Genomic DNA, 60,948 nt, shown 5'->3' with positions numbered 1-60,948 from the left:
TACACTGCTTAGCCGGTATTGCACCACCTGACATCCGCTGGGAAGTAGCAGCCAATAGTGAAAGGACCAAGGCAGAGACATCTCCAGCTCATCCCCTGTTTGGGTATCAGCCAGCACGTCAATGACTTAAATCAAGACATAGTTTTCTAAGATCTACAGAGACACTCGCTGGAACACCTCAGCAAGCGAGAGTCCAAAAGTGGCAGGCTCAAGCAATGGCTGATACCAAATGAGAGACTCCTCCCTGGGCATACAGAGGACTGGGCAACTTGGAAGGCGCTGAACAGACTGCGCTCTGGCACCACGAGATGCAGAGCCAATCTTACGAAATGGGGCCACAAAGTGGAGTCCACAACATGCGAGTGTGGAGAAGAGCAAACCACTGACCACCTGCTGCAATGCACCCTGAGCCCTGCCACATGCACAAGGGAGAACTTTCTTGCGGTAACACCAGAGGTGCTCCAACTGACCAGCGACTGGTCAAAGGGCATTTAATCAACTACCAAGCTTGCAAACTTTGTGTTTTGTTTGTCTGTTAAAAATGCAATATAACTATTTGGTTTGCTCCTGACACAATAAATAAATAACATACCACACAAGAGCAGTACGTGTGAAAAGGATATTGGAGTCCTCGTGGACAACAAGTTAAACATGAGCCAACAATGTGATGTGGCGGCAAAAAAAGCCAATGGGATTTTGGCCTGCATCAATAGGAGCATAGTGTCTAGATCCAGGGAAGTCATGCTCCCCATGCTCTATTCCGCCTTGGTTAGACCACACCTGGAATATTGTGTCCAATTCTGGGCACCACAATTCAAGAGAGATATTGACAAGCTGGAATGTGTCCAGAGGAGGGCGACTAAAATGATCATGGGCCTGGAGAACAAGCCCTATGAGGAGCGGCTTAAGGAGCTGGGCATGTTTAGCCTGAAGAAGAGAAGGCTGAGAGGAGATATGATAGCCATGTATAAATATGTGAGAGGAAGCCACAGGGAGGAGGGAGCAAGCTTGTTTACTGCTTCCCTGGAGACTGGGACGCAATGGAACAATGGCTTCAAACTACAAGAAAGGAGATTCCACCTGAACATGAGGAAGAACTTCCTGACTGTGAGAGCCATTCAGCAGTGGAACTCTCTGCCTCGGAGTGTGGTGGAGGCTCCTTCTTTGGAAGCTTTTAAACAGTGGCTGGATGGCCATCTGTCAGGGGTGCTTTGAATGCAATATTCCTGCTTCTTGGCAGAATGGGGTTGGACTGGATGGCCCATGAGGTCTCTTCCAACTCTTTGATTCTAGGATTCTATAAGTAGGTTCCATAGTGTTTAAAGGAGAATCTAAGTACATAAAGAAACCTGGCTAATCCGGATTTGGGGAGGGGAAGAAAGAGTAAACACTGCTGCGTACGTAGCATTTTCGCAGATGGAAACTGGCAAGATGAAAGGAAAACAGTCCCTCCCTCCTGTTCTGTGCACTTTGCTTCCCTAAACAGCTGCTAAACCAAATTGCAGGAAATGGTGGCGAATCTGTTCCACTTTCAAAGGTTCAGGAATGTCTAAACGAGGCATGGGCGAACTTGGGCCCTCCCTGCAGGTGTTTTGGACTTCAACTCCCACAATTCCTAACAGCCTACCGGCTGTTAGGAATTGTGGGAGTTGAAGTCCAAAACACCTGCAGGGAGGGCCCAAGTTCGCCCATGCCTCGTTTAGACAGACGGGTAATTTGAACCCAAAGTTCAAACACCACCCAAGAAAATACCAACACAACACAAACATTTGTGATGCTTTTGTCATCATAATCCAACCTGGAGACACACAACACAGCTGAAGATTCAGGTCGTCCTGCCCTAAGTAGATCGATCTTGGCTAGACTTCCTCGATATCTGGGAGGGAAAAAATAATATTTTCCTCAATGGCAAGATTTTGGAGGTCATTATTTGGATGGCATCTTCATCCAGTTGTGGTGGATGATGCTCGTGGTATCTAAGTTTATCACGTTCCTGTGTCCGCACAAGGAGACATCCCTACGTTTCTCTAAAATCTTTTGCAAGGCGGTCCCTTGAGACCATCTAGTCCACTCACCTGGAAAACATATATTCCTCAATGGCAAGATTTTGGAGGTCATCATTTGGATGGCATCTTCATCCAGTTGTGGTGGATGATGCTCGTGGTATCTAAGTTTATCACGTTCCTGTGTCCGCACAAGGAGATATCCCTACATTTCAGGTTTTAGTACTAAAATATTCTGAACGAATCCCAGAGCCGGAAGGGGGTCCCTTGAGGCCATCTAGTCCACTCGCCTGGAAAACGTATTATCTTCAATGGCAAGATTTTGGAGGTCATCATTTGGATGGCATCTTCATCCGGTTGTGGTGGATGATGCTCGTGGTATATAGGTTTATCATGTTCCCATTTCCTCACAAGGACATAGCCCAACGTTTCACATTTTAGTACTAAAATATTCTGAACGAATCCCAGAGCCAGAAGGGGGTCCCTTGAGACCATCTAGTTCACTTGCCTGGAAAACGTATTATCTTCAATGGCAAGATTTTGGAGGTCATCATTTGGATGGCATCTTCATCCAGTTGTGGTGGATGATGCTCGTGATATCTAGGTTTATCACGTTCCTGTGTCCGCACAAGGAGATATCCCTACATTTCAGGTTTTAGTACTAAAATATTCTGAACGAATCCCAGAGCTGGAAGGGAGTCCCTTGAGGCCATCTAGTTCACTCGCCTGGAAAACATATTTTCCTCAATGGCAAGATTTTGGAGGTCATCATTTGGATGGCATCTTCATCCAGTTGTGGTGGATGATACCCATGGTATCTAGGTTTATCACATTCCTGTCTCCTCACCAGGAGATATCCCTACGTTTCTCAAAAATCTTTTGGAAGGGGTCCCTTGAGGCCATCTAGTCCATCCTCTGCTCAATGCAGGGACTCCATCTAAAGCAGGAGGGTCGGGTCAGGGTCCTGTGGACTGGGAATGATGAAACTTGGCCCAGTTCTGAGTCCTTCTCTCCATCGGTGCCACCAAAGGACACACACATCTCCCATCTTCTTAGGCAACCGTAAACACCTCGCTTGTAGAAGTCGACAGGTTGCTCCAAATGCCCCGTTGTGACATTCAAGATTTTCCTCCTTGCCAGGCAATCAAATGCTAATCAAGGTGATCAGCTGAAACATTCACTCCTAGCTCCAGCAGACAAGAGTCCTTTGTCCCACCCTGGTCATTCCACAGATATATAAACCCTTTTTTCCTAGTTCCAACAGACCTCACTACCTCTGAGGATGCTTGCTATAGATGAAGGCGAAACGTCAGGAGAAAATGTCTCTAGAACATAGCCATATAGCCCGAAAAAACCTACAACAACCCATAGTATTTTCTGTTACTCATGGGAGTTCTGTGTGGAAAATCTGGCCCAATTCTATCGTCAGTGGTGTTCAGAATGCTCTTTGATTGTAGGTGAACTATAAATCCCAGCAACTACAACTCCCAAATGTCAAAAGTTTATTTTCCCCAAACTCCACTAGTGTTCACATCTGGGCATATGGAGTATTTGTGCCAAGTTTGGTCTAGATCCATCATTGTTTGAGTCCACAGTGTTTTCTAAATGTAGGTGAACTACGACTCCAAAACTCAAGGCCAATGCCCACCAAACCCTTCCAGTATTTTCTGTTGGTCACGGGAGTTCTGAGTGCCAAGTTTGGTTCAATTCTCTCATTGCTGGAGTTCAGAATGCTCTTTGATTGTAGGTGAACTATAAATCCCAGCAACTACAACTCCCAAATGTCAAAGTCTATTTCTCCCAAACTCCACTAGTGTTCACATCTGGGCAAATGGAGTATTTGTGCCAAGTTTGCTCCAGATCCATCAGTGTTTGAGTCCACAGTGCTTTCTAGATGTAGGTGAACTACAACTCCAAAACTGAAGGTCAATGCCCTTCCAATATTTTCTGTTGGTCACGGGAGTTCTGTGTGACAAGTTTGGTTTGATTCAATTGTTGGTGGAGTTCAGAATGTCCTTTGATTGTAGGTGAACTATAAATCCCAGTAACTAAAATTCTGAAATGACAAAATAAAAACCCCTCAAACCTACGAGTATTCAGATTTGGGCATACAGTATTGGGTATTTGTGCCAAATTTGGTCCAGTGAATGAAAATACATCCTGCATATCAGATATTTACATTACAATTCATAACAGGAGCAAAATTATGACCCAGAGTAACCCTGCCAAGACTTGGCTTCTATTTGTAATGTGTTGCTGCCCCCAGGTGGCCAGTCTTGGCAACTGCGTCTTCTCGACCATTTGCTCAAGGAAGGGGCTCCCAGTGAAATCTCTCTCCCAAAATGGCTGAAAGCCACTGCTGGGTGTTTCCAAGGGCTTCTTTGAAAAGGGACTCTGCTGCTGGATTGTTATCTTTCCCATTCATTTTTCCAAAAGGGAATGTTGTTGGAGAGCGTCACAATAGACAAGGTTGTTGTTAATCACAGGGTTATGTAAATAAACAAGACATAATGCAGTTTGGCACCACTTGAATTACTGTGGCTAATTGCAGTGGAATCCTAGTTAGACAAAATCATAGAATTCAAGAGTTGGAAGAGACCTGCTGGGCCATCCAGTCCAACCCCATTCTGTCAAGAAGAAGGAAAACTGCATTCAAAGCACCCCTGACAGATGGCCATCCAGCCTCTGCTTAAAAGCTTCCAAAGAAGGAGCCTCCACCACACTCCGGGGCAGAGAGTTCCACTGCTGAACGGCTCTCAGTCAGGAAGTTCTTCCTCATGTTCAGGTGGAATCTCCTTTCATAGAATCATAGAATCAGAGTTGGAAGAGCCTCCACCACACTCCGGGGCAGAGAGTTCCACTGCTGAACGGCTCTCACAGTCAGGAAGTTCTTCCTCACAGAATCATAGAATCCAAGAGTTGGAAGAGACCTCATGGGCCATCCAGTCCAACCCCATTCTACCAAGAAGCAGGAATATTGCATTCAAAGCACCCCCGACAGATGGCCATCCAGCCTCTGTTTAAAAGCCTCCATAGAAGGAGCCTCCACCACACTCCGGGGCAGAGAGTTCCACTGCTGAACAGCTCTCACACAGTCAGGAAGTTCTTCCTCATGTTCAGGTGGAATCTCCTCTCATAGAATCAAAGAATCAAAGAGTTGGAAGAGACCTCATGGGCCATCCCGTCCAGTCCCATTCTACCAAGAAGCAGGAATATTGCATCCAAATCACCCCTGACAGATGGCCATCCAGCCTCTGTTTAAAAGCTTCCAAAGAAGGAGCCTCCACCACACTCCGGGGCAGAGAGTTCCACTGCTGAACGGCTCTCAGTCAGGAAGTTCTTCCTCATGTTCAGGTGGAATCTCCTTTCATAGAATCAGAGTTGGAAGAGCCTCCACCACACTCCGGGGCAGAGAGTTCCACTGCTGAACGGCTCTCACAGTCAGGAAGTTCTTCCTCACAGAATCATAGAATCCAAGAGTTGGAAGAGACCTCATGGGCCATCCAGTCCAACCCCATTCTACCAAGAAGCAGGAATATTGCATTCAAAGCACCCCCGACAGATGGCCATCCAGCCTCTGTTTAAAAGCCTCCAAAGAAGGAGCCTCCACCACACTCCGGGGCAGAGAGTTCCACTGCTGAACAGCTCTCACACAGTCAGGAAGTTCTTCCTCATGGAATCTCCTTTCATAGAATCAAAGAATCAATGAGTTGGAAGAGACCTCATGGGCCATCCCGTCCAGTCCCATTCTGCCAAGCAGGAAAATTGCATTCAAAGCACCCCCAACAGATGGCCATCCATCACACTCCAGGTCAGAGAGTTCCACTGCTGAACAGCTCTCACAGTAGGGAAGTCCTTCCTCATCTTTAGGTGGAATCTCCTTTCTTGTAGCTTGAAGCCATTGCTCCATTGTGTCCTAATCCCCAGGGCACCGCAATTGAAGAGGCATATTGAAAAGCTGGAATGTGTCCAGAGGAGGGCGACTATAATGATCAAGGCTCTGGAGAACAAGCCCTATGAGGAGCGGCTTAAAGAGCTGGGCATGTTTAGCCTGAAGAAGAGAAGACTGAGAGGTGATATGATAGCCATGTATAAATATACGAGAGTAAGTCCTAGGGAGGAGGGAGCAAGCTTGTTTTCTGCTTCCCTGGAGACAAGGACGCAATGGAACAATGGCTTCAAACTACAAGAGAGGAGATTCCACCTGAACATTAGGAAGAACTTCCTGACTGTGGGAGTTGTTCAGCAGTGGAACTCTCTGCCCCGGAGTGTGGTGGAGGCTTCTTCTTTGGAGGCTTTTAAACAGAGGCTGGATGGCCATCTGTCAGGGGTGATTTGAATGCAATATTCCTGCTTCTTGGCAGAATGGGGTTGGACTGGATGGCCCATGAGGTCTCTTCAAACTTTCTTTTTTCTGTATTTTCTGTTTGCCAGTTGCTTTGTTGTTCATTCGTTCAATCGTCTCCGACTCTTCGTGACCTCATGGACTAGCCTACGCCAGAGCTCCCTGTCGGCCGTTACCACCCCCAGCTCCCTCAAGGTCAGTTGCTTAAGTTCGGGTTAACTGAGAGTCTATAGTATTGTTACCTTGGTATACCTTGTGCAAAGAGGAGGGCAGCATTAACACAACACACAAGATCCCACCACAAAGCCCATAAGCAACACATTGAAGCTACAGCACCTTACCTGTTTGCTTCTGGAGGAATCTGCTTTGTTCTTCTTCAGGATCCAGGTGCAGACCACCTGCAATATTGATTTCAAGCACCAAGAAGCCCTGCTGAGCCTGGCCGGCTGACTGTAGTTTAGTTTCTATTGAGGCTTTATTTTTACAAAGTGGAGTAGGATTCTAAGTATATTTTGTCTTGCCTCTTCTACCACCTCCTCATCCGCTTTTTGCCTTCACAAAAAACTTGAAAGCTAGGCCAGGATGAAAATGTGACTCCATGAAACCTTCCCACAAGAATTTCATAAATTCGGTATAAACGCAAACCTGGACTTCCAAACATTGGCTATTTCTGTGCAGCAAGAACTGTTTTAAAGCAAAACTTGAAGTCTAGTAATCATAGTACTCTGCGGGAGAATAGGTCTCAGTTTCCAGCATTTGCCAACTATATGGTAATGATTTCTGGTAAAGCCAGGACAAACTAACTCAAGTAGTCTCAGCAGCACACAATTTCCTGAAAATGCTAGTTAGTGTTTGTAGTTCTAACTTAACCTTATTCTTCACTCAGTTGCAAACATAAGCCTTTGTTGGGTGATTGGGCTTATTAACAAAAGACTCTCCTAATAAATATACAGCTGAGTAACTTTCCTTTTGTACACCAGTGATTAAAAAAAACAAAACCCTTCACAGCCTCTGAGGATGCCTGCCAGATGCAGGCAAAACGTCAGGAGAGAATGCTTCTGGAAGATGGCCATACAGCCCAAAAAACTTACAACATCCCAACAAAAAACGTTATCGGTTCTATAGGAGGCTTTTCTTTGTAGTAAAATAATATGTGAGGCCTTTTTCTCACACTGGAGCTTCACACATGAGGCCTTCTCATACTGAGGCTTACCTCACACAGAGACGTCTCTCAAAGATTGAGACCTACCTTACACTGAGGCCTTCTCTCTCAGACTAAGGCCTACCTCTCACTGTGAGGCCTTCTCTCTGACGAAGGCCTTTTTCTCACAATGGATCTTCACACACAAGGCCTTCTCATACTGAGGCATACCTCACACACTTTTCTCAGACTTAAGGCCTACCTTACACTGTGAGGCCTTCTCTCACAGATTAAGGCCTGCCTCACACTGTGAGGCCTTTTCCCCACACTGCAGCTTCACACACAAGGCCTTTGCATACCGAGGCTTACCTCACACAGAGACTTCTCTCACAGAATGAGACCTACCTTACACTGTGAGGCCTTCTCTCACAGACTAAAACCTACCTCACACTGTGAGGCCTTCTCTCACAGAGTAAGGCCTGCCTCACACTGTGAGGCCGTTTTCTCAAACTGGAGCTTCACATGAGGCCTTCTCATACTGAAGCTTACCTCACAGGGGCTTCACTCACAGACTAAGACCTACCTTACACTGAGGCCCTCTCTCTCAGACTAAGGCCTTCTCTCTCAGACTTAAGACCTACCTCACACTGTGAGATCTTCTCTCACAGACTAAGACCTACCTATCAACTGTGAGGCCTTTTTCTCAGACTAAAGCCTGCCGCACACTGTACGACCTTTTCTCCCACACAGGAGTTTCATGCACGAGGCCTTCTCATACCGAGGCTTACCTCACAGAGACTTCTCTCACAGACAAAGACTTACCTCTCACTGTGAGGCCTTCTCTCACAGACTAAGGCCTTTTTCTCACAGTGAGGCCTTTTTCTCACAGTGAGGCCTTTTTCTCACACTGGAGCTTCACACACAAGACCTTCTCATACTGAGGCTTACCTCACAGGGACTTTCTCTCACAGACAAATACTTACCTCACACTGTGAGGCCTACTACCACTGAGGGCTATTCTCCCACTGAGGTATTCTCTCACACAGAGGCTTCTCACACTGAGAGCTCTCTCAGTCCGAAGCATTACTAAACAGGCACATCTGCTTATATTGAACTACAGCTTTTGCAGAGTCATTGCATCCATTTAATCCTTTGAATGCTTGACCCACATTTTTTGTCATTAAAAATAGTTAATTTTTAATATTTCTGACAGCATTTACTCTTTCCACTTCCAGCTATGCAGACTTTTTTTCTTAAGCAAGCCCTAACAAAGCACTTAAACTTGGAAATGCTGAGAAGCATGCAACTTGATTGGCATGTTACTTTCTGCTGAAAAGCTCCCAGCAGGAAAGGCATTTTAGCCAAGGTGAAAACTCCACGGGGAACTCCACACAGATAACAAAGTCCTTGGCGAAATGGGGGAGTGATTAGCAGGAGAAACAGCTTGAAAGCCTTTTAGCTGAAATCTTTAAAAAGGCAAAGCGTTTTATCTTCCACAGCTGGTGATCTGGTGGCCTTGCCTCCCCTCAAAATGCATCAGCTGTCAATTATCCTCACACCTTTCCTACAGAAGGACCTAATAAATCAGGCATGGGCCAACTTTGGGACCTCTAGATGTTTTGGACTCCAACTCCCACCATTCCTGACAGCCTCAGGCTCCTTCCTTTTGCCCCTCAGCCGCTTACGCGGCTGAGGGGCAAAAGGAAGGAGCCTGAGGCTGTCAGGAATGGTGGGAGTTGGAGTCCAAAACACCTGGAGGTCCCAAAGTTGGCCCATACCTAATATAGTCATAGAATCATAGATAGAATCATAGAATCAAAGAGTTGGAAGAGACCTCATGGGCCATCCAGTCCAACCCCCTGCCAAGAAGCAGGAATATCACATTCAAATCACCCCTGACAAATGGCCATCCAGCCTCTGCTTAAAAGCTTCCAAAGAAGGAGCCTCCACCACACTCCGGGGCAGAGAGTTCCACTGCTGAACGGCTCTCACAGTCAGGAAGTTCTTCCTAATGTTCAGATGGAATCTCCTCTCTTGTAGTTTGAAGCCATTGTTCCGCGTCCTAGTCTCCAAGGAAGCAGAAAACAAGCTTGCTCCCCTCCTCCCTGTGGCTTCCTCTCACATATTTATACATGGCTATCATATCTCCTCTCAGCCTTCTCTTCTTCAGGCTAAACATGCCCAATTCCCTAAGCCGCTCCTCATAGGGCTTGTTCTCCAGACCCTTGATAATTTGAGTCGCCCTCCTCTGGACACATTCCAGCTTGTCAATATCTCTCTTGAATTGTGGTGCTCAGAATTGGACACAATGTGATTCCAGGTGTGGTCTAACCAAAGCGGAATAGAGCATGGGGTGAATGACTTCCCTAGATCTAGACACTATGCTCCTCTTGATGCAGGCCAAAATCCCATTGGCTTTTTTTGCCGCCACATCACATTGTTGGTTCATGTTTAACTTGTTGTCCACGAGGACTCCAAGATCTTTTTCACACGTACTGCTCTCGAGCCAGGCATCCCCCATTCTGTATCTTTGCATTTCTTTTTTTCTGCCAAAGTGGAGTATCTTGCATTTGTCACTGTTGAACTTCATTTTGTTAGTTTTGGCCCATCTCTCTAATCTGTCAAGATCGTTTTGAATTCTGCTCCTGTCCTCTGGACTATTGGCTATCCCTCCCAATTTGGTGTCGTCTGTCACTTGTATGGGGCAAAGATTTCCCAACACAACTAGATTCAGGTCTAGTCTCTTCACAAACTGCATAATTTGATGTCACACATATCTGGACATTATATGGCAATGCTATAGGTTTGTGTACCTGGACAGAAAACACAAGAGATCTTGTTTAGGCCCTTTAATCTGTCCAAGACAGTATGCTGAGACACAAACGATAAAACATTTTGCATTTTTACAGCAAGGAAAAAAAAACAAGGAGAAAAACCTACAGAAATGTGTAAGGAAGTTAATTTGTTTTTGTTTTTTTTACATGGGGGGTAAAACATTATAAATTCAGGACAAAGCACTGACACAGGTCGATTCCCACATTTTTGTTGCTTTTTAAAAAAAGTTCGTATGCGTAGCCAGGCAGTCAAAATGGCTGTTTTTTTTGTTTCTTTTCGCTGTTTTGTATTTTTCCAAGTACCTCTGAGTGGACTGCGACGCACCTTGGAATGTCCTCCGGAGGCTCTGTCATTTTTGCGGTGTCAGGGATTAAAAAAAGAAAACGCCAGAGTCCTTCCAGATTCGAGCAAAGCAAGCCACTCAGTCGTCAAACTTGATCTTCTTCCCTTGGGGTTTGTGGTCGCCGCCACCGCCTCGGCCTCCCCTGAAGCCCCCGCCTCGGCCTACGGAAACGGATTTTTGGGAATAGTTAGAAGCCAGCACGGCATTCAAAGGGTTTTTAAGTATGTGATCTGAACACAAGGCGCTGCTGCAGGCGTCTCCGCCAGGTCTCTTACCTCCGAAGCCTCTTCCGCCTCCGCGGCCGAATCCTCCTCTGCCGCCCCCTCGGCCTCCACCTCCTCTGCCTCCGCGACCGAAGCCGCCTCCGCCTCCTCCGCGTGACCCGTCACCCTTTGGCTTGGCGAAGTCGAGGGTCACCTTGTTTCCATCGATCTCTCCGTCCTCCATGGCTTCCTTGGCTGCTTTGGCGTCTTCTGCCGAACTGAAGTCCACAAAGCCAAACCTAGAAGGGGACAGAGGTCAGCTGAGAGTTGCAAATAAATAGTAACAACAACAACAACAACAACCATCATGTTCTTGTGGGTTTTTTCGGGCTATAGAGCCATGTTCTAGAGACATTTCTCCTGACGTTTTGCCTGCATATATGGCAAGCATCCTCAGAGGTAGTGAGGTCTGTTGGAATTAGGACAATGGGTTTATATATCTGTGGAATGGCTGGGGTGGGGCAAGGAGCTCTTCCCTGCTGCAGTTAGGTGTGAATGTTTAGCTGATCACCTTCATTAGCATTTGAAGGCCTGCCTGAGCCTGGGAAAATCTGTTGCTGGGAGGTGTTAATCTGTGCCTGGTTTTTTCCTCTCTGTTGTTTAGCTGTTATAATTTTAGAGTTTTTTAATACTGGTAGCCAGATTTTGTTCATTTTCATGGTCTCTTCGTTTCTGTTGAAATTGTCCACATGCTTGTGGATTTCAATGGCTTCTCTGTGTAGTCTGACATGGTGGTTGTTGGTGTGGTCCAGCATTTCTGTGTTCTCAAATAATATGCTGTGTCCAGGCTGGTTCATCAGGTACTCTGCTATGGTTGACTTCTCTGGTTGAAGTAGTCTGCAGTGCCTTTCATGTTCCTTGATGCGTGTCTGGGCGCTGCGTTTGGTGGTCCCTATGTAGACTTGTCCACAGCTGCATGGTATACGGTAGACTCCTGCAGAGGTGAGAGGATCCCTCTTGTCCTTTGCTGAACGTAGCATTTGTTGGATTTTCTTGGTGGGTTTGTAGATTGTTTGTATGTTGCGTTTCCTCATCAGCTTCCCTATGCGGTCAGTGTTCAGGCCATTATATGCTAATCAAGGTGGTCAGTTGAAACATTCACTCCTAGCTCCAGCAGGGAAGAGCTCCTTGCCCCACCCCAGTCATTCCACAGATATATAAACCCATTGTCCTAATTCCAACAGACCTCGCTACCTCTGAGGATGCTTGCCATAGATGCAGGCAAAACGTCAGGAGAAATGCCTCTAGAACATGGCTCTATAGCCCGAAAAACCTCACTACCTCTGAGGATGCTTGCCATAGATGCAGGCGAAACATCAGGAGAGAATGCCTCTAGAACATGGCTCTATAGCCCGAAAAAACCCACAAGAACCTAGCGATTCCAGCCATGAAAGCCTTCGACAATACAACAACCACCATCTCCCCAAAGGGGACTCGGGGTGGCTAACATGCCAAGCCCAAAAATAATCAGCAAAGTTAGAAACAAAACAACAGAAAAATTACATCACATCAAAATACATAAAATAACAGAATAAAATGAACAGTGCAAAATAACAGAATAAAATAAGAATCCACATCTGTACATAGAGCAATCAGGGACAGAAGGAACCCTGTTTCCTAGATCTACGTAGCTCAGGCATGGGCAAAGATATACTGATATATTGAGTTTTCCCCTCGCTTGAAACCTAAAAGAGATGGGTGTTAAGAGTAGCTCAGACCCAGTTCTTGATTATTAAGAAGTGCAGTTACTTCTTATTGTTGTAAATAAACCTTTTGTGATTTTTTTTAGAAGATTAGACTCTGCATGTTTCCCTCCTAAGAGAATTCTTTACAGCCACATCATATGGCGCTTCACACTCTGCTCACTGATGAGCCGATGCTCAACTTTTTGTATTTTTTTGGTGTTCTGCTATATTTTAGGGTAGTTTATTTATTATTTATTTATGACATTTATATGCTGCCCTTCTCACCCCGAAGGGCACTCAGAGCAGTTTACAAGATAGATAGATAGATAGATAGATAGATAGATACACACACACACACACAAATATATTATATTATTGTTGTTGGTTCATTCGTTCAGTCATTTCCGACTCTTCGTGACCTCATGGACCAGCCCACGCCAAAGCTCCCTGTCGGCCGTCACCACCCCCAGCTCCTTCAAGGATCCAGTCACTTCAAGGATGCCATCCATCCATCTTGCCCTTGGTCGGCCCCTCTTCCTTTTTCCTTCCATTTTCCCCAGCATCATTGTTTTCTCTAAGCTTTGTTGTATTATTAGCATAGTAAAAAAGGTAAAGGTAGTCCCCTGACATTAAGTCCAGTCATGTCTGACTCTGGGGTGTGGTGCTCATCTCCATTTCTAAGCCGAAGAGCCAGCGTTGTCCGTAGACACCTCCAAGGTCATGTGGCCGGCATGACTGCATGGAGCGCCGTTACCTTCCCGCCGTAGCGGTATCTATTGATCTACTCACATTTGCATGTTTTCGAACTGCTGGGTTGGCAGAAGCTAGGGCTGACAGAGGAAGCTCACGCCGCTCCCCGGAATCGAACCTGCGACCTTTCGATCAACAAGCTCAGCAGCTCAGTGCTTTAACCCACTGCGCCACCGGGGGCTCCATATTAGCATAGTACAATAATAATATATTATAATTATATATTTATATTACATGTAATATGACTAATAACATCACAATATAATGGTATAGTACAATATAGTAATATTTAATACTGATACTGCAGTATTATATTACACTGTTCTACAAATTTTCAGTTTTTCTCAGCTTTGGAAACGAAATGTACCGTTTCTTAATACATTTAACATGCTGAATTCAAATATAATAATTAAATGTGTTAATTGGCTCTGGTTTTTATGCAACAGCTATTTCAATTTTCTCCACAATAGGTAATTCGTTAATATTATGATAATGCGCCTAACCTTACTGCATGTATATAAACCGTGAATATTTACTAAATTTTAGTCAAATTACCTTGCCAATAGTTTATACATGAGAAATATTTATTTAATTAGTCTATTGTTTATGTTTGTGCAGCAAGAAACTATATGAGTAGGCCTAATGCAGTTGAAAAGTCTGAAAGTTTAAATGTTGCTTTAATTGTGACTTTAGTTTTTATCCTGTTTGCTTCTCTTGACTTTTCTTTTGTATTCAAGGAAAGGATTCCCTCTCGCAATGCTCCAGCAGGAGTCTGACAGCATTGACGGAGTCCATTGGCCTTGATCTCTTTTTTCCATACTGCTTTATTTTCACACGTGCGAGGCGTAACTACTAGGGCTGGGCGGTTTCGTTTCGTTAATTCGTTAAAAATTCGTTATTTTTTTGTTAACGAAGCGATAACGAACCATTCTGGAGCAACTTAAAAACGAAACGAATTTTTCAATTCGTTTCGTAAATGCTTCGTATTTCGTTATGTATTCGTTTCGTTTTGGTTTGAGGTCATTTCGTTATTATTTCCGCATGTCTGGGGCAAGTTTTATAGTTGTTTTTTGTTTAATTAGTGAAAAAAAATTATAATATCACACCAACAGTCAACAACAGAGGGAGAGGGAAGCTTCAGAAGTTCCCCCTGTCCCATTTGGAGGTTTTTTAGCATATTGCGCGGTCGCGTCCGCCATTAACGAATCGATTCGTTATTGTTTCGTAATTTTTTTACCATTTACGAAATTTCGTAAATATCGAACTTTTTTTTAAAAAAATTCAGAATTCTTTTAAATATCGAAACGCAAAAAACCCCAAAAAACGAATCGATTTTAGAAACAAAATTTTCCGTTGTTACCCAGGCCTAATAACTACAGTAAAAAGAACAATGTTAAACGATGTTTAACGATACTGTCTCCGTCTTCAACTGACTGACCCTCTCTGTTCAAAAGTCTGGCCTTATAGAGGGCTTTCTGGCTTTTGCACAAGGCACTAATACTGCGTCATCAAACTTTTTAGAATATTCTAGAATCTTCCATATTGTAAGTCGTAACATGCATTTTTTTCAACCATACGTGATCACGTGATTTGCTTATATCACAAAAACTAGAGCCAATATACATTTTTAAATGTCATTTTCATTTTCAGCACCCCAAAATCATAAAAGAACAATTTTCAGGCCTGCAACTTTTTCTCCGTTGAACAGTGTTATTAGCATAGTACAATATCAGTATTAAATATTACTATATTGTACTATACCAATTATATTGTAATGTTATTAGTCATATTACATGTAATATAAATATATAATTATAATACATTACATTATAATATTATAAATATTGTAAATATCTACCAGGGGTCCTCAAACTAAGGCCCGGGGGCCAGATACAGCCCTCCAAGGTCATTTACCAGGCCCTCGCTCAGGGTCAACCTAAGTCTGAAACGACTTGAAAGCAAACAACAACAATCCTATCTCATCAGCCAAAAGCAGAACCACACTTCCCATTGAAATATTAATAAGTTTATATTTTTTACAATTGTTCTTCATTTTAATTTTAATTTTAATTTTAAAGGACCAAGGCAGAGACATCTCCAGGTCATCCCCTGTTTGGGTATCAGCCAGCACCTCACGACTTAAATCAAGACATAGTTTTCTTAGATCTACAGAGACACTCGCTGGAACACCCCAGCAAGCGAGAGTCCAAAAGTGGCAGGCCCAAACCCAGAACCCCAATCAATGGCTGATACCAGATGAGAGACTCCCCCCTGGGCACTCAGAAGACTGGGTGACTTGGAAGGCGCTGAACAGATTGCGCTCTGGCACCACGAGATGCAGAGCCAATCTTAAGAAATGGGGCTACAGGGTGGAATCCTCGGCATGCGAGTGCGGAGAAGAACAAACCGCTGACCACCTGCTGCAATGCACCCTGAGCCCTGCCACATGCACGATGGAGGACCTTCTTGCGGCAACCCCAGAGGCACTCCAAGTGGCCAGATACTGGTCAAAGGACATTTAACCAAATACCAAATTTACAAAATCTGTGTGGTTTTTTTTCTTTCTTTTTTTCTTTTTAATCTCTGTTTGTTTTGCTCTGTTAGAATTGTAATACAATGGTTGCTGATGACACGATAAATAAATAAATAAATTCATTTTAATTATTGTATTGTTTTTAAGTGGGGTTTTTATTTTTGCACTACAAATAAGATATTGCAAACTGTGCATAAGAATTTATTCATGTTTTTTCAAATTATAATCCGGCCCTCCAACAGTTTGAGGGACTGTGACCTGGCCTTCGGTTTAAAAAGTTTGAGGACCCCTGGTATATACAATATACATATTATATTACATATTATTAGCAGAGCACAGTAAACAAGATGGAACTGTCCCCTGGCCCCCTCTCTCTTCACTCTGGCCCAGAGCGGCAGTTAGTGCTGGGGAGGGGTCCCTAACTAAATTGCTAACGTTTAGTAATTGTGGGAGTTGACATCTTAAAGACTTGTGGGAGGTTTGAAGTTTGCCCATGCCCAATGTAGCTCAAGGTGTTTTGCTTCCTGCCTTTGTCCTCCGGCAATGACCGCTTGCTCAGTCGAACAAACAGAAGAAGCTGAGGTCAGTACTGGAGCTTTTGCTCTTCTTCTCGTGCGAATCCACAGCCTGCCACTGGATTTTCAGCAGGAAGGAGCTCATTGAGAAGGACACAACAGGCAGATACTTAGCTTGAGCCAGAATGGACTGCTTACCCTTTGGAGGATCCGGTCTCTCTGTCGGTGACTATTCTTGCGCCGACAGAGCCATCGAAGGACTCCCTCAAGGTCTCTTCTGTGGTGTCTTCGGACAGGCCTTTGACGAACAGAGTCTTGCTTTGTTCTGGGGGTGGAAGACAAGGCGCTTCAGTTCTGCAAGTGATGCATTAACCTCCTGCCCCCAAATTCTACCCAAATTTAGCTACTTACGGCTAAATCCTCCTCTGCCCTGGTTCCTGTTCTGCCCGCCTTGTGTGCTGTACTCTAGTCTGATTGTCCGGCCCTCTATCTCTGTGTTGTTGCACGAATTCATGGCTTCTTTTGCATCCTCGGCTGTGGCAAAATCTACAAAGGCAAACCTAGGGAAAGAGAAGCAAAGTTGCAAATGGAAAGCAAATGGTCACGCGAGATATGCAAGTTGCTTACCTGTAACTGTGTTTCCTTGAGTGATAGTCTGTGAAATTCGCACATAATGGGGTTTTAGTTCTGCGCATGCGTCGCTGTTCGGAACCTTCTAGAATCTTGTCAAGAACATTTTGGCAGAGGCCCCGCCCACTCTCCCCAATATTATAAATGCCCACAGCGGGGACTGCGCCTTAGTTCTTGTGCCATGCCCGTCAGTCAGCGGGCGAGGACTCGGGGGCATGCTACCACCCGGTTGCATCCCTTTCTTCCCTTTTTAAAGCCCATCCTTGTGCTTGGGAGCTGATTTGAATCATAGAATCAAAGAGTCGGAAGAGACCTCATGGGCCATCCAGTCCAACCCCCTGTTAAGAAGCAGGAATATTGCATTCAAATCACCCCTGACAGATGGCCATCCAGCCTCTCTTTAAAAGCTTCCAAAGAATACAACAAAGGTAGACATTGTATATCCTGCTTGAACTACATAGCAAACTGATTAGAAACTATCAAATAAAATACAAAACTAAATCAGGAACGAATTAAGACATGTTTCCTGAACAAGCAATACATCATGTCAGCGCCTAATTACTAAGACCTGCTGCATCTTGCTTAAGGAGGATTGCACTGTGATCCAAGCCTTCCCCCAAGCCCCAAATGGTTTCCACGTATCCGAAAACATTGTTTTGTACCAGTGATTCTCAACCTGTGGGTCCCCAGGTGTTTTGGGCTACAACTTCCAGAAATCCCAGCCAGTTTACCAGCTGTTAGGATTTCTGGGAGTTGAAGGCCAAAACATCTGAAGACCCACAGGTTCCCAGATGTTTTGGCCTTCAACTCCCAGAAATGCCCTGCTTAGAGGGCTTTGCCTTTTTCACGGGCTCCGTCCGGTGCTCGCCACTCGCCTCCTGGCTGAGCTGAGGTGACTGAGAGGAGGTAGGGACGCCATTAGCCTCCGGTTGCAGAGGGGGCATCTCCTCGGGGGCTGGCCGCTTGTTCGGGCGGGTGGTGGTTGGAGCTAGGGCCCGCTCGTAAAGCAGAGCCTTAAGCCTGGATTCCTGATCTTTCCGAGCCCTGGGCGTAAATCCCAGGCAGACTTGGCAGGATTGGGGCCGATGGGATTCCCCCAAGCAGAGCAGGCACATAGAGTGTCCCATCTATGTCTGGAACGTTGCCGCCGCACGACCCGCATTTTTTAAAGAAAGAGGTAGTACTCATGGTTCAGAAAAACTGGCCTGAGATATCCAAATCCATTAGGGGTGAGAGAGAAGCAAAGTCTGTAAGCGAGCTGAGGTCGAAGAATCCAATAATATTTTTTTGTCGTGTCAGGAGCAACTGCTCCTGTTGTGAGAGAATTGGCCGTCTGCAAGGACGTTGCCCAGGGGACGCCTGGATGATTTTTGATGTTTTTATCATCCTTGTGGGAGGCTTCTCTCATGTCCCCGCATGAGGAGCTGGAGCTGATAGAGGGAGCTCATCCGCCTCTCCCCGGATTCAAACCTGCGACCTGTAGGTCTTCAGTGTTGCCGGCACGGGGGTTTAACCCACTGCGCCACCGGGAGCTCCAATCCAGTAATGAACAGTAGAAATGTAGGCCGAAAGACAGTCAAAGACTAGAGAGGTCCCTAAGCTGCTAACACGGAGAAAGGAACTAAGGCGCAGTCCCCGCTGTGGGCATTTATAATATTGAGGGAGAGTGGGCAGGGCCTCCGCCAAAATGTTTCTCTTATAAGATTCTAGAAGGTTCCAAACAGCTGCGCATGCGCAAAACTAAAACCCCATTATGTGCGTCTTTCACAGACTCCAGACAAGCCCTATCAGTTGCCCTCCTCTGGACCCATTCCAGATTATCAACATCTCCCTTCAATTGTGGTGCCCAGAATTGGACACAATATTCCAGGTGCGGTCTAACCAAGGCAGAATAGAGCATGGGGAGCATGACTTCCCTGGATCTAGACACTAGACTCCTATTGATGCAGGCCAAAATCCCATTGGCTTTTTTTGCCGCCGCATCACATCGTTGGCTCATGTTTAACTTGTTGTCCATGAGGACCCCAAGATCTTTTTCACAGAAGAAGAAAGTGGCATATAAAGTAAGTAAACAAATAAACCAGTAGACAAATAGTCCCCTGTAGTTGCGATGCAGCCTTGAAATCACCATACCACATTGGAACTGATGTTGTAAATGTTGCCAGTTTGATCCCACTTGAACTTACATGGCTAAACCCTATGAAATCCTGGGAATGGCAGTTTGGTGATCGAGAAGGCCAAGCTACAACTCCCATGGCTCCATAGCATGCAATAGTTCTGCCGTATCGACCCACTCCAAATCAGGGTGACTTTGTGAAGGAGATACCTCCAGGAACAACCCTAACAAGGTCTGGTTTAAGATTTACATTTCAGAAGGAGTCCTGCAGCAGCTTCGATTGGGGTCCGGTACCTTTCCCTCCTCTCTATCCCCTCCCTTCGCCAAACGCTGGGCACTTCTTACCCTTTGGGTCTTCCTTGGTTGTTCTGTGGGATCCTGATCGCTGAAGCCTTTTCAAAGACTTCCTGAAGGGATTCTTCGGTGGCATCGTAGGAGAGGTTGTTGACAACAAGAGTCTTTGAGTCTGCAGAAGGGAAAAGGACCCGAAGGTGTCAAAGTCGCAACTCAAGTGTGTCCCTTTCAACGAATTTCCCTGTAGTCTTTTGTTTTTAATTCATGACAAAAATGAGGGAAGAGTAAAGCAAAGGGAAGAAACTGCTCTCCTATTAAACAATACAGTGATTATGTATTGCCGAAGGCTTTCATGGCTGGAATCACTGGATTGCTGTGTGTTTTCCGGGCTGTCTGGAAATGTTCCAGAAGCATTCTCTCCTGAAATTTCGCCCACATCGATGGCAGGCATTCCCAGTGGTTGTGAGGAATGTTGCAAATTAGACAAGGGAGGTTTATATATCTGTAGAATAATGTCCAAGGTGGGAGAAAGAACTCTTGTCTGTTGGAAGCAAGTGTGAATGTTGCAATTAATCACCCTGATTAGTAGCCTTGCAGCTTCAAGGCCTGGCTGCTTCCTGCCTGGGGGGAATTCTTGGTTGGGTGGTGTTAACTGGCCAAGAGAAGTCACTGAAATCCACAAGTGGACGGTTTCAACAGAAAGGAGGAAACCATGAAAATGAACAAAATCTGGCTACCAGTATTAAAAAAAACTCTAAAATCAGGACAATAAAATAAGAACACTCAAAAAGCAGGGGAATTCCAAACAAGAAACCATCAGGGCCAGCTAAGATCTCCCAACTAAGGATTCCCCTAGGTTTTGAAGCTGCAAAACTTTGCAAAGCTAATCAAGGTGATTAATTGCAACATTTACACTTGGCTCCAACAGACAAGAGTTCTTTCCCCCACCCTGGACCATCCCACACATATGTAAACCTCCCTTGCTTAGTTTCCAATATACCCCACAACCTCAAGCTTTCAACAACCCAGTTAGAGCTGATTTATTCTATCCCTAGTTTTCAACAGACCTCACAACCACTGAGGCTGCTTGCCATAGATGTGGGTGAAATGTCGGAAGAGAATGCTTCAGGAACATGGCCAGATAGCCCGGAAAACTCACAGCAATCAAGTACAGTGATGATTTTTCTTCTATCCCATCTTTCTCATGATATGGGACTCATAGAAGTTTACAATAAAACTTATAACAAAATCTAATACAGAACTCTAAAATCCCGTGAAAACATTAATTTAAAAACACCGTGAACACATTGTCATAGAATCATAGAATAAAAGAGTTGGAAGAGACCTCATGGGCCATCCAGTCCAACCCCATTCTGCCAAGAAGCAGGAATATTGCATTCAAATCACCCCTGACAAATGGCCATCCAGCCTCTGCTTAAAAGCTTCCAAAGAAGGAGCCTCCACCACACTCCGGGGCAGAGAGTTCCACTGCTGAACGGCTCTCACAGTCAGGAAGTTCTTCCTAATGTTCAGATGGAATCTCCTCTCTTGTAGTTTGAAGCCATTGTTCCGCGTTCTAGTCTCCAAGGAAGCAGAAAACAAGCTTGCTCCCTCCTCCCTGTGGCTTCCTCTCACATAGTTATGCATGGCTATCATATCCCCTCTCAGCCTTCTCTTCTTCAGGCTAAACATGCCCAGTTCCCTAAGCTGCTCCTCATAGGGCTTGTTCTCCAGACCCTTGATCATTTTAGTCGCCCTCCTCTGGACATATTCCAGCTTGTCAATATCTCTCTTGAATTGTGGTGCCCAGAATTGGACACAATATTCCATGTGTGGTCTAACCAGAGCAGAATAGAGGGGTAGCATTACTTCCCTAGATCTAGACACTATGCTCCTATTGATGCAGGCCAAAATCCCATTGGCTTTTTTTGCCGCCACATCACATTGTTGGCTCATGTTTAACTTGTTGTCCACGAGGACTCCAAGATCTTTTTCACACGTACTGCTCTCGAGCCAGGCATTGTCCCCCATTCTGTATCTTTGCATTTCATTTTTTCTGCCAAAGTGGAGTATCTTGCATTTGTCACTGTTGAACTTCATTTTGTTAGTTTTGGCCCATCTCTCTAATCTGTCAAGATCGTTTTGAATTCATACCAATACATGCCAAGGGAAGAGGCTAGATATAAATATATACCATATTTTTATTATTCTAAGACACTAACAGTTGTGAGATACACAAAAAACTACATGTGTTCCTGTATGGCAGGGGGTTGGACTAGATGGCCCTTGTGGTCTCTACATAGTATTCTAAAATTGACTTTTGAACAAGAGTGGGCAGAGTTTTAAGAGCAGAGGCTTTACGTTAACTGGGCCCGTGTAGAGATCATCCTATGGCTGTGAAAGTTTTAACTATGCCTAAAATCAAAATCACAATTGTTTGAAACTCCTGGGATTTGTACAAAGACATTACTTTTACTTTCAAATTATTAGAAAACAGGAAAATACATTCAATATATACGTCTCGTTGAATTAATAATACAATAATGAAAACTGTAAAATAGTAGGGCTGGGAGGTTTTGTTCGTTAATTTCGTAATTCATTATTGATTCGTATTTAAATTAGCTTACGATCCGATATTGAGCCATGCAGGAGCAACTAAAAATCGAAACGAATTTTTCAATTTATTTCGTAATTGTTTCGAAATCGTTTCATTATTATTTCCATATGTCCGGTGCAATTTTTATAGTTGTTTGTTTTATCAGTGATAAAAAAATAAATTATCACACCAACAGTCAACAACAGAGGGAGAGGGAAGCTTCAGAAGTTCCCCCTGTCCCATTTGGAGGTTTTTTTAGCGTATTGCGCAATCGCGTCCACCATTAACGAATCAATTCGAAATTTTGGAAATTTCGAAATTTTTAAAAGGGAAAGTTTCGGAATTATTACACAATACCAAACGCAAGGGCCACCTAAAAACGAAACGAGTTTAGAAACAAATTTTTCTGTTGTTACCCAGCCCTATAAAATAGTAAATAATAAAATTGTGAAATTGTGTAAGAGTAAATAGTAAAAATAGTAAGAATTATAAAATTTACATATCCCTTGTAAAATTACCTAAATGCTGAAAATTCTCAATGGGTTTGCTTGTGAAATACAAAAATCTATGTTAATATCAGAGTTAAGAGCAAATCCCAGTGTCAAGGTGAAATCCAGGCAAAGATATATGGAGACATCTCCAGTAATTGATGGGGTATTTTCACTAACCGGCAACCTTTTGCGTCGTCAATTGCTCTTCAGCGAGAGGTCAGCTGAATATACCATTGAACTTCAGTCTCTTTGTTTTTCTTGTTCCTTGCACCTTCTCTTTCTTACTCTCTCTCACTTTTGACTCCTTCTCAGAACAGGGTAATTCATGATTCTATTTAAGAAGCTGCTGTGATACTAAGATGAACCTCATTTTAGAGAGATGTTTATATGGGAAAAGGTGTGCCTTAAAAGGTTCTATATCCACGGGAGTGTTTTTACCTGACTGTCCTCCCTTGCCGCCTTTCCGGGAGTCCTGATTGCTCTTCTCACCAGTGTAGTCGATCACAATGGCGCGGCCGCCCATCTCCAACCCTTGCTTCTCCTCCAAGGTCTTTTCTGCCTCGGCCTCAGACTTGAACTCAATGTAGGCCATCCTGACAGGGAAAATGCTTTTATTAACAGGTTGGTTCAGACTACTTAGAAACAGAAGGGTGTCGTCCGTGGTCGTCCCCCCCCCCCCCACCGCCTGCTTCTGATCATACTCCATTTTATTTATTTACAGTATTTATACTCCGCCCTTCTCACCCTGAAGGGGACTCAGAGTAGCTTTACATAATAATAGTAATAATAAAACTTTATTTGTACCCTTCCACATCTCCCCAAAGGGATTCAGGCGGTTCACAAAACCACTCAAGGTATCACATATAAAAATAAAATTACATAGCACCAAAAAAAAAAAAACCAACAAAAAACCCACACAAAAACCCAACCATAAATTATCTGAATACAAACAATGGACAGCATCAAAATTAAGAGTATAAAATTTATAAAACATAGTAATAGAATTATAGAGACCTCATGGGCCATCCAGTACAACCCCTTTGTGCCAAGAAGCAGCAATATTGCATTCAAAGCATCCCTGACATCTCACACCAGAAGCGACTTGCAGCTTTCTCAAGTTGCTCCTGACACGATAAAAAAAAAAAATCCCTGACAGATGGCCATCCAGCCTCTGTTTAAAAGCATCCAAGGAAGGAGCCTTTACCACACTCTGGGGCAGAGAGTTCCACTGCTGAACAGTTCCCCCAGTCAGGAAGTTCTTCCTCATGTTCAGGTGGAATCTCCTTTTCTGCAGTTTGAAGCCTTTGTTCCATTGTGTCCTGGTCTCCAGGGCAGCAGAAAACAAGCTTGCTCCCCCCTCCCTATGACTTCCTCTCACATATTTATCCATGGCCCTCATCATGACTCCTCACAGCCTTCTCTTCTTCAGGCTAAGCATGCCCAGCTCTTTGAGCTGTTCCTCAAAAGGCTTGTTCTCCAGATCCTTGATCATTTTAGTCGCCCTCCTCTGAGCACATTCCAGCTTAGAGTTAACATCTCCCTTCAATTGCGGTGCCCAGAATTGGACAGTCTTTGGGCTTCTTCAATCACAAACTAAAGTGCCAAGCAACAATGGTCGATGTCATCACATACAACCATAGTACACTGCTCCAGTGAAAGGACTACTTAAATCCTCTGGGTATCAGCCAGCACGTCAATGGCTTAAATCAAGAAATAGTTTTCTAAGATCTACAGAGACACTTGCTGGAACACCTCAGCAAGCGAGAGTCCAAAAGTGGCAGGCTCAAACCCAGAAGCCCAATCAATGGCTGATACTAAATGAGAGACTCCCCCCTGGGCACACAGAAGACTGGGCGACTTGGAAGGCGCTGAAGAGACTGCGCTCTGGCACCACGAGATGCAGAGCCAACCTTCAGAAATGGGGCTACAAAGTGGAATCCTCGACATGCGAGTGCGGAGAAGAGCAAACCACTGACCACGTGCTGCAATGCAACCTGAGCCCTGCCACATGCACGATGGAGGACCACCAGAGGCACTCCAAGGGGCTAGCTACTGGTCAAAGGACATTTAATAGAATACCAAGTCTGCAAACTTTGTGTTTTGTTTGTTTGTCTGTTTTTAATGCAATACAACTGTTTTGGTTCGCTCCTGACACAATAAATAAATATCCAACCTGGACTTGAACTGCTGACCTTTGAATCAGTAGGATCTTTCTGCAGCACAGTGGTTTAGCCTGCTGTGCTGAGCCCGACTTCCAAGTCTCCATCTATGGCAGACATGGTCAAACTCCGGCTGTTAGGAATTGTGGAAGTTGAAGTCCAAAACACCTGAAGTGTCAGAATTTGCCCATGCATGATCTAGCCTTGCCTTGTGCAGACAACAACAGGACAAGCGCCTGAGCATCTTTGGTCAAAAGGCCAGAATATGACAATTTCACAAACATATTATCCAACATGGATAATGCTGTCTGGAATCTTAGCATAGCTTTTGGAAGCCAAAAGTTTTGTTCTGCGAACACTGCTGCTGCATACAAGCGATGCCAACAAGGCAACACATAGCGAGACCCGTTTTCTTTGGCTCTTGACTCACCCTTTGCTGTTTCCATCCCTGGACACCAGCCTGACTTCCATGGCGTTGTCAAACTCTTCTTGCAGGTCTTCCTTGGAGACGCTGAAAGGAAGATTCTTCACAAACAGGGTTCGTGCGTCTCTTTCTGGAAGGGGAAAAAGGCACACCAGAACAGAATCAAGTTCGAGTTCTCTTAAGGAGTTTTAAAATCCAATGTTACAAATTCCTGTTAAGCCGAAACACAAAAGGGTGATCTGTAAGAGATTGAGAAAATGAAACCCAACAATCCCCAAACGTTGATAATAAGCCACAATGCAGACCTCAAAGTAACTTCTTCCCAACAGCGCTTGGATTGCATTGCTAACTCACCTTTCTTGTTCTCTTGCATGCTCTCTCTACTTTTCGCCTTTTCCAGTTTTATTTCCAAGCCCATTAACTTCTTTCCATTGAACTTCAGGGCTTTCTCCATTTCGGCTTCTGAGGCGAAATCGACGTAGCCAAATTTCCTGGAAATCAATTTTAGATACAATTTTTTCTCTAAGACTGTATGATGTGTGTCAGACTCAGGTGGAAACTAGTGAGCCATATTTGCTTTGCAGGCAACCGTGGTCTGGGAAAGGTGCTGCAACAAGTTGACAACACTTATTTATTTACTACTAGCCGTCCCCTGCCACACATTGCTGTGGCCCAGTCTGTGTATATACATGTATATGTGTGTTTGCGTATATATATATGTGGTTTTGCACGTGTTGTAATGTATTTTTTATTTTTGGCTTATTTTTTAAGTCTCTTCCGCTGTGTTTTTCAATGTTTTTGAGTGATGCCCACTCGTTGGCCTGAGGTGTCTTTTGTCTAAATTTGGTGTCAATTCACCCAGTGGTTTTTGAGTTATGTTATTCCCACAAACAAACATTATATTTTTATTTATATAGATATTTATGCCCCATCCTTCTCACCCTGAAGGGGACTCGGAACAGCTTGCAAATAGGCAACAATTCAATGCCATATAAACAGACATGTAAAAACAACAAGCATATACATTAAACCAGTGGTTCTCAACCTGGGGTCCCCAGATGTTTTTGGCCTATAAGTCCCAGAAATCCCAGCCAGTTTACCAGCTGTTAGGATTTCTGGGAGTTGAAGGCCAAAAACATCTGCCGACCCCAGGTTGAGAACCACTGCATTAAACCATAGAAATTAAGAAAAAAACCATCTATATACATCAAAATTGAATCCAAACCCACGTCACCAACAGGGACAGGAAATGACGTTCAAAGGCAATCTAGTTTAAGCATGAGACCCCATTTTAAGCTACAATTAGATTTATCTATCCCTTGATTCATTAATTTTGACCTTGACAAGTCCCCCAGTTGGGTTGCTGTGAGTTTTCTGGGCTGTCTGGCCATACTTCAGAAGCATTCCCTCCCGACGTTTCACCCACATCTATGGCAGACATCCTCAGAGGTTGTGAGGATTTATATACTTGTGGAATAATGTCCAGGGTGGGAGAAAGAACTCTTGCTTGTTTGAGGCAAATGTGAATGCTGCAATTGATCTCCTTAATTAGCACTGAATTGCCTTGTAGCTTCAAGGCTTGGCTGCTTCCTGCCTGGGGGAATCCTTTGTTGCAAGGCGATTAGCTGCAGCATTCACATTTGCCCCAAGCAGACAAGAGTTCTTTCTCCCACCCGGGACATTCCACATATATAAACCCCACTTGCCTTGTTTCCAACAAACCTCACAACCTCTGAGGATGCCTGCCATAGATGTGGGCGAATGCTTCTGAAACATGGCCATACAGCCTAGAAAATGTACAGCAACCCAGTGATTCCTGCCATGAAAGTCTTTGGCAACACAATTCCCCAGCTTTTTGCAAAATAAAAGAGAGATCAAAAGCGATAATACAACAAACTAGAATCATAGTATCATAGTTGGAAGAGACCTCATGGGCCATCCAGTCCAACCCCATTCTGCCAAGAAGCAGGAATATTGCATTCAAAGCACTATTACATAAAATACAAAACTAAATCAGGAACAAATCAATTAAGACATTATGTTTCCTGAACAAGCAATGTCACGTCAGCGCCTAATAATGAAGACCTGTTGCATCTTGCTTAAGAAGGATTGCACTGTGATCCAGGCCTTCCCCCAAGCCCCAATTGGTTTCCACGTATCCGTAAACATTGTTTTGTATCAGTGATTCTCAACCTGTGGGTCCCCAGGTGTTTTGAGCTACAACTCCCAGAAATCCCAGCCAGTTTACCAGCTGTTAGGATTTCTGGGAATTGAAGGCCAAAACATCTGGGGACCCACAGGTTGAGAACCATTGTTCTAGATGTTCCCTTCTAATACCAAGTTACATAATCTATTTTTCAAATACCTAAAAACCCAGATACAACCATAAGAATCGGTTTCTTACAACCAGCAGATAGGTTTCAAAACAACAGCCCTCTCAATTAGGGGAAATCTTACTTTGAGCCTCCAAGTCTCACATCTTGGACTTCGATGTCCTTCTTGGTGAAGAAGTCCCTGATTCCTGACTTCAGTTCTTCAAAATCCTTGTTTGAGTTCAGGTTACCAAGGAAGACCGAGAATGCAGCTTCAAGAAAGTTAGCAGAAGATTTGAGTTATGACAGCATCCCTGGAAGATGGCTGAAGCAAGGTCCGGAAAGCCTCCAAGGACGGCTTTCGGTCAACACCGCGTCTATGGCGCCCATTTCTGTACGTCACACTCCCATTATGAAGGGAATCCCGGCAAGCGTGTTTGGAACAGCTCAGTGCAGCTCTTTTGGCTTTATAATATGGACAATACCTGCCCCTATCTCTCACTGCCTGGTATTCTACAATCATGCCTTTGCCCCCCCCCATTATTTTTTTGTATTTCAGAAGGAAAACAAGGGGTAAAACTACCTTCCTTACCCGAGAATGCCTCCCCGCAATTATTTTTTGTATTTCAGAAGGAAAACAAGGGGTAAAACTACCTTCCTTACCCGAGAATGCCTCCCCGCAATTATTTTTTGCATTTCAGAAGGTAAACAAGGAGTAATACTACCTTCTTTACCCCAGAATGCCTTCCCACAATTATCTTTTGTATTTCAGAAGGTAAACAAGGGGGAAAACTACCTTCCTTACCCCAGAATGCCTCCCCACAATTATTATTTTTAATTTCAGAAGGTAAACAAGCAGTAAAACTACCTTTCTTACCCCAGAATGCCTCCCCACAATTTTTTTTTGTATTTCAGAAGGTAAACAAGGAGTAAAACCACCTTCCTTACCCCAGAAGGCCTCCCCACAATATATATTTTTTGTATTTCAGAAGGTAAACAAGGGGTAAAAATACCTCCATACCACAGAATGCCTCCCCGCAATTATTTTTTTTTGTATTTCAGAAGGTAAACAAGGGGCAAAACTACCTTCCTTACCCCAGAATACCCCCCGCAATTATTATTTGTATTTCAGAAGGTAAACAAGGGGTAAAACTACCTTTCTTACCCCAGAATGCCTCCCCGCAATTATTTTTTGTATTTCAGAAGGTAATCAAGGGATAAAACTACCTCCTTACCACAGAATACCCCCACAATTATTATTTTTGTATTTCAGAAGGTAAACAAGGGGTAAAACTACCTTTCTTACCCCAGAATGCCTCCCCGCAATTATTTTTTGTATTTCAGAAGGTAATCAAGGGATAAAACTACCTCCTTACCACAGAATACCCCCACAATTATTATTTTTGTATTTCAGAAGGTAAACAAGGGGTAAAACTACCTTCCTTACCCCAGAATGCCCCCCACAATTATTTTTTTTGTATTTCAGAAGGTAAACAAAGGATAAATTTACCTCCTTAGCCCAGAAAACACTATGAAAAATATATATAATGGGGTTGCCTTAAAGTTGGCAGATGAATTTAAAGCCTTTGTATCTTTTTAATGGAAGTATATAATAACAACACATTCAGGAGGGCTGGAAAAAAATCCCAACACAAGCGAGAATGTATTTAGCAAGAATCACTGGGGAGAAGCGATGTAGTGAACTTCTCTTGGCCCACCAAGGAAGGAGAGCACTTCCACTTATCCCACTATTATAGCAACAAGAATGCGGACATCTACATGTCCTTTTGCGGCCGATTATCCCTTGTGGGAACCTTCTAAGTGTCCCTGTGGACTTGTGTGTGATGCTTTCCTCCTATCAAAGTGGAGAATAATGTTAAAAGATGGTTTGACACAGGCATGTGCAAACTTGGGCCTTCCGGGTGTTTTGGACTTCGACTCCCACCATTTCTAACAGCTTCAGGTCCCTTCCTTTTCCAGGGAAAAGAGGGAAAAGGAGGGGACCTGAGGCTGTTAGAAATGGTGGGAGTCGAAGTCCAATACACCCAGAGGGCCCAAGTTTGCACATGCACACTTTTAACATATTTAAATCCTTACAGGCTTACTGATGTAGAAATGCCATCAGTGGATAAATGCAGCTTTTAGAACCCACTCCTATTGGTTTAGAAAACAGTCTTGCTGCATTCAACAAGATTTGCTCATGAGCAAAAGTGTATTCATTGGATTGAAGCATTAGTTTCTGGAGTTGATCTGTGTCTCTTATTATGTAGTGTTGCCCTGACACTTTCACTGTGTAGGAGAGAGAGAAAAAAAACTGGATTCATCTGCAAAAGCAGTATGAAAAAATGGCAGAGATTGTACTTGGCATACAAGCCGCTTTATTTTTATAGCATTCCAAACTGAAAATTAGGAAGAAAACTGCGCACTTAATTGTATCTTGTGTTTCAAAACAACATTTTCAACATCCCATCCCACCCCAACATTCCCGCCAACCTCCTTTCAAATTTTTTAATCCTCCCCAATAGATCAAATCATTACATTTAATCCTCCCCAATAGATCAAATCATTACATATGCACTGTGTACATAACCACATACAGGCAGTTCACAAGTTACAAACAAGATAGGGGACTGCCTGGACTTAAAATTCCATTAACACAAGTCTTTTCAATTAAAGTTCAACTAAAGTTAACTACTGTCTACAAGAGGAATAGCCACTATTAATTTAGATCAGCGCTTCTCAACCTGGGTCAGTGAGTCCCTTCCAAGGCATGGGGGTTCTGTGTGGGAAGTTTGGCCCAATTCTATCATTGGCGGAGTTCAGAATGCTCTTTGATTGTAGATGAACTAGAAATCCCATCAATAACAACTCCCAAATGTCAAGGTCTATTTTCCCCCAAACTCCACCACTATTCACATTTGGCCATACTGAGCATTTGTGTCAAGTCTGGTCCAGATTTATCATTGAGTCCACAGTGCTCTCTAGATTTGTGTGTGTGTGTGTGTCAGAAGAGACTTGAGAAACTGCAAGTCACTTCTGGGGTGAGAGAATTTGCCATCTGCAAGGACACTGCCCAGGGGATGTCCGTATGATTGATGTTTTACCATCCTGTGGGAAGCTTCTCTCATATCCCCGCGTGAGAACAATTTGCTCCATCCCCATCTCATCCTGATTTTAGTATTTTTAGTATCTTAAGTTTTTATCTTGCACATGCGGCCCACTCATTGTTATGTTATTTTACTGTGTATGATTTTGCTTTATCATCTTTGCACGCATATGTTGTATGTATTTTCCTGTGTTGTTATTGCGTTTTGGTTTTACTTTATTGTAATATGCTGTTGGGTTTGGCTTCATGTAAGCCGCCCTGAGTCCCCATTGGGGTGATGGTGGCGGGGTATTAAATAAAGTTTATTATTATTATAATTATTCAACAAATGAGAGCTTATTCTGCTCCCCAGATTCTAACCGCTAATCTATCAGTTGACCAGTCCTGCCAGCACAAGGGTTTAACCCACTGCGCCATCAGGAGCTCCCTTGCTCTGGATGTAGGTGAACTACAACTCCCAACACTCAAGGTCAATGCCCACTAAACCCTTCCAATATTTTCTGTTGGTCACGGAAGAGTTCTGTGTGCCAAGTTTGGTTCAATTCCATCATCTGTGTGGTTCAGAATGCTCTTTGACTAGGTGAACTATAAATCCCAAAAACCACAACTCCCAAATGACAAAATTTGGACCAGTGAATGAAAATACATCCTGCATATCAGATATTTGCATTACGATTCATAACAGTGGCAAAATTAGTTATGAAATAGAAAGGAAAATAATTGTATGGTCGGGGGTCACCACAACATGAGGAACCGTATCAAGGGGTCGCGGCATTAGGAAGGTTGAGAAACACTGATTTAGATGAACAAGGACTCATGGTGGGGAGGGAAACTATATTTGTACTCTCGTACTTTCTGCAGAGTTATGCTAAGAGTTGACTCTCGACTACGTTGTGAATAATGTGGAATGTTGCAACAGAGGAACTGTGGTAAGTCTGGGATAATTCCTATATTGACAAGAAAAGTCATGATCCTGTTTTGCTTTGGAATAAAAAAAAAACATAGGCAAAAAAGAGTTTGTGGCTCTCTCAAGGGCTGCTATTCACCTTCGGTTTTCTGTTTCTTGGCATCTGGAGTGCCTTTTTGCTTTGCCATCTCCTTCTTTCGCTTCCCAGATGTTTCTTGCACTTTTTCTGCGTAAAACAAAAAAAAAATAAACAAGGTTAAAAAAGAGAGCACACGGGGATAGATTGCACAGTACACACAGGAAGGGGAAGCTGGATCAGGACTTGACTATCTTTGGAAGCGGTCATTTGTGATGCGTATCACATCAGTTCAGCGAGAAATCATCATTTTCCAGCTTCAGGGCCAAAGATGAGAAGCACATCTTGATTTTCCCACCCAGAATGACAGGAAGCCATGTCCAACTCACCTTCCTCTTCTTCCTCCTCCTCGTCTTCATCATCTTCCTCATCCTCGTCATCCTCCTCGTCGTCGTCATCTTCCTCAGACTCTTCCTTGGCAACCTTTGCTGGGGTGGCTTTTTTGAGTGCCGGTTTTGCAAGCACAGCCGCTTTCTTCCCCTTTGCTGGCGTGATTTCCATGGGCTCGTCTTCAGACTCTGCAGCGATAGAGACGGGCACCATTTGATCACATACTGACCACAACCCTCAAATACGCTCAAGAAAAGACTTAAAACTGCCCAGTGGTGAAATCAATTGGCTATGATGCCCAGCACATCAGCTCATACAAGAGACATCAACTAAAATCAGTATTAAGTCCCAAAAAATCATCATTTGTGCTAGCATGGAGGCATAAACAAGTTGGAGACTCCCCCTTGTCGAGCTCCTTTCCACAGCAACCCTACACTGCACCAAAGGCTGCTCAGCTAGACAAAGCATGGGCAAACTTGGGCCCACCAGGTGTTTTGGACTTCAACTCTCACAATTCCTAACAGCCTCAGGCCCCTTCTGACATAATAAAGATTAAGACACGTTAAAATAATGCAGACCAATAAAATCATGCAAGATCCGGAAATGTATATACCACTAAATATTAAAGTTTTATGGTGTCGTAAATTAGTTAAATTAGCACTGGGACTGTGGCACTGCTGGCTGAGTGTCAGCTGCATTAAGATCACTTCTGACCAAAAGGTCAGGAGTTTGAAGCCAGCCTGTGCCTGAGTGTGCTTCTGACCAATTGTGTATCTTGTTGTCAACCTTTGCAACCCGAAAGACAGTTGCATCTGTCAAGTAGTAAGATTAGGTACCACCTATGTGTGAGTAGGCTAATTTAACCAATTTATGAGGCCATATAAAAGACTCCAGCAAAAGCATGCGGGGAATGCAGAAGTACTTCATCAGTGTCACAGATGGACGATGAAAGCGACAACACCCCTGGCAGCCAGAAATGTTAAATAGCCTCTGACTGTCTGTCTGTATCTGTTGTGTGTCTTTTCATTGAATGTTTGCCATATATGTGTACATTGTAATCCGCCCTGAGTCCCCTGCGGGGTGAGAAGGGCGGAATATAAATACTGTAGATAAATAAATAGATAAAATTAGCCTCCCCGCATAAAGCAGCACCTAAATTTTCTACTTGACAGATGCAACTGTCTTTCGGGCTGCATTAATAGCAAGCTAGACTATTAATGGTCGAGAGCTCACTCTGACCCGGGCTGGCTTCAAACTCATGATCTCTCAGACAGCAGTGATTTAATGCAGCTGGCTATTACTTATCTGCGTCACAGCCCAGTCCCAGCTTAGTGGTGTAACGTTAGAAAATGTTGACCATATCGGGCTGCATAGGTCAACAGCAAGCTAAACTATTAATGGTTGAGAGCTCACTTTGACCCGGGCTGGCTTCGAACTTCTCTCAGACAGCATTGATTTAATGCAGATGGCTTTTAACTAGCTGTGCCACATCCCAGTCCCAGCTTAGTGGTGTAATGTTAGAAAACGTTGACCATTTTGGGCTGCATAGGTCAACAGCAAGCTAAACACCCAGAGGGCCAAAGTTCACCAAAATACAGGCCTTGCTTTTTCCAATCCAGACATTTTATTCTTTGCTGCTATTTTAAAGGTTTATTTCAACACAAAGCTGACTTACCATCCTCTTCATCCTCATCGTCTTCCTCATCATCCTCTTCGTCGTTGGGAGTTTACTCTGACCCAGGCTGGCTTCAACTCATGACTTCTTGGTCAGTAGTGATTTAATGCAGCTGGCTACTCACTAGCTGCGCCACAACCAGGTCCTATCACTAAATATTAGTTAGGATCGCAACTGTGTTTATTGTAATGTTATTTTGTTATTGTATTAATGTGTTGTTTTTAAATGTAATTTTGATGATGTTGCTTGTTGTTTATGTTTTAGTTTTATTTTTTGATGTAATATGTTGGCCCCGAGTCCCCATTGGGGAGATGGTGGCGGGGTATAAATAAAGTTTATTATTATTATTATTATTATTATTATTATTATTATTATATCGTGAAAGCTATCACATTTCCTGTTATTATGAATAGCTGTGGAAGCTGAACAGTGAAGAGGGTTAATTAGCCCAGCTGAGTTTTCTGAAGAACAGATAAACCAGGATATAAATATAACATCAACAACAACAACAACAAGGGGAAAAGGAAAGGGCCTGAGGCTGTTAGGAATGGTGGGAGTTGAAGTCCAAAACACCCAGAGGGCCAAAGTTCACCAAAATACAGGCCTTGCTTTTTCCAATCCAGACATTTTATTCTTTGCTGCTATTTTAAAGGTTTATTTCAACACAAAGCTGACTTACCATCCTCTTCATCCTCATCGTCTTCCTCATCATCCTCTTCGTCGTCGTCATCTTGAGCGACCTGCTTGGCTACTTTAGCGACCGCTGCGGCTTTCTTGGCTACGACGGGGGCCTTGGTTGGTTTTTTCACTGGAACGGCTGCTTCCTCCTCAGATTCATCTGTAGCAATTAAGAAAGGCACAGATGTTTATTAGAAAACATACAAGCCGACAAAATCAAACTTTTCATAAGCACAGTTTAAATAAATTTTAATGCCGATTTTAAATATGTATTTTTTCCATTATGGCAACTTTTACAGCAGACTACTGTAAACTCTGCACATTTCACATCATATTCATGCAACCCAAACCAACAAGTATTTTTCATCAGATATAATTTTAGGTCATTCTTACAGAGTTTGTTGTGCTGAGTTCAGATCTATGTTTATTTTTTCTCTATCAAGTGTAGTTTTTGCAATGAGACTAATCGAATAATTAACGCATTTACCAACTGATATCAATTGTATCCGCCGGGTGGTGCAGTGCACTGAGCTGCTGAACTTGCTGACAGAAAAGTTAGTGGTTTGAATCTGGGGAGCAGGGTGAGTTCCTGCTGTTAGCTCTAGCTCCTGCTAGGACTGTATCTACAATTCATTTTAGGTTCATAGAATAGAGCTGGAAGAGACCTCGTGGGCCATCCAGCATAATTTGTGACTGCTTTGTTTTTTATTCAAAGTACCCAGGGATTTGTCTTTCAAATGTATTTGCCTGTTTTCTATGTGCATTTATACAAAGGGAAGCTATATGTATCCACTATGGTGGCGGAGCTGGTTAAACTGCTAAGCTCCTGAACTTGCTGACCGAAAGGTTGGTGGTTTGAATCTGCGGAGTGGGGTGAGCTTCCGCTGGTAGCCCTAGCTCCTGCCAACCTAGCAATTCGAAAACATGCAAATGTGAGTAGATCAATAGGTACCGCCTTGGCAGGAAGGTTTGTTTGGTCGTGTCAGGAGCGACCTGGGAAACTGCAAGTCGCTTCTGGTGTGAGAGAATTGACCGTCTGCAAGGACGTTGCCCAGGGGACGCCTGGATGATTTGATGTTTTTATCATCCTTGTGGGAGGCTTCTCTCATGTCCACGCATGAGGAGACAGGGGTTTAACCCACTGGAAGGTGACGGTACTCCATTCAGTCATACTGGCCCGATGACCTGGGAGGTGTCTACGGACAATGCCGGCTCTTTAGCTTTAAATGGAGATGAGCATCCCCCCCCCCGACTTAATGTCAAGGGGAAATCTTTACTATCAAGGAGGTCATCAAGGTGGTCACTTGAAACATTCACACCTAGCTCCAGTAGACAAGAGTCCTTTGTCCCAGATATATAAACCCATTTTCCTAGTTCCAACAGACCTCACTACCTTTTGAGGATGCTTGCCATAGATGCAGGCGAAACGTCAGGAGAGAATGCCTCTAGAACATGGTCCTATAGCCCAAAAAAACCTACAACAACCCAGTGATTCCGGCCATGAAAGCCTTCGACAATACATCTTTACTATCAATTAGATTCTATTGATATCATTGCATAAAAGCATTACTTATCCCACTAGCCTCATCGCAAACTACATGTAATAGGAGAAAAAAATAAACACAGATCTTAATTCAGTGCAAAAAAACTCTGTATAAGAATGACCAAAAATGAATGGATGAAAAATACTTGCTGGCTTGTGAAATCAGTGCTACAGCAACTAGAGCTAAAATCCCTACTGTATCCCTTATGCACAGAAGATCTGGAAAGTAATTGTCATGGGGCTTCAGTTGATCTCCATATACGCTAATGTATAAATAGACCTCATGTAAAAGTTAAGGACAGGTTTTGAGGCCAAAATTTTGATATGGCTCATTGATAAGTAGATAAGTACCCATAATAATAATAATAGTAATAATACCCATTGGTAAGTAGAGGCTGCTCTTTTGGGCTGGTTTCTTTAAACTAAAATTTCTAGACAGATCCCATTGGTGAAGAATCCCAAAACACTTGTGGATGTATTGTCGAAGGCTTTCATGGCCGGAATCACTGGATTATGGTAGGTTTTTCCGGGCTATATGGCCATGTTCTAGAGGCATTTTCTCCTGACGTTTCGCCTGCATCTATGGCAAGCATCCTCACAGGTGGTGAGGTCAAAACGTCAGGAGAAAATGCCTCTAGAGCATGGCTATATAGCCTGGAAAAACCTACAACAATCCACTTGTGGATGGTTCCTCTGAGGAATTTAATGAGACAGAGACCACTCCCGTCCATAATAGGGCAACTGACATTAATGTCAGGTATATTTGTATTTGGGTCGGGCTTTAGCACATCGGGTTAAACCACCAGCTGCAGTAAATCTTGCCAACCGAAAGGTTGACAGTTCAAAGCCCGGGTTAGGGTTTGCTCTTGGTCTTTAGCCCAGCTTCTGCCTACCTAGCAGTTTCAAAAATAGCAATGTGAGTAGATAAATAGGTACTGCTTAAGTGGGGAGGTATTTTTACGAGGGATGTTTACGAACAAAGCTTTTTGGCAGAGAAAAGTGGGCCAGAACTGAGCACAGCCTCCAAAATGCCGAAAACAGAGCATCTATATACCTCTATCTATGTACAGTTGTCTGTCTTGTCAATGTATGTTTGCCATATGTATGTTCTGTGATCTGCTCTGAGTCCCGTTTGGGGTGTGAAGGGCAGAATATAAATACTATAAAATATAAAACAATAGTTGCAGTTCTGTTGAGCTGCCAGTTGTCTATTTTATATGGCAAAAACCAGGAATATTATGAAATTAGTGAGAACAATTTGCTTCTGTCATCCAATTCACCTTCTTCCTCACTATCTTCCTCCTCCTCATCCTCCTCATCTTCATCCTCCTCATCTTCACTCTCCTCTTTCTTGGCGTTCTTTCCATTTTTTGCTCCTTTGGCAGAGACCGGGGTCTTCTTTGCTGGAGTCGCAGCTCCTTTCTTTGCCGGAGTCACCACCGCCTTTTTGGCTGGGGTTGGTGCTGGTGTTGCTTTCTTGCCAGGGGTCACCGCCGCCTTTTTGTTGGGCGTAACCACTGCCGCTTTTCCTGGGGTGGCGGCTTTCTTCTGAGGAATCATCTGCAGGAAGAAAAAGCTATCACTATCCACTGCAGAGAAGTGCAATTAGAGAGGAAAATAGAGAACACAAGTGCAATACAAGCTCCATTATTTCAGCCAATTCAGCAGAATTTGCTTCTGAGCAAGCACACAAAGGAAAACCTTTACTATTGGTCATGGTACGTCTGGGTTCTCCTGGGATCTTTCCTACCCCCCCCCCACGTGAATTTTCACTCAACGAGCAATCCCAGCCATGCTTTCATACATGTGATCTATTCCTCAGCCAGAATTTGAGCCTCTTATTAAGGATCAAGATAGGAAAAGTCTTGTTTACTTTATTGTTTTGTATTATGGTGAAAATGTGTGGCCCTGCCAATATTCTGGGAATGTAATAACCATCACCCCTCACCAGCATTCCCTGTACTGCCAAGAGCTCATGGAAGCCCTCCCTCCAGGTGTATTGGGAATTGAAGTCCAAAACACCTTGAGGGAGGACCAAAGTTTGCCCATGTCTGGGATAGAAAATGCACCTTTTCTATCAAAGTGCGAAGTCAGGGTCAAAACTGTAACAGCCAGGCAACAAAAGGATGCAAAACAGAAGCTTGATGGCCATCTGCCAGGAGTGCTTCAAGTGTGGCAGAAGGGGCTGGACTAGATGGCCTTTGGGGATTCCTTCCAACTATGGAAGAATATAAGGCTCTTCCACACAGCCATATAATCTAGGGACCATGCATCTCGTTATATGATTTATTTTATTTATCGTGTCAGGAGCAAACCAAACACAAAGTTTGCAAGCTTGGTAGTTGATTAAATGTCCTTTGACCAGTAGCTGGCCACTTGGGAGTGCCTCTGGTGTTACTATAAGAAGGTCCTCCATTGTGCATGTGGCAGGGCTCAGGTTGCATTGCAGCAGGTGGTCTGTAGTATGCTTTTCTCTACACTTATTTATTTATTTAATACACTTGTAGACCGCCGTTCTCAGCCCTCGGGCGACTCACGGCGGTGGATTCCACTTTGTAGCCCCATTTCTTAAGGATGGTTCTGCATCTCGTGGTACCAGAACGCAGCTATATGATAAATCACCACAATCCAGACTAATAAACTGGCCCTATTAATAGCAGTACCTTAAAACACTTCCAATGTTCAAATCCAAACAGCAGAGAATCCAAACATCTTTAGGCACTCTTTGATTAATCACCATGAAGTCATTAGATAGCAAAGCTCATTGTACTAACTTTCGCAGGCAAGACTGAGGTTTGATTAATTCAAGCGCTAGCCCTTTTTTATCTCTGATCTGCTTGAGATGATGCACAAAATGGCCTCCAGGCCTGTTCCAACTCTATGACTCCAGATATGTCTGGATTGCAAGTCCATCATCGTTTGCTATGCAGGTTAGTACTGCCAAAAGGTACAATCCAGCTTCTGCGGTGCATCTACACTGCAGAATTAAGGCAGTTCTAATAAATGCCATGACTCGATGCTTTGGAATCCTGGGAGCTGCAGAGTTTAGTGAGACACCACCATCCTTTGGCACAGATGGCTAAAGGACTTGTAAAACAACAACTCCCATGGTTCTATAGCTTTGAGTCTTGGTGGTTAAAGTGTTGTCAAATTGCATTCATTCTACAGTGTAGTTCATACATGGGCAAACTTTGGCCCTCCGAGTGCTCTGGACTTCAATTCCCACAATTCCTAACAGCCTTAGGCCCCTTTCATTTCCCCTTCCTGATCCGTGAGATCATTATAAAATTCACTTAATACCCAAAATAATCAATTGCAATTTTCACCTCTTCCTCGCTGCTTTCCTCCTCTTCAGAAGAGTCATCTTCTTCACTGTCATCAACTTCCTTTGCAGGAAGAGCAGCCATTTTTTTCAGTTTCTGCGGAGGTTTAACATTCTGGAGGATAAAAAAAAGCACAAGTTCAAGCATCTGCAACTGGTAGTGCACATTACCCTATGATCAGCAGGGAATGGGGACACAAGGGATAAAGATGCAGGCTCCTGAAATAATTCCTAACCCTATAATCTGACATTGAAAGAAGCTTTGTTTACTTCAGAGACAAAGAGCTGTACTAGATGTCCAGAAGCCCAAAGCGTGCAAATAAAACTAACTGGAAGCTAAATGACAATAATTTGCCATTAATTCCAATTAGCAGAAATCTTTTTTGGTTGTAGGGATAGAAAGTTTTCCCTTCATTTTTTAAAATAATTTCTATGGGATATTGTTTTATATTCATGTATCATTTATATTATATGCTGCACCTTGGAGTGCCTTGTTAAGCCACCTCGAGTCCCTTGGGGAGATGGTGGTGGGATATAAATAAAGTTTATTATTATTATTATTGCAGAATCTTTTTTGGTTGTAGAGAAGGAAGAGTTTCCCCCTCAATTTGCAGAATCTCCAATCAGTTGCTAGCATTGCTTTGGGCTCCTGGTGGATTCAAGATACATTCTATACTAGACAGGCAATCTTCAGCCCTTCCTCCTTGTGTTTTGGACTTCATCCTAGAGGCGGTTAGGAATTGTGGAAGCTGAAGTCCAAAACAACAGAAGGATGCAAAAGAAAGCGCTTAATGTGCATCAATGGCTTTGAAACAGAAGCTTGATGGTCATCTGCCAGGACTGCTTTTGGTGTGGCATAAGGGGCTGGACTAGGTGGCCTTTGGGGGGCCCTTCCAACTATGGAGGAATATAGGGCCCTTTCACACAGCCCAGAATATCAAGGTAGATAATCCACATTATTTGCCGTATGGAAGGGGTCATAGACTTCCTAGGAGTCTTCTGCTTTGGAGGTTTTTAAAAAATAGGCTGGATGGCGGTTGAGCTTGGTTGTGCCCCCTTATTTAGCAGAAAGAGGTTAAGGCTGGATGATCAGTGGGGGATCTCTTCCAAGCCGAATTTCCTATGAAAACCCCAAAACAATGGAGATTCCAATAAACCACTGAAACCCATTAAAAAGCACTATCAATACAGGCCAATACAACACAATAAAATGCAATGTGAAGGTTATAATTTCCTGCATGGCAGAAGGGGGTTGGACTGGATGGTCTTTAGGGGTCCCTTCTAAGAAATATAAAGGACAATCAATACAAGCAAACTCAGTAGAATAAAATACAATGCACAACTAAAATTCCCTGCATGGCAGAAGGGGGTTCAACTGGAGGGCCTTTGGGGGTTCCTTCCAAGTATTAGGAAGTACTATCAGTATAGGCCAACACAGTACAATAAAATGCAATGTTAAGGTTATAATTTCCTGCAGGGCAGAAGGGGGGTTGGACTGGATGGTCTTCAGGGGTCCCTTCCAAGGAATATAAAGGGCAATTAATACAACACAGTACAATATGTACAATACAAACATTTCCTACATGGCAGAAGAGGATTTGACTTGATGTCCTTTGGGGGTCCCTTCCAAAGATTAGAAAGTATTATTTATAGTATTTATATACTGCCTTTCTCACCCCTAGAGGGACTCAAAGTACTATCAATATAGGCCAACACAGTGCAATAAAATGCAATGTGAAGATTAGAATTTCCTGCATGGCAGAAGGGGTTGGACTGGATGACCTTTAGGGATCCCTTCCAAGGAATATATAGGGCAATTAATACAGACCAACACAGTACAATACAATGCAAAGGTTCAAATTGCCATGCAATGTGAAAGTTATAATTTTCTGCATAGTAGAAGGGGATTAGAGTGGATGGCTTTTAGGGGTCCCTTCCAAGGAATATATAGGGCAATTAATACAGGCCAACACAGTACAATACAATAGTAAAATTTCCTGCATGGCAGGATGGGGCTCAGCTGGATGTCCTTTGGGGGTCTCTTCCAAGGATTAGAAATTACTATCAGTATAGACCAACACAGTACAATGAAATGCACCGTGAAGTAATTCCCTGCATGGTAGAAGGGGGTTTGGACTAGATAGCCTTTAGGGTCCCTTCCAAGGAATATAATGGGCAATTAATACAGGTCAAAACAATACAATAAAATTTTTCCTACATGGCAGAAGGGGGTTCGACTGGTTGTCCTTTGGGGGTCCCTTCCAAGAATTAGAAAGTACTATCAATACAGTCAAACAAAGTACAATACAATGCAATACAATATTATGAAAAGATTGTGATTCTCTGCATGGCAGGAGTGGTTGGACTGGAAGGCCTTTTGGGGTCCCTTCCAAGGAATATAAAGGCCAATTAATACAGGCCAAAGGTTGTAAAGGTTGAAATTGCCATGCAATGCAAAGTTTATAATTTTCTGCATGGCAAAAGGGGGTTAGACTGGATGGTCTTTGGGGATCCCTTCTAAGGAATATAAAGATATTCCTATTTAGATACAGTTAAAATGTTTAAAATAAATAAATAAATGGCAATTAATACAGGCCAACACAGTACAATATAATACTAAAAATTTCCTACATGGCAGAAGGGGGTTGGAGTGGATGGCCTTTGGGGGTCACTTCCAAGGAATATAAAGAGCAATTAATACAGGCCAACACAATACGATACTACAATTCCCTGTATGGCAGAAGGGGGTTGGATTAGATGGCCTTTGGGGGTCCCTTACAAGGATTAGAAAGTACTATCAATACAGTCCAACAAAGTATGATACAATGCAATAAAATAATATGAAAAGGTTGTGATTCCCTGTATGGCAGAAGGGGATTGGAGTGGATGGCCTTTAGGGGTCCTTCCAAGGAATATAAAGGGCAATCAATACAGGCCAACATGGTACAATACAATGGTTCAAATTCCCTGCATGGCAGAAAGGGGTTGGTCTGGATGATCTTTGGGGGTCCCTTCCAAGGTTTAGAAAGTGCAATGCAATACATAAATTTCGCACATGGCAGAAGGGGATTAGACTGGATGTCCTTGGGGGGGAGGGGGTCCCTTCCAAGGATTAGAAACCATTATCAAGGCAGGCCAACACAGTACAATACAATGCAAAGGTTCCAATTTCCTGCAAGGCAGAAGGGGGTTGGACTGGATGGCCTTTAGGGATCCCTTCCAAGGAATATAAAGGGTAATCAACACAGTACAATATGATATAATAATACTACAATTCCCTGTATGGCAGAAAAGGGTTGGACTGGATGGCCTTTGGGGGTCCCTTACAAGGATTAGAAAGTACTATCAATATGAAATGGCTATAATTCCCTGCATGGCAGAAGGGGGTTGGACTGGATGGCCTTTAGGGTCCCTTCCAAGAATTAGAAAATACAATACAATACCATGAAAAGGCTGTAATTCCCTGCATGGCTGAAAGGGTTGGACTGGATGGCCTTTAGGGTCCCTTCCAAGGAATATAAAGGGTAATCAACACAGTACAATATAATAAAACACTAAAATTCCCTGTATGGCAGAAGGGGTTGGACTGGATGGCCTTTGGGGGCCCCTTCCATGAAATATAAAGAGCAATTAATATAGGCCAACACAGTACAATACAATATAATACTACAATTCCCTGCATGGCAGAAGGGGGTTGGATTGAATGGCCTTTGGGGGGTCTCTTCCAAGGAATATAAAGAGCAATTAAATCAGACCAACAAAGTACAATACAATATAATACTACAATTCCCTGCATGGCAGAAGGGGATTCGACTGGATGGCCTTTGGGGGTCCCTTCCAAGGATTAGAAAGTACTATCAATACAATAATATTAAAAGGCTATAATTCCCTGCATGGCAGAAGGGGGTTGGACTGAATAGCCTTGGGGGTCCTTTACAAGGATTAGAAAGTATTATCAATATAACATGAAAAGGTTGTAATTCCCAGCATGGCAGAAGGGGGTTGGACTGGTGGCCTTTAGGGATCCCTTCCAAGGAATATAAAGAGCAATTAATACAGGCCAACACAGTACAATACAATACAATTCCCTGTATAGCAGAAGGGGGTTGGACTGTACGACCTTTAGGGGTCCCTCACAAGGATTAGAAAGTACTATCAATACAGTCCAACAAAGTACAATACAACACAACAATATGAAAAGGTTGTGATTCCCTGCATGGCAGGAGGGGTTGGACTGGATGGCTTTTGGGGGGCCCCTTCCAAAGAATATAAAGAGCAATTAATACAGGCCAACACAGTACACTACAATATCAATACAATATGAAAAGGCTATAATTCCCTGCATGGCAGGAGAGGGTTGGATTGGATGGCCTTTGGGGGTCCCTTCCAAGGAATATAAAGGCCAACACAGTACAATATAATGCAAAGGTTTGTTTACATTCCCTGCATGGCAGAATTACAGGTTGGACTGGAGGGTCTTTTTAAGGGGTCTCTTTTTCTTTTGAGCAAAACCCAAAAAGGGGGTTGGACTGGATGGCCTTTAGGGGTCCCTTCCAAGGAATATAAAGGCCAACACAGTACAATATAATGCAAAGGTTTGTGTACATTCCCTGCATGGCAGAATTACAGGTTGGACTGGAGGGTCTTTTTAAGGGTCCCTTTTTCTTTTGAGCAGAACGCGAAAACCACGTGGAAGCCCCGGAAGCGAGGCCTAGGCTGAGCATTTCCTCTCCTTCCTTCCTTCCATCACCCACGTGGTTTGAGATCACGTGGCTTCGGGAGAGCAGGCGGGAGAGGGAGAGTGCGCGCGCACACCGCTCCTTGCTCGCTCCTCTTTCCTCCCAGCCCCTCCCCTCTCCGTTGGCTGCGCGCGCCGCTCAACACAGAGAAAAGGGGGAAAAAAAGAAAGAGCGCGGGCGCCTAGAAACTCCTGCGCGTATGCGCGCGCGCTCGCTCTTTTCCTTTTAGAAGAAAAAAAAGGGGGGAGTCCTAGAAACCGCCGAGCGTTCTATTTCGATCTGCGCCTGCGCGCCAAAATAAATAAATAAGTAGTAGGAAAAGGGAGAAGGGGAGTCTTGAAACTGCTGCCTCCTCGCTTGTGTAGAAGCGAAGGAACGGGAGGCCTTGAAACTGCTGCGCACGCGCACAAGGCCTACTAAAAAAAAACCCTTTCCCCCCTTCATTCGTTGGGTTTCCTTCCATTCTAAATGAGTGAGGCTAGGCCTCAAAGCCTCACCTTGGCGAGTTTCACCATGATGGCGGCGCTGGGAGATGCCCGGATGTGGAGCGAGGCCTACAAGGAGAGAGAGAAAGAAGGGACCGCCGCGCTCTCCAGTCTCCGCCAAAAGCGAAAAGAGCGAGGTCGAGGGCTCGCCGCGCTCTCCCTCACGCCCCACGCTGCCGCCTCAGCCAATGGGAGACCGCGCAGCCCCAAGCTCCGCCCACTCCGGGCTTTCCCCCACACCAATCCCGCGTCGACTCGCTCCGCCCAATCAGACACCGCCCCTGAACTCGAGGGCGGGACGACACGTCGCCGAGCCAATAAGATGACAAAACTGGGAATTCTACGCTTCCTGATAGGTCCGTTTCGCAGAGACGGAAGTGGTAAGGAGAACACGTGGCGGCGCCCTCTGCCTGCAACCGCGTGGGGTCGGCCCATTTTGTGGCTCTGGATCCGGTTTGTTCTTGTGTGTCTGTAAGCCAGGCATGGGCAAGCTTGGGCCCTCCAGGTGTTTTGAACTCCAACTCCCACAATTTCTAACAGGCACAATTCCTAACAGCCCTCCAGGTGTTTTGGACCCCAACTCCCACCATTCCTAACAGCACTCTAGATGTTTTGGACCCCACCATTCCTAACAGTACTCTAGGTGTTTTGGACTCCAACTCCCACAATTCCTAACAGCCCTCCAGGTGTTTTGGACCCCACCATTCCTAACAGTACTCTAGGTGTTTTGGACCCCACCATTCCTAACAGCACTCTAGGTGTTTTGGACTCCAACTCCCACAATTCCTAACAGCCCTCCAGGTGTTTTGGACTCCAGTTCCCACCATTCCTAACAGCCCTCCAGGTGTTTTGGACTCTTAAACCCCACTATTCCTAACAGTCACAATTCCTAACAGCCCTCTAGGTGTTTTGGACTCCCACCTCCCTCCATTCCGAACAATCCTCCAGGTGTTTTGGACTCCAACTCCCACAATTTGTAACAGCCACAATTCCTAACGGCCCTCAAGGTGTTTTGGACTCCAACTCCTACCATTCCTAACAGCCCTCCAGGTGTTTTGGACTCCAACCCCCACAGTTCCTAACAGCCACAATTCCTAACAGTTCTCCAGGTGTTTTGGACTCCAGCTCCCACCATTCCTAACTCCCACAATTCCTAACAGCCCTCCAGGTGTTTTGGACTCCAACTCCCACAATTCCTAACAGCCCTCCAGGTGTTTTGGACTCTTAAAGCCCACTATTCCTAACAGCCACAATTCCTAACAGCCCTCCAGGTGTTTTGGACTCTTAAAGCCCACTATTCCTAACAGCCACAATTCCTAACAGCCCTCCAGGTATTTTGGACTCCAACTCCACATTTCCTAACAGCCCTCCAGGTGTTTTGGACTCTTAAAGCCCACTATTCCTAACAGCCACAATTCCTAACAGCCCTCCAGGTATTTTGGACTCCAACTCCCACATTTCCTAACAGCCCTCCAGGTGTTTTGGACTCTTAAAGCCCACTATTCCTAACAGCCACAATTCCTAACACCCCTCCAGGTGTTTTGGACTCCAACTCCCACCATTCCTAACAGCCACAATTCATAACAACCCCCCAGGTGTTTTGGACTCCAGCTCCCACAATTTGTAACAGCCACAATTCTAACAGCCCTCCAGGTTGTTACCTCACTACCTCTGAGGATGCTTGCCAAAGTGCAGGCGAAACCTCAGGAGAGAATACCTCTAGATCAGGGGTCCTCATACTTTTTAAAAAGTGGGCCAGATCACAATACCTCAAATTGTTGGAGGGCCTAACATGAATGAATATTATGCACGCAGCACATATTTTATTTGTAGTGCAAAAAACTACAATAATTAAAATGAAGAACAATTTTAACAAATATAAACTTATTAATATTTCAATGGGAAGTGTGGGCCTGCTTTTGGCTGATGAAATAGGATTGTTGTTGTTGTTGTGTGCTTTCAAGTAGTTTCAGACTTAGGTTGACCCTGAGCGAGGGCCGAGTAAATGACCTTGGAGGGCCACATCCGGCCCCCGGGCCTTAGTTTGAAGACCTCTGCTCTAGACCATGGCCATACAGCCCAAAAAAAACTACAACCCAGCCCTCCAGGTGTTTTGGACTCCAACGCCCACTATTCCTAACAGCCACCATTCCTAACAGCCCTCCAGGTGTTTTGGACTCCAGCTCCCACCATTCCTAACAGCCAGTAGGCTGTTAGGAATGGTGAGAGTTGGAGTCCAAAACACCTGGAGGGCTGTTAGGAATGGTGGGAGTTGAAATCCACAACACCTGGAGGGCCCAAGTTTGCCCATGCCTGTTCTAAGCCCTTCCACACAGAATATCATGGCAGACCATCCACAATATCTGCTTTGAACAGATATTGTGGATATAATCTGGTTCAAAGCAGATAATGTGGGATTTTATTCAGCTGTGTGGAAAGGTCCTCTGAATGTCAATATCAGTTTTAGCCTATAAAGCCTAATTTACAAAATTTAGCCTATAAATATCCATATCAATTTTAGCCTATAGAGCCCTAAATGGTTCTGGCCCAACTTACATGTCCGAATGCATCTACCATTATGAATCATCTAGGACCTTAAGATCGTCTGGGGAGGCCCTGCTCTCGTTACCGCCTTCGTCACAAGTACCTTTGGCGGAGACAAGAGACAGGGCCTTTTCGGTGGTGGCTCTTTGGCTGATGAACACTCTCCCTATAGATATTAGATCGGCCACTTCCATTTTAACATTCTGGAGAAAAGTCAACAAGCGTTTGCAATTACAGAGTAACTGACATAGGACAATGGAACGACTGGAACGACAAGCTGGAATGTGTCCAGAGGAGGGTGACTAAAATGATCAAGGGTCTGGAGAACAAGCCCTATGAGGAGCGGCCTAAAGAGCTGGGCATTTTTAGCCTGCAGAAAAGAAGGCTGAGAGGAGACATGATAGCCATGAGAGGAAGTCCTAGGGAGGAGGTAGCAAGCTTGTTTTCTGCTGCCCTGGAGACTAGGATGCAATGGAACAATGGCTTCAAACTACAAGAGAGGAGATTCCATCTGAACATGAGGAAGAACTTCCTGACTGTGAGAGCTGTTCAGCAGTGGAACTCTCTGCTCTGGAGTGTGGTGGAGGCTCCTTCTTTGGAAGCTTTTAAACAGAGGCTGGATGGCCATCTGTCAGGGGTGATTTGAATGCAATATTCCTGCTTCTTGGCAGAATGGGGTTGGAGTGGATGGCCCATGAGGTCTCTTCCAACTCTTTGATTCTATGAAAGGAGATTCCATCTGAACATGAGGAAGAACTTCCTGACGGCGAGAGCTGTTCAGCAGTGGAACTCTCTGCCCAGAGTGTGGTGGAGGCTTCTTCTTTGGAAGCTTATAAACAGAGGTTGGATGGCCATCTGTCAGGAGTGCTTTGAATGCAATATTCCTGCTTCTTGGCAGAATGGGGTTGGACTGGATGGCCCAAGAGGTCTCTTCCAACTCTAGGATTCTATGACTAGACAATGAGTCCGGACAACATTTTTAACAAGGAGACACTATGAATTTATATTTTATTGATTTGTTTAGTTTTTGTTATATGTTATGTTTTTAAATTGTATTTAAGACATTGTAAGCATTGAATTTTGCCCTGTTAACTGCCTTGAGTCGCCTATGGCCTGAGAAAGGTGTATACAAACAACAAATAAACAAATCCACAATATCTGCTTTGATCTGGGTTATCTGGCAGTGTAGACTCACACAGCCATACGACCCAGAATATCAAGTCAGATAATGAATGAATGCAACTTAATTTCTATCCTGCCCTGTTTATCTCCGCAGCGGGGACTCAGGGCGGCTTAAAACATAGGCCCCTTTCATGCATCTGAATAGAACCCCACATTTTCTGTTTTGAACGGGATTATATGGCAGTATGGATTCAGCCCAATTCAAAGCAGATATTGTGGGGTTTTCTGTTTTGATATTCTGGGTTATATGGCTGTGTGGAAGGGCCCAGAGTCCACATTGCCTGATAATCCAGTTCAATGTGGATTTTACACAATTGCAGGTGTTGATTTCCAAATTTGGCTTCTTTCTGTGCTTCGGAATGGATTTTCATATCTGTTGGAAGACTGATACTTGAACATCAAATCCAGATTATCTGCTTTGGAATGGTGTATCGGTCATATAATCCAGCTTGAAGCACATAATGTGGGTGATCTGCTTATATGGCAGTGTAGATCCAGCCCAATGTTCCTACTACATTGTCCTTATATCCTAGGATCTGATCCCAGGTTGTCTGCTTTGAACTGGATTATATGCGGTCCCTTCCACAGAGCTGTATAAATCCACATTGAACTGGATTATGTTGCAATGTGGACTCAGATAACCCAGTTCAAAGCAGGTATTGTGGATTATCTACCTTGATATTCTGGGTTATATGGCTGTGTGGAAGGGCCCAAAGTATCCACTGCCATATAATCTGGGATATTTATTTTTATTTCAAATATGTGTACCCTGCCCTTCTCAACCCCAGGGGGAGGGGGTCGACTCAGGGCGGATAAATAAAATAATCTGGGATAAGATAATATGGGATCAAATCCAGGGATATAGAGGAAGTGTAGAAGGGTTCTACATGTCAGGCCCCCTCTACAACATCATATATTCCAGATCAGGGGTCCTCAAACTAAGACCCGGGGGCCAGATGCGGCCCTCCAAGGTCATTTACCCGGCCCTCACTCAGGGTCAACATATAGAATCATAGAATCAAAGAGTTAGAAGAGACCTCATGGCCCATCCAGTCCAACCCCCTGCCAAGAAGCAGGAAAATTGCACTCAAATCACCTCTGACAGATGGCCATCCAGCCCGTTTAAAAGCTTCCAAAGAAGGAGCCTCCACCACACTCCAGGGCAGAGAGTTCCACTGCTTAACAGCTCTCACAGTCAGGAAGTTCTTCCTCATGTTCAGATGGAATCTCCTTTCTTGTAGTTTGAAGCCATTGTTCCATTGCGTCCTAGTCTCCAAAGAAGCAGAAAACAAGCTTGCTCCCTCCTCCCTGTGGCTTCCTCTCACATATTTATACATGGCTATCATATCTCCTCTCAGCCTTCTCTTCTTCAGGCTAAACATGCCCAGTTCCCTAAGCCGCTCCTCATAGGGCTTGTTCTTCAGACCCTTGATCATTTGAGTCGCCCTCCTCTGGACACATTCCAGCTTGTCAATATCTCTCTTGAATTGTGGTGCCCAGAATTGGACACAATATTCCAATTAAGTCTGAAACGACTTGAAAGCACACAACAACAACAACAACAACAATCCTATCTCATCACCCAAAAGCAGGCCCACACTTCCCATTGAAATACTGATACATATATATTTGGTAAAATTGTTCTTCATTTTAATTATTGTATTGTTTTAAAGTGTTTTTTGCACTACAAATAAGATATGTGCAGTGTACATATGAATTCATTCTTTTCAAAAAAAATTATAATCTGGCCCTCCAACAGTTTGAGGGACCGTGACGTGGCCCTCTGCTTTGAAATGGATTATATCAGTTTACACGGCTATATAATCCAATTCAAAGCAGATAATATGGATTTTATTTGGCAGTGCAGAATGGGTTCGAGGCACATCTACACTGGCCACTTAATGTGGTTTGAAGTCAGCTTGAAAATGCAGTCCTCAAATGATGCATGCCGCAAACGTGCAGGTTTTATGTTTTGTTTTTTTTGTTGTGTCAGGAGCGATTTGAGAAACTGCAAGTCGCTTCTAGTGTGAGAGAATAGGCCGTCTGCAAGGACGTTGCCCAGGGGATGCCTGGATGTTTTTGATGTTTTATCATCCATGTGGGAGGCTTCTCTCATGTCTCCATATGAGGAGCTAGAGCTGACAGAGGGAGCTCATCCGTACTCTCCCCGGATTCGAACCTGCGACCTATCGGTCTTCAGTCCTGTCGGCACTGGAGTTTAACCCACTGCATCACGGGGGCAGATAAGTGAATTAGAGGCTTTAAACCAGGATGAGCAACATTGGATAGTCTGAAATAGAGCCTGTAATGCGCATGAGTGTGCAAAAGTGTAAACAATAACAAATGGCGAAACTCTTCGTGTTGAATTGACTGCCTTCTTTGCCGGTTTCAGTGGTCAGACAAGCATCCCGAGCTCTGAGGATTAGCTGGGAAGGAATCCCACTGGAGCATTGCAGCGCACCCAAATACCTGGGAGTCACTTAGGACCGTGCTCTGACCTACAAGAAGCACTGCCTGAACATCAAACAAAAAGTGGGCAGAAACAACATCATACGAAAGCTGACTGACACAACCTGGGGATCACAACCAGACACAGTGAAGACATCTGCCCTTGCGCTATGCTACTCTGCTGCTGAGTACGCATGCCCAGTGTGGAACACATCTCACCACGCTAAAACAGTAGATGTTGCTCTTAATGAGACATGCCGCATTATCACAGGGTGTCTGCGCCCCACACCACTGGAGAAATTACACTGCTTAGCCAGTATTGCACCACCTGACATCCGCCGGGAAGTAGCAGCCAATAGTGAAAGGACCAAGGCAGAGACATCTCCAGCTCATCCCCTGTTTGGGTATCAGCCTGCACGTCAACGACTTAAATCAAGGCATAGTTTTCTTAGATCTACAGAGACACTCGCTGGAACACCCCAGCAAGCGAGAGTCCAAAAGTGGCAGGCCCAAACCCAGCACCTCAATTCATGGGTGATACCAGATGGGAGACTCCCCCCTGGGCACTCAGAAGACTGGGCGACTTGGAAGGCGCTGAACAGACTGTGCTCTGGCACCACGAGATGCAAAGCCAACCTCAAGAAATGGGGCTACAAAGTGGAATCCACGACATGCGAGTGCGGAGAAGAGCAAACCACTGACCACCTGCTGCAATGCACCCTGAGCCCTGCCACATGCACAATGGAGGACCTTCTTGCGGCAACCCCAGAGGCACTCCAAGTGGCCAGATACTGGTCAAAGGACATTTAACCAAATACCAAATTTGCAGAATCTGTGTGGGTTTTTCCCCCCTTCCTTTTTCTTTTTAATCTGTGTGTTTGTTTTGCTCTGTTAGAATTGTAATACAATGGTTGCTGACCACACGATAAATAAAGTGGTGAGTAGAGATATGCCCAAGAGCGCCATAGCATATTCTTTGGTTGACTTAAGTCTGCTTTCTCAGATCTCATGAAATACACTTAAGTCTAGGAAAGCTTATGTTTCTGACTTCTTTTAGGTCCCGTCTACATGGAGCATTGAATGGAGCTGAAAGCTAGCTTCAAGCTGTGGTGGCCAGGCAGCAACAAAAGCACACAAAAGAAAGCTTTTGTTGCCTGGGTTTCTTTTGTGTGGTTTCTGTAATCGCCATCCAAGCCTCAAACTGGTTCCAGAACTTTCTGCACAACAAGGAAAGTAATTTGTTCAACAGCATTTTGAAACTGTATTAAATAGTCATAGAATCATAGAATCATAGAATCAAAGAGTTGGAAGAGACCTCATGGGCCATCCAGTCCAACCCCCTGCCAAGAAGCAGGAATATTGCATTCAAATCACCCCTGACAGATGGCCATCCAGCCTCTGCTTAAAAGCTTCCAAAGAAGGAGCCTCCACCACACTCCAGGGCAGAGAGTTCCACTGCTGAACGGCTCTCACAGTCAGGAAGTTCTTCCTAATGTTCAGATGGAATCTCCTCTCTTGTAGTTTGAAGCCATTGTTCCATTGCGTCCTAGTCTCCAAGGAAGCAGAAAACAAGCTTGCTCCCTCCTCCCTGTGGCTTCTTCTCACATATTTATACATGGCTATCATATCTCCTCTCAGCCTTCTCTTCTTCAGGCTAAACATGCCCAGTTCCCTAAGCCGCTCCTCATAGGGCTTGTTCTCCAGACCCTTAATCATTTTAGTCGCCCTCCTCTGGACACATTCCAGCTTGTCAATATCTCTCTTGAATTGTGGTGCCCAGAATTGGACACAATATTCCAGGTGTGGTCTAACCAAAGCAGAATAGAGGGGTAGCATTACTTCCTTAGATCTAGACACTAGGCTCCTATTGATGCAGGCCAAAATCCCATTGGCTTTTTTTGCCACCACATCACATTGTTGGCTCATGTTTACCTTCCTGTCCACGAGGACTCCAAGATCTTTTTCACACGTACTGCTCTCGAGCCAGGCATCATTGTCCCCCATTTTGTCTCTTTGCATTTCATTTTTTCTGCCAAAGTGGAGTATCTTGCATTTGTCACTGTTGAACTTCATTTTGTTAGTTTTGGCCCATCTCTCTAATCTGTCAAGATCGTTTTGAATCCTGCTCCTGTCCTCTGGAGTACTGGCTCTCCCTCCCAATTTGGTGTCGTCTGCAAACTTGATGATCCTGCCTTCTAGCCCTTCATCTAAGTCATTAATAAAGATGTTGAACAGGACCGGGCCCAGGACGGAACCCTGCGGCACTCCGCTCGTCACTTCTTTCCAAGATGAAGAGGAAGCATTAGTGAGCACTCTCTGTGTTCGTCCACTTAACCAATTACAGATCCACCTCACCGTAGTTTTGCCTAGCCCACATTGGACTAGTCAGTATAGATAAGGTGCAGAAACCCCAAATAATCCAGACTCATAATCCAGTTCAAAGTAGATAATGTGTATTGTCTGCTTTGCTAATCTGAATCATTTGGCAGCATAGAAGGGGATTGAGATCACTTATAATAGAGTTTTTCAAACATTTCATGTTTGCGACACACATCATTTTAGATGCGCATCATTTCACGACACGATAATTTAAAGAACAAAGCCATATAAGAGATTTTATGTGACTTGTAATAATGAAATGTATGGAAACACAACATATACATACCTCCTATATAAATAAAAAATATAATGTTCGTTTGTGGGATTAACAGAACTCAAAAACCACTGGGGAATTGACACCAAATTTGGACACATGACACCTAACAACCCAATGTATGTCCTTCACTCAAAAAAAAAAATTAGTTTGTCATTTGGGAGTTGTAGTTGCTGGGATTTATAGTTCACCAACAATCAAAGGGCATTTTAAACTCCACCAATGATGGAATTGAACCAATCTTGGCACACAGGACTCCCATGACCAACAGAAAACACTAAAAGGATTTGGTGGGCATTGACCTTGAGTTTGGGAGTTGTAGTTCACCTATATCCAGAGAGTACTGTAGACTCAAACAATGATGGATCTGGACCAAAGTTGGCACAAGCATTCAATACACCCAAATGTGAACACTGGTGGAGTTTGGGGGGAAAGGACCTTGGCATTTGGGAGTTGTAGTTGCTGGGATTTATAGTTCACCTACAATCACAGAGCATTCTGAACCCCAGCAACGATGGAATTGAACCAAATTTGGCACACAGTACTCCCATGACCAACAGAAAATACTGGAAGGGTTTGGTGGGCAGTGTCCTTTGGTTTTGGAGTTGTAGTTCACCTACATCCAGAGATCACTGTGGACTCAAACAATGATGGATCTGGACCAAACCCTACACGAATACTCAATATGCCCAAATGTGAACACTGGTGGAGTTTGGGGGAAACAGAATCTTGACATTTAGAAGTTGTAGTTGCTCGGATTTATAGTTCACCTACAATCACAGAGAATTCTGAACCCCACCAACGATAGAATTGGGCCAAACTTCCTACATAGAACCCCCATGTGGGCCACAGCAATGCGTGGCAGGGGACGGCTAGTTTTATATATGCCCCATTTCACAACACAGTAATTCAAAGAACAATTTCTTATAAGAGATTTTATGTGACTTGTAATAATGAAATGTATGGAAACGCAACATATCTCATACATACCTTTAATTTATATATGTCTATGCTAGAGTTTTTAAGGTTGGTTTTGAGCCCATCTTTAAATCTCTTAATTTATATATATTTAAAAATAATATGATGTGTAAGATAATATAGATTTCATTATTTTTGTCATTTCTCATTAGGTTTGCACAACACATCTATATATTGCAGCCGACACATGTGTCGCACACACAGTCCGAATTAGCAAATGAATGTGTGAACTTGCTAAGTCGGATTGTGTGTCACGACACACTAGTGTGTCGGTTGCAATGTATGGATGTGTTGTGCAAACCTAACGAGAAATGACGAAGATATTGAAATACATATTATTATGTTGCAAATCATATAATATATATATATATATATAATGATTTGCAACATTATATATATATACGTGTGTGTGTGTGTGTGTGTGTGTGTGTATTAAAGGTACGCATGGGTGGAAGCAGGATATATAATTTAATTATAATTATTAAATTTAAATCTCTTTAATAATAACATGCAATTAAAACATTCTTAAAAGTAGTTCAGTTAAAACAATGCACCTTACCCTAGCCCAGGTATGGGCAAACTTTGACCATTCAGGTGTTTTGGACTTCAACTCCCACAATTTCTAACAGCCTAGTTAGGAATTATGGGAGCTGAAGTCCAAAATACCTGCCTTAGGTAGTTCTTTAAGAACTATTTTTTGTTGTTGTTGTTCATCCGTTCAGTCGTCTCCGACTCTTTGTGACCTCATGGACCAGCCCACGCCAGAGCTCCCTGTCGGCCGTCACCACCCCCAGCTCCTTCAAGGTCAGTCCAGTCACTTCAAGGATGCCATCCATCCGTCTTGCCCTTGGTCGGCCCCTCTTCCTTTTGCCTTCCACTTTCCCCAGCATCATTCCCTTCTCTAGGCTTTGCTGTCTCCTCATGATGTGGCCAAAGGACTTCCATTTTGTCTCTAGTCTCCTTCCCTCCAATGAGCAGTCGGGCTTTATTTCCTGGAGGATGGACTGGTTGGATCTTCTCGCAGTCCAAGGCACTCTCAGAACTTTCCTCCAACACCAGAGCTCAAAAGCATCTCTCTTCCTTCGCTCAGCCTTTCCTAAGGTCCAGCTCTCACATCCGTAGGTGACTACAGGGAAGACCATGGCTTTGACTAGGCAATGGATCTTTGTTGCCAGTCTGATGTCTCTACTCTTGACTCTTTTATCGAGACTGGACATTGCTCTCCTCCCAAGAAGTAAGTAGGTAGTTCTTTAAGAACTGTTTTTTTTAAGCCTGCCTGAATCAAATATCCAGGAGGAGGCCATTCTTGTCTCCCTGGGAAGGGCGTGCCAGAGCCTGGGGCATCCCTTTCCAATGATCTTAAATTTGGCCCTCGGGCTAAAAGGACAAGGTTCCCTGCCCTTGGATCCACCCAGACCTGTGAACACACCTGAATGCTGGTTGAGCAGTCAAGGCTGGGTCTACACTGCCTACACACCAAGATCTGGTCCCAGATTATCTTCTTATCCCAGATTATCTGGGAGTGGAGACTCATATTACCCAGTTCAAAGCAGATAATCTGAGATCAGATCCTGGGATGTAGGGCAGTGTAGATCCAGCCTGAGACCCCGTCTACACGGCCATATAATCTAGATCAGGGGTCCACAAACTTTTTAAACACACAGCCAAGTCACAGTCCTTCAAACTGTTGGAGGGCCGGATTATAATTTGAAAAAACGCAAGAATGAATTCCTATGTGCACTGCACATGTCTTATTTGTAGTGCAAAAAAACACTTAAAACAATATAATAATTAAAATGAAGAACAATTTTAACAAATATAAATTTATTAATATTTAAATGGGAAATGTGGGCCTGCTTTTGGCTGATGAGATAGGATTGTTGTTGTTGTTGTTGTGTGCTTTCAGACTTAGGTTGACCCTGAGCAAGGGCCAGATAAATGGCCTTGGAGGGCCGTATCCAGCCCCCGGACCTCTGATCTAGATTGTCAAAGCAAATAATCCACATCATCTGCTTTGAACTGGATTATACGAGTCTGTAATCCAGATGATCAAAGCAGATAATCCACATCATCTGCTTTGAACTGGATTATATGAGTCTATAATCCCGATTATCAAAGCAGAAAACCCACACCATATACTTTGAACTGGATTATGTGAGTCTACACTGCCATGTAATCCAGTTCAAAGCAGATAATCTAGATTATTTATGGTAGTGTAGAAGGGGCCTTTGATGCTCATAACATTTGCTGATAATACTGAAGTGTAACAACAAAGCTTTGCTTGGAGGTTCTTTCAGGAAGGGCAGAAATGTGGTGCAGGTCCCTTCTACACTGCCATATAATCCAGGTTATCAAAGCAGATAATCCCCTTTATCTGCTTTGAACTGGATTATATGAGCCCCCATCTGCATCACTTATTAAAATCCAGATTATCTGCTTTGAACTGGATTATCTGGAAGTGTAGACTCATATAAGCTAGTTCAAAGCAGATAATGTGGATTAACTGATTTTGCAAACTGGATTATATGGCAGTGTAGGAAGGGCCTGTGAGTCTTCTGTATCTGTCTGTTTGTATCTATCAATCTGTTCATACATATGTGTATGTATATGCACAAGCACTCCCCGAGTTACAAACATCTCATTTATTCAAGTCCCTTCTACACTACCATATTACATCCACATTATGTGCTTTGAACTGGAGTATAGGAGTCTACACTGCCCTATAATCCAGTTCAAAGCAGACAATGATGTTATATGGCAATGTAGGAGGGGCTTGAGTAAATGAGATGTTTGTAACTCAGGGAGTGCCTGTGCATATACATACACATATGTATGAATAGATTGATAGATACAAAACAGACAGATATGGTAGACTCTCAGGCTGTTCCTACACTTCCAGATAATCCAGTTCAAAGCAGATAATCTGGATTTTAGTAAGCAGTGCAGATGGGGGCTCATATAATCCAGTTAAAAGCAGATAAAGTGGATTCAGCTGGACTGTCCGGATGCCCGACAACCGTCTCCCAAAGTAGTTGCTCTATTCCGAACTCAAGAATGGAAAACAGAATGTGGGTGGGCAGGAAAAGAGATTTAAAGATGGGCTCAAAGCCAACCTTAAAAACTCTGGCATAGACACCGAGAACTGGGACGCCCTGGCCTGTGAGCACTCCAGCTGGAGGTCAGCTGTGACCAGCAGTGCTGTAGAATTTGAAGAGGCATGAATGTAGGTGAAAGAGAGAAACGTGTCAAGAGGAAGGCGCATCAAGCCAACCCCGACCGGGACCACCTGCCACTTGGAAACAAATGCCCTCACTGCGGGAAGTGCCCTCGGTGGCGCAGTGGGTTAAACCCTTGTGCCGGCAGGACTGAAGACCGACAGGTCGCAGGTTCGAATCTGAGGAGAGGTGGGTGAGCTCCCTCTATCAGCTCCAGCTCCTCATATGGGGACATGAGAGAAGCCTCCCGCAAGGATGATAAAAACATCAATTCATCCTGGCGTCCCCTGGGCAACATCCTTGCAGACGGCCAATTCTCTCACACCAGAAGCGACTTGCAGTTTCTCAAGTTGCTCCTGACACGACAAAAAAAAAACCAACAAAAAACTGCGGGAGAAGATGCAGATCAAGAATAAGGCTCCACAGTCACCTACGGACCCACCGCCAGGACACTACACTTGGAGGACTATCATCCTCGGACTACAAGGGATCATCTAAGTAAGTCCGGAAGAGAGTGTGGGTATGCTATTGTGTGTTTTGTTTGCAAGGGGGAGTCATGCGTTGTAGTGTCTTTTGGCTTTTTAAGTCTCTTCCGCTGTGTTTTCCAGTGTTTTTATGAGTGATGGTCACTCGTTGGCCTGATACGTGCATTGTGTCCAAATTTGGTGTCTATTCGTCCAGTGATTTTTGAGTTATGTTAATCCCACAAATGAACATTACATTTTTATTTATATAGATGACTAGCCGTCCCCTGCCAGATGTTGCTGTGGCCCACATGGGGGTTCTGTGTGGGAGGTTTGGCCCAATTCTATCATTGGTGGGGTTCAGAATGCTCTGTGATTGTAGGTGAACTGGAAATCCCAGCAATTACAACTCCCAAATGTCAAGATTCTATTTTCCCCAAACTCCACCAGTGTTCACATTTGGGCATATTGAGTATTCGTGTAGAGTTTGGTCCAGATCCATCATTGTTTGAGTCCACAGTGATCTCTGGATGTAGGTGAACTACAACTCCAAAATCAAAAGACACTGCCCACCAAACCCTTCCAGTATTTTGTGTTGGTCATAGAAGAACTGTGTGCCAAGTTTGGTTCAATTCCATCGTTGGTGCGGTTTAGAATGTTCTTTGATTGTATGTGAACTATAAATCCCAGCAACTACGACTCCCAAGGGAAAAAAAGGATGACCCAAACAACTACCGTCCGGTCAGCCTCACGTCGATACCGGGCAAGATTCTGGAAAAGATTGTTAAGGAAGCGGTCTGCAAACTTTTAGAAACAAATGCAGTCATCGCTAATAGTCAACATGGATTTATCAAAAACAAGTCATGCCAGACTAATCTGATCTCTTTCTTCGATAGAGCTACAAGCTGGGTAGATGCGGGGAATGCCGTGGATGGAGCGTACCTGGATTTCAGTAAGGCCTTCGACAAGGTCCCCCATGACCTTCTGGCAAGGAAACTAGTCCAATGTGGGCTAGGCAAAACTACGGTGAGGTGGATCTGTAATTGGTTAAGTGGACGAACACAGAGAGTGCTCACTAATGCTTCCTCTTCATCTTGGAAAGAAGTGACGAGCGGAGTGCCACAAGCAGGGTTCCGTCCCGGGCCCGGTCCTGTTCAACATCTTTATTAATGACTTAGATGAAGGCTTAGAAGGCAGGATCATCAAGTTTGCAGACGACACCAAATTGGGAGGGATAGCCAATACTCCAGAGGACAGGAGCAGGATTCAAAACAATCTTGACAGATTAGAGAGATGGGCCAACTAACAAAATGAAGTTCAACAGTGACAAATGCAAGATACTCCACTTTGGCAGGAAAAATGAAATGCAAAGATACAGAATGGGGGACAATGCCTGGCTCGAGAGCAGTACGTGTGAAAAAGATCTTGGAGTCCTCGTGGACAACAAGTTAAACATGAGCCAGGAATGTGATGTGGCGGCAAAAAAAGCCAATGGGATTTTGGCCTGCATCAAGAGGAGCATAGTGTCTAGATCTAAGGAAGTAATGCTACCCCTCTATTCCACTTTGGTTAGACCACATCTGGAATATTGTGTCCAATTCTGGGCACCACAATTCAAGAGAGATATTGACAAGCTGGAATGTGTCCAGAGGAGGGCGACTAAAATTATCAAGGGTCTGGAGAACAAACCCTATGAGGAGTGGCTTAGGGAACTGGGCATGTTGAGCCTGAAGAAGAGAAGGCTGAGAGGAGATATGATAGCCATGTATAAATATGTGAGAGGAAACCACAGGGAGGAGGGAGCAAGCTTGTTTTCTGCTTCCTTGGAGACTAGGACGCAATGGAACAATGGCTTCAAACTACAAGAGAGGAGATTCCATCTGAACATTAGGAAGAACTTCCTGACTGTGAGAGCCGTTCAGCAGTGGAACTCTCTGCCCCGGAGTGTGGTGGAGGCTCCTTCTTTGGGAGCTTTTAAACAGAGGCTGGATGGCCATCTGTCAGGGGTGATTTGAATGCAATATTCCTGCTTCTTGGCAGAATGGGGTTGGACTGGATGGCCCACAAGGTCTCTTCCAACTCTTTGATTCTAGGATTCTATAAGTGACAAAATCATTTTTTTTTTTGAGTGAAAGACATACATTGAGTTGTTAGGTGTCTTGTGTCCAAATTTGGTATCAATTCCCCCAGTGGTTTGTGAGTTATGTTAATCCCACAAACAAACATTTTTATTTATATAGATATTTAAGCTTTGTGCAGCAAGGACTCAAAGAGATGGTTCTGCAAGTTTTGTTTTGATTTTAATGTGCAAATTGTGGACTTGCGGGCCTAGTTTATCATTTAACCAGCCAGGCTACTGTTTTACATCCTACTTTTAGAGCAAGCTGTTTTAGTGCTGCTTTTTCAAATGTAGATTTGTGTTCCACCCATTGTCTCTGCTGATACTGATCTAAATCCCATGATGAGTCCCAATTAGATTAAATCAGCGACTGTACTTTGGTTGTGAGTAGCAATGAGATTCATACCTGGGTAGTATAGTGGTTAGAGCATTGGATTCTGGCGCTTTTTACACTGCCATATAATCCAGATTATCTGCTTTGAAGTGGATTATGTGAGTCTGCACCAGGCATGGGCCAACTTGGGCCCTCCAGGTGTTTTGGACTTCAACTCCCACAATTTCTAACAGCCGGTAGGCTTTTTCAGGCTATATGGCCATGGTCTAGAGGCATTCTCTCCTGACATTTCGCATGCATCTATGGCAAGCATCCTCAGAGGTAGAGAGGTCTGTTGGAACTAAGAAAATGGGTTTATATATCTGTGGAATGACCAGGGTGGGACAAAGGACTCTTATCTGCTGGAGCCAGCTGTGAATGTTTCAACTGACCACCTTGATTAGCATACAATGGGCTGACTGTGCCTGGAGCAATCTTTTGTTGAGAGGTGATTAGATGTCCCTGATTGTTTCCTCTCTGTTTTTGTGCTGTTGTAATTTTAGAGTTTTTTAATACTGGTAGCCAGATTTTGTTCATTTTCATGGCTTCCTCCTTTCTGTTGAAACTGTCCACATGTTTGTGTATTTCAGTGGCTTTCCTGTGTAGTCTGACATGG

General features: G+C 44.0%; 1 protein-coding gene and 1 non-coding gene across 2 annotated transcripts; both read right to left on the bottom strand.

Annotated features, from left to right (window-relative positions):
• Positions 1–10,323: 10,323 nt before the first annotated feature.
• On the bottom strand, positions 10,324–44,527 carry NCL (nucleolin). Its single transcript, XM_060767313.2, has 15 exons — positions 44,369–44,527; positions 39,137–39,247; positions 37,091–37,370; positions 34,269–34,427; positions 31,914–32,102; positions 31,588–31,674; positions 27,581–27,707; positions 25,478–25,614; positions 25,130–25,253; positions 22,979–23,133; positions 19,505–19,625; positions 16,825–16,973; positions 16,612–16,738; positions 10,943–11,169; positions 10,324–10,828 (listed from the first exon to the last, which is right to left on the bottom strand). The coding sequence occupies exons 1-15, from the start codon at positions 44,384–44,386 to the stop codon at positions 10,746–10,748; spliced, it is 2,094 nt and encodes a 697-aa protein (XP_060623296.2). The 5' UTR covers positions 44,387–44,527; the 3' UTR covers positions 10,324–10,745.
• Positions 32,216–32,284, bottom strand: LOC132772442 (small nucleolar RNA SNORD82). The gene has a single exon (XR_009631176.2). It is a non-coding gene; the product is annotated as a small nucleolar RNA SNORD82 (small nucleolar RNA).
• Positions 44,528–60,948: the final 16,421 nt, after the last annotated feature.

This window comes from Anolis sagrei, chromosome 3, assembly GCF_037176765.1.
Source record: "Anolis sagrei isolate rAnoSag1 chromosome 3, rAnoSag1.mat, whole genome shotgun sequence".
Taxonomy (NCBI): Eukaryota; Metazoa; Chordata; class Lepidosauria; order Squamata; family Dactyloidae; genus Anolis; species Anolis sagrei.
This window is presented reverse-complemented; position numbering and strand designations above follow the sequence as displayed.

Coding starts and splice junctions, on each gene's coding strand:
- NCL (XM_060767313.2), bottom strand. Junction 37,371..39,136: donor AGGAAAGCAGCGAGGAAGAG/GTGAAAATTGCA, acceptor TTCTTCCTGCAG/ATGATTCCTCAGAAGAAAGC. Junction 34,428..37,090: donor GGAAGATAGTGAGGAAGAAG/GTGAATTGGATG, acceptor TAATTGCTACAG/ATGAATCTGAGGAGGAAGCA.